A 72,089-nucleotide genomic window follows, 5' to 3' on the forward strand; every position below is an offset into this window, starting at 1 on the left:
AACACTGCAAACTGATTCTCACAGTTAATACATCAAGAAATAATTTGTCCTCATATGACGACCTAAAGTGCCTCTTCAGTGCACCAGGTGCTACATCTCCAGTCTGCCTTCAGGACCCCAGATAAACTGCAGCTCTTTTGGATTCGTTGACCTGGTATTTTATGAGAACATTCTTCTGACCTATGATAATGTCATACATGACTGGCCTTTACTGGTCTAAGAGTGTATCTGTGCTGGCAGGCCTTGTCCAGTAACTGCTAGCTCAAGTTGCCAAGCTGTCACAAAGGCATAGTGCTTAAACATCCTTCTGTGCTCATACTCCGGCAGCACAGTCTCCCACCGGAGGACCAGCGAACTTAAAGATTGCTATGGCTCTTCGCGAGTTGCGTTTTATTACCCTTATAAAACGCTAATCCTTCTCTCAGAGACTGGAGCTTTTGGCCTGTCTGGCTCAGATGGCGTGTGAGTCTTTTCACACATGCACACACAAACACACAAAGACGTGGGCTCCTCAGCAGAAATTAACCAGAGGTCTGCTCTTGGAGGGTGAGCATACTCTCTCTTTCTTTTCTTTTCTTTTCTAATATGGCTTGTGTTGGAAGGCCCGACGGATGAGGTGCGAGGACAGCATGGTAATCCATGGTTTCCGTCTCTGCATATCCACGGCAGCTCGTCCAGAGAGCAGCACCAGTCTTAGCTTTGGAAGACAGCCAGGCTTTTCCTCTCCCTCAGCTGCCATTATGAGGAACCTCTCACAGGTCTGAGATGAAGACAGGGCTTGCTTGTCACTGATCGTACCTTAGGCTCCAAACATGCAGCATGAGATCATTTATCATTCATAGATCACTTCTAAGCTTTAGTTCTATTCAGGGGTGCACTGTAATTTACTAATAAGATGATACCCATAATTTTAATGCAGGACAAATCTGTAGTGTGTGTAGATACAAGTCTGACTAGAAATAACTCCAGTATGAATGACCTTCTGTAATTCAACCCCTCAGTAATAGTAGTTCTGTTCAAATCAACCTCACAGTAATGTAACAACAGAACCTGCAAACAGACATGGCCATGCTCAGTGTTGTTATTGTTATTGAGGGTGGTGACTGTCTCTTAATGCTAGACTATGACCTTGCAGTCCTGGCAGCATATGGTGATTTGCTTTATTGGCCAGGCAAACCCATTAGACATTACAGCATCTTCTCTGGTAAAACTAATCCAGCTCCAACATTTAATTTGCACAATTTCCCTTTTGCCCTGAATATAGTAGATCAGTCAAGATGTTCTCTAGAGTGATTGAACACCATCACTCAATCATCCAACATCAGTACCTGATCTCATTAATGCTCTTGTAGCTGAATGCAATCAAATCTTCACAGGAATGTTTCAACATCTAGTGTAAAGTCTTCCCAGAGGAGTAGCAGCTGTTACTGCAGCAAAGAGGGACAAACTCCCTGTTAAACCAGCACTATGTAACATTTAGGGATTTGGCGACCCCTCTGGTGGAAATGTGTAATCGCTTTTTATATCGTCAGCTGTGCTTCAGACCCCCATGAGTATATGAATGAAATGAGTTGGTCAAAACTTGGTGAAGGACGTGTCTTCAGATGATGTAAGTGAATCATCTACTACTGTCATCATATCTTCATTAGAATAATGTTGATTTTGCACTTGAGGCCTAAGCATTGAGCCGGGCCCTCTTTTTAATTCTGTGCATATGTTGTTAATATGTACAGATGTATGTCGTAGTTTGAAGAACTCCTGTGAAATCCTCCCAGTACCTCTGACTTTTAAATGATAATTTCAGGCTTTACAGGTCGACAGCAGTGCAGGCACACCATGTTTTTTTTTCCTCCGGACTCAGTAATGCTACTTTTTTATCTTTAACAAAAAAAAAAAAACTTACATAGTGCTGCTTTAATACCCTTGATTTCAAAGGAAACTTTGAATGAGTCAGTGTCTACAAACTTTGGGCATGTAGTGTTACTGATGAGGTATAAGTATCCATTACTTGTTAGCTACATTAGTCTTGTAGCTCCATTGCAAAACTAAAGAAGCAAATTTCACATACCAAACATGTCGTGGCCAATCAACTATGCTTGTAATAAGGGGAAAATTGTGTTAATTCGATTTTTGGCCAATGATTGCTTTAATCTGTGTCCAGCAAATTTAGTCACAGGGTCAGAGAGCAGAGTATCTGCAAAACTGAGTTTACCACAGTCGACACTGGCCTCAGTCATGGAAAGCTAGAAGTGAGAACTTTACTCTGAAATGTTTTACGAGTATGGCTCTGGAGCACCATTCAGGAGTTCCTGTTCTTGGTCTAATGCCTCAGAAGTTTCCCCCTTACATACGCACACACACTAACAGCACCTCCTCAATGGGACAAGTGAGTTGAAATCACATGAGATTGTTATTTTGAGGTCCCTGAGCATAAAGTAGCGGAAGATGCTAAGTGAAGAGAAATGCCTGCAGCTATTCAATTTACTACTTTGGACGGCACTGTGGAGGACATCATGCAGCTGACACACTTTAACCTCTTCTCTCTGAATGCACCATGTTATCGTTGCCTTGAGATAGAGCGCAACACAAGGACACGTTTGCAGTGGATGGCTACTCAAACACTGCTGCAACTAATCACACAATACTCCTGCACATTCATCAAGCATGTGTTAAATGGTTGTATATTGGACATATAGTTAGTGAAGGGTATAATGTATATGTTAGTGTACAGCCATAACTGTAACTCTGCCCTGATCTGTAACTTTTCTTTTTCTACTGAAGACTTCTACAGTCCTGTATGTCCATGGGGTATCTTTGTTAGCTCAGACAAACCCTCAGTTCCCTCCAAAAGAAGGCTTTTGGTGTGGCTTGCTACTATGTCACTTAAAATTCTCAAGGCTTCTTATCAAATTATTTAAATTTTCTCTAGAATATACTATCAAATTCAAACTCAAACAAGGAAGACCAAGTCTTTGTGTAGTTAGCTCATACAGTTTTATTTGAATGACATCATAACAAGCCAAAACCTCGTATGTCCAAAATGGTAACTTTACAGGAGAACAAAAAGCGTTCCTAACTTTTAATGTAGGTACATGTAACACATTTGACCAGTTAGATTGGTCTTTTCATCATGAAATGTTGACACAATGTAAAGGACAGATGGCACTTTCAAATTATGCAAACAAAAAAGAAAAATAAAACACAACAGAGGTACAAGATTTTGTTCTTGCAGCGATTCTATGTAAAATCTGATGGACTGGCAGAAGGGTCTGGTGACCAGATCTACCCAATAGAAACAGCTGTGGCAAGAGGCAGCAATATCCAACTCCAGATAAGAGCATGAGGACTTTTGTTTGTTCCAAGAACAGTGGGCCACATTCACCAACCGTTCTTAAGAAAAAAATTCTTTTTAAACCCACTTACTTAGTTTTTATGAAGATTCTGACACTCTTATTCTGATAAGAAAAGAATCTACACACACTCAAGAGCACAAAGGTGCAAGCAATTCTGTGCTTTAAGAACACGTCATGAATCTGACGTAGACTTTATCTTAGCACCTTTCTAAAGAACTAATTTAAGACACAATTTTAATGAACAGGTTATTTCTGTGTCACTCAGGTCACTGGTACATCAGAGGCTATGGTCACAATACCTCTGGATTCTTGACGGTTCTGCAGTGTCCAAATGACTACCTGTCCAAAAGCAGTAGCGTAACTATTTTGGGAAGGGGGGGGTGGATTACACTGGGGCCCATGGCAGATGGGGGCCCCTAAAATCTTTATTGGGCCCTTAAAAAGAGATATTGACACAATTGTACATTTATAACTCACAGAAAGATCCGTTTTTTTGACAACACACCTCACCAGTGAGTTTCCACCAACACTACACGGACAGCATTGACATCAGTTTATCTCCCTCTTATTCATAAAGCATCTCATCCATGCTAACCATATCACAACCTTCTAAACTGTAAAATTTTATACAGGTAGCCTAAGGAAGTCTTAGTCTTAGGTTATCACTAAATGCTAGCAGGTGGAATGGCATGCCTTGAGCGCTTCAACTTAAGACATGACAATAGTGAGTGAACAATCAAATTTAATCGAATAAAAATTGAGTATAAGTCATTTTTACAAAATAGGACCTTTTTTTGCACCGGCGGCCATACGGTCCTAGTTATGACACTGATACATAGACATAGTCACACACATTTCAGGCAATACCTTGCCTTTTTAAAGCTCTTTCATTGTTAAACTGCTTTGGAATTCAGCTAGCCGTGGCCTGGTGCCAAGCTAAATTGCATCCTCTCTGAACCGTACACGACATCATCGTGTTTGACCACAGAAACAGCATTTCTGCATGACGCCATCCTCAGCTAACATGTTTGAAGTCGCCCACCTAACATCACCCCAGCATTTTAATGTGTCTGTACCAAACCACAACATCGCACAGACACTCTGAAGCCTTTGATGGGGGTGCAGATCAAACAAGGAAAAGTGATGTGTAACCTCACAGCTGAGAGCTTTTCTGTGGCTCCCCCTCTTCTCTGCACTACCAAATCTTGCTCGCTTTGTAAACACACAAAGCTAGAACAACAGAGGCGGCAACATGAAAGATGCCAGCAGATGTGTGTGCTTATGTGTGTAACGCAGATGTGGGGGGGGGTTGCCACTTTAATGATTCCGGTAGTAGGATTTGTCAGAAAGCGCTACGTTTGCGCTCTTGTGCTTCTTACACCTGCAGCGCTGTAAATGAATCAGTACACACACGCTTCAGCTTCCAGCTGAGACCAGTCTTTAAGCAGCCACCCAGTTAGCAGCTTCAGACAGCTTCCTCAACATGGAAGCCTCTAACAAGGGCTGATTCACACGGCCTGGCTCTCCTGTAGCTTGGCCTCCTGTAAAAAGCCGTTAGATATTATGGTAGCTACACTTCCAAAAGGTCAACATTTCTTCAAGAAGTACCTCAGCACTGCAAAAAAGGATGGTGACATCTTAAATCTAGTCAACATATGAAAGGTTTTGTTCCAAAACATATTGTAAACCAATTTCCAGACCTGATACACGTTGTTGGGAGTGGGCTTTTCACATACATCATCATCAATACATCAATATCAATCCCATATTGCAAGTAACTGTTGTTGTTCTACCTGTCTGTTGTAGCGAGTGCTTTGTTCTATGCTGCTGTATGCTGGAGCAGCAGCATTAACAAAAGCGCTCTGAACAAATTAAACAAACTTATTAGGAAGGTTGGCTCTGTTGTAGGAGTCAAGCTGGATTCTTTGGAGGTTGTGGCAGAACAAAGGACGCTCAACAAGCTGTTAGCCATCTTGGATAACACCTAACACCCCCTGCATGCTACACTGGAAACACAGAGAAGCACATTCAGTGGCGACTGTTACAGCTGCACTGTGTTAAAGGCTGCTATAAGGCTCTACAAAGTGTCTCCTCACTGATCTCCTGCTGTCTGAACTGTGCTGAATCACCTCTCCTGTTAATACTCACTGCGCAATATATCATTACTGCTACTGTAATGACTCTCACTGTGCACTTCACACTGTAATATTGCTGCAACTCCTAGTCATGTCTATACTCATTGTGCTTTTAGACTGCCTCATACCACTGCCTGCTCTCATGTAAATACAACACATCTGTCTCATATGCCATGTAAATATGCAAATAGAGATATTTTATTCTTACTCTCTCTTTTTCAAAAAAACAACAAAATTTCTCAATTTCAACATTTGATTTGTTGTCTTTGTAGTATTTTCCTTTAAAAATATGGTTTACATGATTTTCATATCATTACATCCTATTTTTATTTACATTCCACACAGCATTCCAACTTTTTTGGAAATGGGGTTGTATTTTTTTTTTCTTGGAGGTCCATTTAAAACATTTGTGTGGCTTTATGTTCTAAAAAACAGCCACAATTCACTTTCACATGACCATTTTCCAACTTCTCTTTATCCTTTAACCAGTCTGTTGTAGTTCCTTGTTGTGTCTTTGAAACTCATGAATGTAAATGATCTCTGTTCTGATTGGCTGCCCTGTATTGTGCCTCATTGAAAAAGTAGCTTGTGCTGAAATGCTGCTTATAACTTTAAATTAAATGGGCACAGCTGAACTAAGCTGTAAGCTGTATAGGTAAATATAAGTGAATTGATTTTCACATCATAAAAACAGTTAATTCAATACAGGCTGTTATTACTGCTTAGTTTTCATTTACAGACTGGAGGAACTGGGGAGGGAATGCTATATTTTGAAACTAACATACTACAAACTTCAAACTCTTTATTAAAAAACATCCAGTTTTCCATTATATGGGCCCCCAACACGTTTTTAATACATTTCAAACCTACAAAAGACTTAAAGGCACAGTTATATAGAGTAGCAGAGTCACTGGGATGGAATGCATCACTTTCTCTCTCTCCCTGTTCTGCTGGTAAGCAGACTGAGCTTTGTAACAGGTCATGGCAGTTTACAGAAGTAGGGTAAATTGTACAGGAATGAAATGTACTGAAGTGAAGGCCAAAGGCTGGAGAAGGATGTTTACTGGAACTCACATGCCTGTTGCCTGCATTATGTTAACCCGAGAGAGGGAACACAAATAATCAGGTCAGAAAGACTGGCAAAACTGAAACAGAATAACGAGATATGATGAAAAGAACGCTATCGTGTATTCATTGTCTGATTTTGAGCATGTGGTAAAGCTCAAACTCAAAGCTCAAACTGAATGAGTGTGAAAATCATGTGTAATGTTAAAGAGAAGCATTCATGCTTCTGTAAACAGTAATAACAGTGATTTTTACCAGTTGGCAGAGGGGAAAGCTCAGGGAATTCTTGGCCTTTACAGAAGGCTTCATGATTTCTACATGTCTGTAATTTTTAATTCATTTTTATTTTACAGAATCATCTGTGAGCATTATATGCTGATAATCTTAGGTTGATGATGTCACATGAGATATCACAGGACGTTGTAGATAGTGGATTCTCCCATTGTTTAGGACTTCAGGAGCTGGATAGAAGGCCTAGCATATTAGATTAACCACTAACATAATTGGGAAGTAAAAATGGAATAAAACAGTTACATCTTGATCTTCTTTTGGTGGGATCAAATTAGAATTAGAAATTAGAATTATCGTAAAGGTATTTTTTCCTTATTTTTGACAGAATTTTGACATTTATAGCCTAAAGTGGAGGCCTAACTCTCAAAGTCACGTTTCCCCACTGCCATTTGGAAGTCATCAAATATTTCTGTGTCGGTTCAGGATCCTAAGACAACTTGTTTAACAAACACTGCTACAGATTTCAAAAAAAGAAAACCGCTTGTTGGCCATCACAGCTTTGTTGTGGCTGTACAGATCTGAATAAAAGCCTTGTAATCATAGCTTGGCAGACAGCTAGATCATCCATAACTGGGTCACGATGTACAGTAATTCCTTTATATTTGAACTGCATCATGGGTTGTGTAGGTTCACTGGTGCAAGTTTATTTGTGGGCCCATTTTAAGGGATTACCTTAGAACATCGCCCATCTGTTCCGGTCAGCGTGCAGTGGGGTGTGTTTGTGTGTTTTCCGGTGTAGGATTTGAAAGGATCGGCACGTGAGTGGTGTTGGCAGAAGGAGACTGGACTCAGACCTTTCTAAATCTCCCACATGAGGAGTGTCAAGAGGTCAAAGGAACATTCCGGTTTCATCCATGGAAAGAACTCTTCCTCCCAAGCAGGCTGCAGATTACCCACTGACCGAGTGACTGAACTTCAGCGTGCACACACACATAGACGTCTGAGTAGCTCCAAGTGTCTCTCATCGCAAATCTTTTTAATGTGGCGTGCACTGCCTGGTGCAGGCTGTGAGCACAGGATACTAGACCCATAAAAATGGAAAAGGAAGAAGAAAAGTCCTGTGACTTCTCGTAGTTCGGAATTCATAAAATGTTTCCCTCTAGCTGAGGGCGCACAGGTGTCTGGTTTTTAACCACCACGGAGCTAAATATGGGGTCCACTTTTAGCTCAATTTATAGATGCTTAGCAGACTCCCTACACCTGCTTGTTCTGCCAAATCATTACTATATGTCAGGTTTTAACTTGCATCAATTACTTAAAATGCTTTAATGCCTCAATCAGGAACTGCCACAACCGTTCCATGACCACCCAGAGATTCTATAGAGTCAGGAGCAAACGTTTATTAACAGAGACCTTGACTATGGCCCAATCCCATTTCTTATTTTTACCCCTACCCCTTGTTTTCGAGTGTCACCTTGCCCCTTGGAACTGAGATACAAGGGGTAGTGGTTAAAATCTTCCCCTATGAAATGGGACCCTCAAATAAAGAACATTACTTCATTAACAGGCCTCTAGTGGTGCTCTGTAGGCGACCCTGCCAGCCTGCAGTGACAGCAGAGGAGGGTAAAGTTCAGCTCCTCACTGCTGGGCTTTAGTTACACTTAGGAAATCATATGCCTTCAAAGAGGGTTGGTAGGATAATTATTTATTATCACCCTCCCCTAATTCTTCAGTGATATGAAGCTGAAGTCAGCTATTTGCCAGCTTCTTCTTTGAATTTCCCAGTTCCACCTTAAATGATTTAAGGTGGAACAGGAAATTTAGCTAGCTAGCTACTGAGACATCAGCGCAATACTAGAGATTTTTTTATGCTTGTTATGAAGAAAAGAACCATAATACATTAAAACAACATTAAACTAAGACAATACATTGGTTATCGTAATTTTTTATAAATATTTTTAAATAGTTACATTTGTAGGTTTCTTTGGTCGCTTGTGCAGCCGTCTTGCCTGGTTATTCTTTTTTTCTCATAACACTCTGTTCAGACTGTGCCTCTAAAAAGACTTCCATTTGGAGGGCCATGTAGCCCTACTCATCCATCTCAACAATAATCAAGACACCCTACCCCTAGCGTGAATGCGTAAAACGAAAGGATAAGAGCTAAGTGGTAGGGGCAAGGGTGAAATGGGATTGGGCCATTATATCAAAACATCAAGACAATCCCTCTAATGAGTGAATTCAGCTACTGTAAGGTGCGACCTTTGCTGACACAGGTGTTCAGTTGTGTGTGTAATATACACTCACTGAGCACTTTATTAGGAACACCTGTACACATACTCAATCGTATGGTGCAGTGCTGTGCATAAAATCATGCAGATAAGAGCAGAAGCTTCAGGTAATGTTCACATCAACCATCAGAATAGGAAAAAAAAATGTGATCTCCGTGATTTTGACTGTGACGTGATTGTTTGTGCCAGATGGGCTGGATTGAATATTTCTATAACTGCTGATTTTTCCCACATGAGGAGTGTCAAGAGGTCAAAGGAACATTCCAGTTTCATCCATGGAAAGTACTCTTCCTCCCAAGCAAGCTGCAGATCACCCACTGACCGAGTGACTGAACTTCAGCATGCACACACACACACACACAGACATCCGAGTAGCTCCAAGTGTCTCTTGGACTACTGCATCATTTTGAGTTTTCTCAGAATGGAGCAATAAAGCAAGAACATCCAGTGAGTGGCAGTTCTGCGGACGGACACACTTACCGATGAAAGAATATGGAGAATGTTTTCTTGGCACACTTTGGGCTGATTTAAAAGCAATCAATCATCGCTTGAATGCCACAACCAATTTGAGTACTGCGACTGACCATGAGCATCCCTTCATGACCCCAGTTGGCCTGTCTTCTGATGGTTACTGCTAGCACGATAATGCACAAAGCAAACATCATCTCAAACTGGTTTCGTGAACATGACAAAGTTCAATGTCCTTCCTAGTCACTAGATCTCAATCCAATAGAACACCTTTGGGATGTGGTAGAACAGCAGATTCACAGCATGATACTGCCCCTGAAAAATCTTCAGTTACTGCATGATGCAATCACGTCAACATGGACCAGAACCTCAAGGGAATATTTCTAACATCTTGTGGAATTCATGCCATGAAAAATTGAGGCTGTTCTAAGAGCAAATAGATGCCCTTACCAGTATTAGCATAATGTTCCTAATGAAGTGCTCACTGAGTGTATAATAGTATAATCTCCTTAGAAAAGCCTAGCCTAGCCTAGCGAATAGAATGAGATATTCTGGAGCAGCCATTCATGAGCCTAACGTCACCATGCCCAATGGCAAGCGTCAGCTAAAAGGGCATTAAGCCCCTCAGCACTGGGCTGTGGAGGAGAGGATCTGTGTTCTCTGGCATGATGGAACACCATCAAATCCCTAATGTTTATATCGATGAATTAAGGCTAATTTTGCCAATATTTTCATCACTTTAAACGTTAATGCATGCCCAGCATTAACTCAAGAGTCCCAGCCGAAGCAGACGGCCTTGGGGTCAGACAGAGGACTCCTGGGCCACATCATTCATTTCTGGAGAGCTGCAGCCATGGAGGTATTTGCCCTGTCACACTGACACAGCCTTCTGCTCTGACTCAGTGGTGCAGCCCAATATGCCTCAAGTCCTCATTCACCCATGCTTCCTGTTGCCCTGCATAGCCAATGAATAGGTTTTGCTTTTATAGTACTTCGGACACTATGATTGGATTATAGTCTAGTCCAGAAATCTGGCCACTTCGCTGGATACTTAACTCCAACTTACTATTTAATCCAATTCAGATGGCCAACTTTTATCAGATAACGGAAAAACTGGCCCTCAGTCAAGCCACCCCAGCTCTCCTCAGATTCCCATTTGTATCCTGTAGTTGCCTCTTGAAGTGAACATTTACTCAAAGTGAAAACATCTAACCCTGAACTGAGCAGGTAAAGGATGTATTCCCAAAGGAGGCCACACCATCAGGTGGAACCCAGCTTGAGCCTAGATGATCATCACCTTCAAAGTCCAGGCCTCATATTTAACAAGCTCTGCAATGTTAGGCTTCTTTTTAACAATATTTGCGGAACACTGTGAGGTTACCTCACAGGAATTGCTGTAGAAAGATCTGTTCAAAACTTTAGAGTCACGGTTTACAGTAATATAAAATAGAGATGCATACAAAGGAATTACAATATGATTTTAGTATTATAAAACTTAACAGGTTTCATATGATTTGTGGGAAGTTGTAAAAATGATAAGGCCACTCCAGCCAAAAAAAAAGGGGAACAAACTCCCTAATAATACCCTTGTCTGGACAAGCAGGCGTCCACAGACTTTCGGACTTTTAAACTTTGTCTTTGGTAATGTATAATATTGAAGCTGAAAGTCTCCATTGTTACAGTACTAGATACTTAGCTGAATTTCTTCTCCAGCCCCTTCCTTAGGTTTTATAGCAAGTCACAGATGTGTGCTTTTAAGGCTCCTCTGACACCTTAACTTTCTTCAGGTCAACAGTGAGAGAAGATGATGAACAGTGTGACTTTTACAATGTTGGACATACAACCAAAACCTCAACCTGCACACCAGTGGGTTCAATCAAGCTGCTTACGTTATGCAGTGATGAATTACATAGAAGCTCTTAACTCACAAGAGAAGTGAGTTCTTTGTCAGTTCACAAGTGGAGAAATGAAATGATTCTTGTGTTTTTTAAGTGAAAATGTCAAAGAGAGGAATTACTTGACATTAGCAGCCCATGTCTGGGTGAATTCCCAATGTGTGCGTCTGAGATGCTAAACTTTTTACACCGGTTGCGCTGTACTGGGTGTTCCGCAGGCCTACACTCCGAGAGAAGCAGGGAGCTCCTCTCAGCCTTGTTTATTATCTTTGATTCCTCTCTTCTCTTCCCCACGCCTCCCCCTGGTCCTCAACTCTGCCCCGGGAGCGCCATCACAGCTCTGTCCAGCATTAACTCAAGAGTCCCAGCCGAAGCAGACGGCCTTGGGGTCAGACAGAGGACTCCTGGGCCACATCATTCATTTCTGGAGAGCTGCAGCCATGGAGGTATTTGCTCTGTCACACTGACACAGCCTTCTGCTCTGACTCACGTGGTGCAGCCCAATATGCCTCAAGTCCTCATTCACCCATGCTTCCTGTTGCCCTGCATAGCCAATGAATAGGTTTTGCTTTTATAGTACTTCGGACGCTATGATTGGATTATAGTCTAGTCCAGAAATCTGGCCACTTCGCTGGATACTTAACTCCAATTTACTATTTAATCCAATTCAGATGGCCAACTTTTATCAGATAACGGAAAAACTGGCCCTCAGTCAAGCCACCCCAGCTCTCCTCAGATTCCCATTTGTATCCTGTAGTTGCCTCTTGAAGTGAACATTTACTCAAAGTGAAAACATCTAACCCTGAACTGAGCAGGTAAAGGATGTATTCCCAAAGGAGGCCACACCATCAGGTGGAACCCAGCTTGAGCCTAGATGATCATCACCTTCAAAGTCCAGGCCTCATATTTAACAAGCTCTGCAATGTTAGGCTTCTTTTTAACAATATTTGCGGGACACTGTGAGGTTACCTCACAGGAATTGCTGTAGAAAGATCTGTTCAAAACTTTAGAGTCACGGTTTACAGTAATATAAAATAGAGATGCATACAAAGGAATTACAATATGATGTTAGTATTATAAAACTTAATAGGTTTCATATGATTTGTGGGAAGTTGTAAAAAGTTTAGGGCCACTCCAGCCAAAAAGAAAAATGTAACCATCGCTACATCTGTTGTAAACATGCCTACTTACCACCTACAGTGGTGCCACAATAGTCTCTAGAGTGAGATTTTACTGTTTAAAGACAAAGAAAACCACATTATGATGAAGTATCTTGAAGGTAGGAGGAGTTTTAAAAACTACAAGCACTTTGGGGCATAAGCCAGACAGCGAATGTTATTTTTTAAGAAGACAATATGCGATATGATTATTGGCTTCTGTGAGCCACACTACTGGCTACACTGGCAGTCAGGATTGCTTTATGGTGGGGGTTTCCCAGTGGTTACATGAAATATTTGCATAAAACAAGTTGGGTACTGTAGTGAGAGATCACTGATGGAGGAAAACACAAAGGTGTAAAATTCTAGTTTTAGGACAGAATTTTAGATGTGTCCAGAAAGATGAACAGAGCTGTAGATGATTCCATAATAATTGAGAAGGTGGCATCACATTGAAGTTGTGATTAGTTCACAGAATGCGTTATATCCAAAAAATAAGCAAATCTTAAGGGAGACAGTGTGACTAGAAATAATTATAGACAAAAAGTTAATTATTTATCATTTAGCTTGTTCTTGCAACCCCACCACCCCCAAAAAACCTATTTAATACTAAATCTATTACAGTTTGTACACTTTCTGTGTACAGCGCTATACAATTATTGAATAAAATAACAATATAAATGTAAAAAGTGATCCCAAAGTTTTGAACAGGAGTGCATATGATTCACAGTCGATCAACAGGAACTTCAAATATGTATTATAATTATATATTTACTTTTTTTTTTTTACCTAAGAAGTGATGACTTAAAGCTTTTTCAGTGCACTGGACAGTCACAGTAAAACAAGTGCATGAGCTGAAATCGAGAGCTTTAAAGTAGTATTTCCCTTTTGAAAGCAGATCTTCACACTGAAGTCTTTACAAAATAATCAGGCTGTATCTTAATCAGGTTCTAGCCTTAGTTGTTAATGGACAAAGGGGCAGTGTAAATGAATCGTTGCCGGTAACTCCAGACAAAGCAGGCTGTCCACAGGGAAGACTCATTCATCAGCGATGTGTCAGGCTTTTAACTGCCATGTGTCAAACACTCAGAGGAAGTGCAGGTGTGGGTTCTGCTCCCACACGGAGCTCCTGAGCCCAGCACTCACATGCCGCACTCTGTACTTTACGAGCAGAGGGCCGGACGCCCAGCATGCTTTCAGCTGGGAAAATAGGGGACCTCACTGAGAATCTATCAGCAGACACATTCTGGGGGGAAAGTTTCTCTTTCAAATGGGTGGACACTGAAAAATGACTGCAAATAATCTGCAGGTCTGGGTATTTCATGGACAGTTTACTGGCTCTGTATCCATTTTGCGTATCACCTCCCTGTATCAGTAACGTTTTGTTGAATTTCATAACCTTTGTTGTCTCCTAATTGAGACTCAATTAGAAAAGAGACCAGCTAATACTGTGCTGAATACTTCTAATTCACTTCACCGTGTTCAGGAAAACATGGGACATGCATTTAACATGTTTCAGCGATTGTCCTTACACATTGTGACAGTATCTTCCTTATCCTTACAGTATTGTTCTTATCTGCCAAATCAAGCCCTGAAGACTCATGAATGAAACATTATTCTGTCATAAAACTATCATTTATTGTTGTTTGTCATGTTATGTAGTATTCTGTAGTGTAGCACTCAATTCAAGATATAATTACATTATTTTCACACCTTCATTCATCAGTGTTCTCTCACTACAATACCCAGCATGCATTACATAAACACATCACAGCACCATTGGAAATCCCTGTGGTGTCAACCACTTATTACAGCTATCCTTGCCACTGAGCCCTAGGCAAATAAATACAACAGAGCAAGCATAAGTGTAACTCTTATCTCTGTGGTCGAACAAGATTGTTTTTTCCTTTATTAAAGATACTGAGTTGAAGAATGCCCACGAAATGCAGAGTACACGTATGTGGAAAATACAGACAAAGTCTAGCGCCAGAGCAAGTGTTTAGTGCACTGGACAGTACTCCGCCCCATACATAGGACACTGGAGATCAAGCAAGAATAAACTCTCTGAATAAAAGATGCCATGGAAAAAGTCAGTATATTTTAGAACGTGCAGCACTTCAAACCAGAGGACTACTAGAGAGATTTGAAACAAAGTATTTGACAAAGAAACTTGCAAAAAAAAAAATACTTCTGAAAGACTCAGCCTCTCTGGGATGCTCATTTTATACCCAATCATGTTACTGACCTGTTGCCAATTAACCACCTGGTGTTTTTTTTTAAGCATTACACAACTTTACCAGTCTTTTGTTGCCCTGCCCCAACTTTTTTGGTATGGGTTGTTGGCATCAAATTGAAAATGGGCAAATATTTTTCTAAAAAAAAACAATAAAATTTCTCAGTTTCAACATTCGATTTGATGTCTTTGTACTATTTTCAATTAAATATAGGGTTTAAATGATTTGCACATCATTGAATTTTTGTATTTTTTTATTTACATTTTGCACAGCGTCCAACTTCTTTTGGAAGTGGGGTTGTAGTTTTCTTAGTCTTTAAACTGGATAATCTTGCTCTAGACCAGGGGTGTCCAATCTTATCCGCAGAGGGTTGGTGTGGCTGCAGGTTTTCAACCCAACAAAGCAGGAGGCCACCTGATGAAATGTTTGAAGACTAAGACCAACTGATTGAACAAGTAGAATCAGGGGTGCTTCAGCTTCTCCAGAGTGAAAACCTGCAGGCCTTTGTGGATAAGATTTGACACCTCTGCTCTAGAGACTATTGCAGCACCACCGAAGGATGTGAGTGGGCATGTTCACAATAAATGTAGCAGCTATTGATACATTTGTTTTTTAAAGTGTCACTTCAGACTTTTAATATAGATCATATAGTCACTTATCATACTTTACGATCTCTTCAGCGATGTATAAGCAGCAGTTTTAATCAGTTTAACAGAAAAAGCATGTTGTCATTTAGTATTATTTTTCACTCCTGGCTGAAGATATTCTGTTGGAGGTGTGGATAAACTTTCTATCAACACCACATTTTTGTTCAGAAGTGGAAGAGGAGATATTTTTCTATACTTGGAGTTTGATGAAATGTTACTGTTATGTTTACAGTCTTGTTTTCAGAAACAAAAGTTTTGGCACGTTGTTGTCAAGTTTTGAAAGAAAAAAACACAAAGTGCAGATATAAAACTGTACAATATCAATTTAATTAATTAAATAACTAATGCACAATTATGTAATTACATTTAAATAACTATAATGCAAGTTAAATGTATAGCAAAATAACAATGATAACTCTAGACTTGCAAATGTGAGTGCCAGTGTCTCCAGTATACTTAGTTTTGTCAGTCCTTGTACCCTTTAACTTGTCCTTGGAAACAGTGGCCTTGAATTTCAGTTTCAACTCAGCATGCAAATCTATCAGAGAGAAGAAAAGAGGGGGTGGTTTCAGGAGAACAAGTGCAGGAGCTCCCCTGCTGAAGTATGGTTACTCTATAAGAGTCTTTCCTTGGACTTCTTAAATTGCCAACATTTAGATGCTGGAGATTCTAGGCACAACAGACACAGACAGGTCACACACTGACAGCTCTTCTCCAAGATAAAAAACAGTGATTTACTTTATCGGGAATGTTTTGGAACCTGGATGCCCTATTGCATCAGCGTTGCTGTCCTTTTTTCCATGGCATCAGCATACTTGCTGATCGGGAGCAGTCTGTTGTCATTCATCCTCACCTGTGATGTCGCATTTGCACATTCATGCACCAGTTTGAATATATCCAAATGAGCTAAACCCCATAACAGCCATTGGGTTGTTTCATCAACTACATTTTGTTTCAGTTTTACTTTATTTGTATATTTGATAAGCTGACATCACCTTCAGACTGTAAAAAATGAAGTCATTTGTTTGCTGGGTTATCAATTGTTCCAAATCTTGGTAAACAGTGGAAGGAAGGCTCCAGTGGCATTTCCACACCATTTGTAATCTCCAGTGATGTGTTCATGGTAATGTTAGTCAGTGATCCCTACCACAAATCCATATCCACAACCTCCAGCTGCGGTCCACGGACAGATAAGGGTCTCTCCGAACCTTTCACACATAAGGGGGTATCTCTTTTTCCTTAACAAAACCAGGAATGGTCTTGTGTTATCGGTCAGATGGAGGTTAGGCAAACTATGAGAGACATGCAAAGCGAGAGTACTTTGTGCAGGCTAGGCTCACCTCCAGTATGGAAAATACAGGTGTTACAGCAAAGCTTTAGGTTCCTCTAGGAGACAGACAAGGCTTGTTCAATCAATGTTTTCCCCCTCTCTCTCTAACGACGTATTATATGATAAGATCATTATGACACAGTTTAAAAAACAAAATCAAAAAAGAGACTATTAGACTCCTATGTGGTGATATTGGAGTACAACTCCTGAACCTATATTCATAAAGCTTCTCAGAGAAGGAGTACTAATCTAAGATCAGATTTCGCTCTTATTTTTCTGTCATTACTAACAGGAACAGATCCTACATTTGCCTCTAGAGGAGTCTCTCTCTGCCTGGTGTAGTCTGCCACCTGCTGGTCACATTTCAACAAAACTGGCTGAACAAATTATTCCACACCTTGTGCCTCTGGTTGAAGAACTCAGAGATACCCCATAGGCATAGCTACAATCAGAGCTGGACAATTCAGGCCTACAAAGCAAACCACCCTCCCCGGGATTTGGTCCAACTCCCTGGCCTCTATAGTTTGCTCAAACCAGCAGCAGAGGTGTGTATAGGCAGTAGGAACACAATCTTTGGGAGGATTTTTATTTTCTGAACCTGAATTACCCACCTCTGCCTCAGAAACACTGCCTTTACTACATTCCCATTTTAAAACAGGCCTCCAACACCAGCCCAAGACATACTGGCAGTATCCAACAGTTCTGGGCTCGGTTTAATTAAATACTGTACCGGACTGCACTGCCTGTGGAAAAATGCCTAAGGAGTGCCAGCTTTAGTGCAAGCTTATTACAGTTTTTAAATCTTCATTAGTTTTTGTTTAGGTTTATTTCCTAAAAAGGAAGAATTAGAGATTATTGTTACAAGTTAGAGAGTTTTATTTAGTTTTACTATGTCAGAAACTCAAAATAATTACAAATTGGGCTCATTTCCTTTCAATTTAATTTTGCTGTGCTGAATAGAAATAGCAGACTATGTTCAGATAACTTACTGCTTTATTCAAAGGCATCACCAGCTCCTGTGTATTTAAAATTCAAGGAATCCACTTCTAGTCCATCCTACAAGCACTGAAGACACAAACATTTTTCATTGTAATGCTATTTATTTTTAGTTCATGCTGCAGTGGACATAGGTTTGATGATTTTTATTCTTATTACAAACAATAATGCTGCATCACCCACATCAAAATGACAGGACTTCTTATTTTATTACTTACAATAATTCATGACAGTAGAACACAAGCAAAATTCTACCTTATGGTAAATGGTGAACTGAAAATAGCATTATCAGCATTTTGCACTGGCCAAAATAATTAATATAAAATGTTATTACTGTCACAATAAATGGCATTAATATCAAATAAAAACAAAACATCAATCATTAGGTCTTACATGTGTTGTATGTAATTCTCGTAGTACGTTGCAACATAGCAAAAGTGCTATTTACAGGAAGACCACATTAACTTTTTATATTATGTGTATATTATGGGTATATTTTGTGTAATTTACGAATGTTTCTGTTCCACAGTTGACTGAGTTATCCCCTTTTGAGTGGTCCTGGTAGACATTTAGTAAGGCACTGATCATTTTATATGAGAACAACAAACCATGACAACGAGCTAATACAATGGTGAGATTGAAATCCTTTACTGTAAAATGCTTTTATGAGTGAACTGTCCAGCTTAAGAGAGCATTTCAGCCAAAACCACCAATAAATAACAATAAGCAAGCAAAGGCCAAGTACCGTTATTCATACAGGATCATTGCCGGCTGCCTCCCACTCATAACCATTCATTACTGGGTGAAAAATCTTTTCAAGTTATAAATCACACACATTGTTCTAAAACTCAAAGGCAGTTTCAGATCAAATGCAAGAAAGCAAAGTTGAACAAAGACCATATGGACTGTGCTAGTAGGCACTTGATGGAACCTTTTTAAATCCACATAGGCAAAAACTGTAGTACATCTCCAAACACAACAGTCCAGATACAACACATGTCGCTCTAAAATGTTGTGTTTAAGTGCTAAAAAAAGTTGTGCTTTTCAAGAGGATAAATTAAACAAAAATGTGTGCGTTTTCCTATCTAAAGCAGCCACAAGTTTAATTTCAGTATTAGACTAATTGCATTTAGGTACCACTTTGATCTAAAGACATCAAGAGCATCTTACCTCACCTTAAACATGATGTTTATTTTTTGCATTTATCTGAAATACCATCACATGATGATGGAAATCAGCCCATGACCTGCCTCTAAAATTTTCTTCTTCACAGTTTGGACTTGGCCTGGAAGAAGCTCATGATAGCCTGCATGCACTCATCGGACACCCAGCGCTCTTTCAGCCTCTCCACTTCGGTCACATTCACAGCATGGAGTTTGTCCTTGTCTACCCCTCGGATGAGCTGCTTGGACAGAGCTAGAGACTGAGGGAGCAGAAAAGAAAGAGGGAACATAATTAGTAATGTAATAAAACTCAGGCACTGCTTGCAGAAAGTGAGTGAGAGTCAACAGCCCTTACTTATCAAAATCACAATAAAAACAAAGTTCAGATTCGACTGCACTGAATGATGTACGAACTGCTCCACATCTGATTCATGGTGGGTCGTATGATGTTGGAACAAGCGATTATCCGAGCATGTTATTTGAGAAAACGAGAGCCTGCACAGTAGTATCTTATTTACTCATCATTGTAAAGGACATGCCCAAATTTGCCCTCCTGTACAGGTAATTTACCTGAACAAACCCTAAAACATGCAGACTTTGATAGGGGACAATTGAAAGAAAAGCATTTAACATGAGCCAGTGGTTGTCCTCATAGATGGAGTTGGGTTGGAGCAGAGACTACACGGCTCCCCCTACTGGATAGAACATACACAGCTTATAGTGTTTAAATTATAGTTGAAAAAAAGCATGAAATGAACAAAATGTATTAGCTTTGTTCAAGTTGTTTGAATGATACGACTGCGTATACACACACACACACACACACACACACACACACACACACACAGACACATGCGGAAAAATAAATAATAATAAATAAACCACAGCAAGATTGTAACAACTTTTTTTGACAGAAGCATTTCATAAAGTGTTGTCATCAAAATAGATTAACTACAGGCTGAATCTATGAATGCATAAATAATACAAAGATACTTACAGCACAAGTCAATCTCTTTGTTTCCACTTACAGTTAATGTGCACTTACATTTGGGGGCAGTTTGGCATAGGCCTTAAGTCTGGTCCAGACCTCTGACTGAAAGCTGCTGTCAGGAAAGACTTCAGTCACTAGTCCCAGTTCATACGCCTTTGTGGCGGTCAGCTTCTTATTGAACAGCAGCACTTCACTGGCCTGACAACAAAAACACAATGCAGAGAGTGCTGTTGCATAAGCTATGAATCCTCAGAAACAGGCTATGTTTACTTAAATGAATAGAATAATAACACTATCAGTGTGTTAGTGTTGACAGCCAGAATGAGGTCATGATTGCTAAGAACATTAGAACAATATAAACATAAATAAGACACTTTGGTCATATTGTCCTTTTCATGTGCACAAGAGTGTGTGTATGTGTGAATATACCTTTGCAGGACCCATAATTCTAGGGAAGGTGTAGGAGGAACAGCCCTCAGGACTCTGTCCCAGCTGGCTGAAGGGGGTGTGAAATGTTGCCTAAGGTTACACCACAAAGCAAAGAATCAAACTACAGCACAGTAAAGCACTTAACTGCTAATGTGTTTAAAGGGGAAATTCGACCAATTTTAAAAATGTGTACATCTCAACAACTGAATTATGCAAACAAAGTCATAAAGAATGGTTTGATGCAAAATGGAGCATTTTAGAGAAAATTATCAACTGATATTTCTTTACAGTAGTGTTAAGAGGCACCAGGGGTCATAACACTTGCAATATAAATATAGCCATTTTATTTGCCATCCAAAATATCAAGTGCACCTACACGTCTTGTGATTTTTTATATGTAAAGCTGAGATGGAAAATTAGTGGTGAAAAAAAAAATTTAAAGGATTTTCTTTGGATATAATAATGAGGTATACTGCTTTTTTAAAATGTACATTTTAGGCCAAAACCTATTCTCAAAAAACAACGTGTCAAGCATCAGACAGCGTATTCATTTCGTATATAAATGTCTGTGTGGGAGCTTTGAGAGGCATTAAACTCTTCAGACGTCTGGTTCCTATCACCACTTATGAAAAATTCTGATACATTAAGTTTCTCTAGAAATGGAGTACTTCACATTAAACTGCTCTGAATGACTTTGCTTACATCTTAACCATTTAACTATGGAAAAAAAAATGGTGTATTTCCCCTTTTACACTGGGTAACAAGCAACAATCAGTTAGAATAATCCTATTTACATAAAGTTAACTGCCCTTCTACTAGCCTTCAATCGTGAACAGTAAGAATAGCTCAGTTGGCCGTAGTAATGGTTAAGAAATAGAGGAGCCACCACAAAATACTGTACATACGGTATGACAATATTTTACATTTTTACATATTAGAGTACAGTCTAATTAGATGTTGAAGTGGTTTCACAGTAGATGTGTGAGAGTAGTGATGAGTTTGGCAGCTTACCCTTTCTGTGGCATAGACAACATCAAAAAGTCCAAGTAGAGTGACAGAGATGCCCACAGCTGGCCCGTTTACAACAGCGATCAGAGGTTTCGGGAAGTCAATGTATGATTTCACATACCTCCTGCAAATATATAATATAACATATGATCACCGTGGCATTTACACAAAACTAGAAATAAGTAAGAAAGACTTTACAAAAACTTTACAGGAGTAAATCCCCAGCATCCTTGGCCATCTTGTCAACACCACCCTCTGGGATTTTAGTGAAGTTGTTCAGGTCATTGCCACTGCAGTAGTAGTCACCACTGCCTGTGAAGAGATTATGAAAATAAGTGACTGAAATGTATATATGATTATATATGAGTGAATAATTTAACATGGTTCACATTAATGTTACACCATCTTTCCGTACCTGTGAAGACTGTAATGACAGAGTTGTCTTTTCCAGCAAGATCCAGAGCGTCTATCAGTTCACTATACATCTAGAAATTGGTTACAAAAAAAAAAACTACACTTTAATTAGTAAAAACACAATTGTTCTAGAATAAATAAAACATTTTAATATTATACAATGATGCAACATGAGTAGTTTAACATTAAGTAACGGACCTCTGAAGTTGTGCATGACGGCCTTATCAGGAACTCTAAGTCTAAGCTGGTTTTCTCTATGAGAAAAATGAATGGCATTTTCAAATATCGCTGCCCTGTAGTTAACAGAATCTTTCCAAACACAATACGTTTTGTCCTATGTACAAATGATGGCACCAGAATGCACTGTGGGAAAAAGACTGATAAAGGGAGTGTGATGACCTTGGCAATGTCCGGCCATACACGTGTCCACCATGTTGACACGTGCCACCTACTTAAACATCGCTGTGGACCAGGTGCACCTCTTCATGACAGTGGTATTCCCTGATGGCAGTGCCCTCTTTTAGCACACTACACATATTATTCAGGAATGGTCTTAGGGACAAGAGTTCAATGTGTAGTCCTGGCCTCCAAATTTTCCAGATCTCAATCAGATCGAGCATCAGTAGAATGTGCTGGAACAAGAAGTCCGATCCATAGCAAGTCCAAACCTTGCAACTTACAGGACTTAAATTATTTGCTCCAAATGCCTTGGTGCCAGATACCACAGCGCACCATCAGAAGACTTGTAGGGTCCATGACTTGGTGGGTTGTATTTGGTTTGGAGGGCACGCACAGGACCAACAGCATTTTAGGCAGGTGGTCATAATCTGTGTTTAACACCAACAAAAACTCAGCTAAAAACTCAAATACCACCTCTGGTGAGGCTGCTAGTCAATTCAGAGAGCAGCAATGTTGCTTGCATGAGGCAATATTCATTTTCCACCTCCTTAATGACCTCATAACACAGCCAGCGACATTTGGAGGAAATATATAAATATGGCAAAATAGAGCAGGTTTACAACATTTTTGTTTACCACAAGGTGTGAGAGCAGCAATTTTTGAAAATGCAATTAATTGTTCTTATTGAGAAACCTTGAAAAAACTGCAGTGCTGAATTTGACGCTTATGGCTGACTTGGAGTAGTGAATTGCAGCTCTGGACAGATGTAGCTGGACTGCATACTACACCTCCACAGTGATGGCATTTTTCTTCTGTGGTCGGTTGAGTCGAATGGTAGTGATGCCATCTTCTGTGGTGACTATCAGTGTTTCAAAAGCCTTTGCACCTCCTGTGGGTGGCGCAGCAACAGCAGGGCCTTCAGCAGCCAGCAGGGACGAGATGAGGTCAACATACTGCTGCCGGGCGTCCTCCTGATGGAACCAAGGAGAGGATAAGCACTGACCAATCAAGTAAGTATAAATGCATTTATAAAACTGAGATTTCTGGTTAAGTCTCTGTAAAATACTCAACTAACACAAACACACTGCACACAGTGACATTACCATGTGCCATGTCTAATAACACCCTTTAATAATGGTAACATGCATACATTATTTTAACAGGGTTTCTGCAAATCTGCAATGCCTACAGAGTATACATCCAATTTTACTAACAGCCAGGTAATGCAGCCAGTCAAGATGTCTAGGAACATCTGGACACTACAGCATGAAAATAAGTTTAATATTAATCAGGCCAAAACTGTATAGAAATGAATAATATTTTTCATTTGTACTGAAAAGTTCCTCTTTTGGAACTATGAACTTCTCATAAAGGCGATGTGTATATTGTTTTATCAGCTCACCTGTGACACAGATCCCAAAGACTTCCAGGCATCCCACTTCGCTTTATTCACAAAGTCCAGCATTCCTGGTTTAGGGGTGTTACAGGGCCCCTGTGTGGCCTGCTCATGTACAAGAGAACAAGCAAACGGGTAAGGGAACAAGGCATAAACAAGTAAAGGCGGTTTCGCTTTTTATCAAAATGTTCTTTTGTTGCTGTTACTATTATTTATGTTCTTCCTCCACTAGATAAAAATGACAACAGGACAGATGCATAACTACCATTCAAATTTGACATTATAATCTAAACTCGACAGCATTTTGGTAATGTCTAGAATTACTCACAGTTCAGTTCAATACAATGTATTTTAGTTTTATTCTTTTTAAAAAGTCATATTTGTTTTATATTATCTTGGAGTTTGAATTTTATTAACTTTATTTAGAATTAATAATTAGTTAGTTCATTAATTAGTAATTAATTAGTATTTGTTTATCAATATTCTATACCACTGATCTTCTGTGTTATTATTTTACTCTACATTTTTTAGATTATTTTGCCTAATTTGTCTGTAAAGCACCTTGAGATTTTGAGAGTCAAAATGAAAGGTGATATATAAATCAAGATTCTTTTAACAATGTATCTCCAGCAAATAGAGATTCTTTACATCATATATACATATGTGTGTGTGTGTGTATATATATATATATATATATATATATATATATATATATATATATATATATATATATATATATATATATATATATATGTGTGTGTGTGTGTGTGTGTGTGTGTGTGTGTGTGTCAGCAATAAAAACATTTATTGTTTGATACAGTCATCTCACCTGTTTAAAGAGGGCATAGATCTTGAGTTTGACCTCATTGCCTGGGTCCTTCTTCAGTGTACCCAGTTGATCCTTGGCACGATTAAAGTCCTCCACTGATGCCCCCATCGATGCTCCAGTGGTGTGCAGCTGAACGCTAGGGATCCTAAAAATGACAAGCTCTTTAAACATTTACAGATTCTATAATAAGAAAATCTGAAAACAGACATAAACACGTCTTACATAATGAGAAGCCTGACATACAAAAATACTGTCCGCATCCAAATGTTAGTTTGCTGTAGGTCAACCACCGAAAATCAACTACATCCAGTAGGTCAATGCAAACTATTGGCGTTTCAAGAGTTCTTTAGTAAATGCAATGATTCTACATAGAATCATGAACACTTAAGGAACCATTTGCATGCTTAAATGGTTCTTCGCATGGTGAAATGGTTCTTCAGATATGAATGTCGAATGCTGGGGTGTATGGTTCTACACAGAACCTTTCTGAAAATGGTTCAATACAGCACCAAAAAGGGTTTTGCTAATATTACAATGTTAAGCTTGCAACAAAAGAAAAAAAACCTTTTTTGGTGATACATATATACATATATACACACACACACATACATACATACACACATACATATACATACATACATACATACATACATATACATACATACATACATACATATATATATACATATATATATATATATATATATATACACACATATACGCATATATACACATATATACACACACACACATATATATATATATGTCAACATATTTAATATAACATACTGTTGCTATTAGAACAGTGCTGTGCATTCAATTTGACAAGTGTGATTATCAGAATAACAAAGCTACAAAGAAAAGACTGAAGGTAACTGAAAGTGGGGTAGAGGTCAAGGCTGCTAGCTGTTAGCTTTCAAAGCCACATCTGACAGCAGTGAGCTAAGCTAACCAACTAACCTAGATGAATGTCAGGCTGAAGAAGAGGAGGCATACTAAAGGTGTGAGTCATTTAATGGCCATTACGCGGTTAGGTTTAGCTTCTTTTCTCTCCCTCAATCACGGGAACTGTTAACGTTAATGTTAATAGATAAAGTTACTGAATAATTATTATGGCAGGACTACAATGTTGGACGTTAGCTGACCAGACTAACTGTCCGTTTTTGCTTTTCAGTTAACGTCAGCTACGAAACTGAAGTCAGCTTCTTATTCGATTGTTCCCGTTCCACCTTAAATGAGGCGCCAGACTGTAACTGCTGCACAATTTAAGGTGGAACGGGAAAATTCGAACAAGACGCTGGCGAATAGGAAGCCGGCTCCAGCCTCATTCGTTAGCTCAGCGTTTATCAACCCCTCTGATGGGGGAATACTTATAAATGCACTGCCTATTTTTGTGAAATCTTCGTTTTATCCCCATGAAGTTCTCCAGTCAGAGTCCGTTGTATTTAGCCGTTAGCCGACTCTGCCGTTAATAAGTTCAACAGTTCAGTAGCGAAGCAGCAGCAAGCTAACAATTCAGCCCTGCTAAGGTTCACTGTTCGCCCCGACTCCCCCTAAAACTGCAGCGCAGGTCAGTCGGACCCGAGATTTTCCCTTATAAACGCGTACACTTACCTGGCAAACCTGAGAACTCGCCACGGTGAAAGAAGCTTTATAGCGCCTGAAGCCATAAGTACACCGTACAAAGATCAGCCGAGCGCTCCGCTCACCTTCCTGCCAAACCGCTGAATGAATACACGCACAGCCTTCATCCTCCAATCAGAACGCCGCTTTGGCTGTCAGTCAAATTAAGCCCGCCTACTTTTTTTCATCCGCCAATCAAAATGCAGATTTTTTTTCCTCATATTTGTGCAATTTGCCTCTTGTGTTGACACGCTGGGAGAAATTATAAGAGGTTTTCTTTTATTTTTTTCTGTTGTAAAGTCAACAGAAGCGAATTAACCCCCAGAAACCCGCTGTTGCGCAACTGTAATAGTTGTTTAAATCACTCTATGCCTACTTAATAAACTTTACTGGAAGGGGACCTCCACTGAGTTTTCAAAAATTCATAATTAAATGGGTGAGATGTAAACAAAGTCATTCAGAGTGGTTTGGTATGAAAGGTTCCGCTGCAGAGAACCTTGTGAGTTTGATGCCTCTGAAGTCCCCCTCACAGAAAGTTATCACATGAAACGGTTAGATAAATGCTGCCTGATGTCTGAGACATTGTTGTATGATACTTTCGTGATAAAGTGTGCATAAAATGTATTTTAATCCTTTTATTTTAATCCATTCAGGGCGGAGGGGTATATGCAGAGCACCCTTAGGCCAAATAGTCCTCAAATAAAACTTATTTTTCAGATTTATCATTATTTTATCATGATCAACATTACATGTAAAACTCAGAAGACCCGTATAGGTTTGCTGGTGGTTTTGGATAGTAAATAAAATGGTGTTTTTGGTGCAGACATGGCAACCCCTGGTTCCTATCACAATCACTGGAGATCTGAGTCTGTAAGTTTCTGTACAATGAACCATTTCACATCAAACCACTCTGAATGACTGAATTATTCAGACATTTTGAAAAAATGGTGTATTTCCCATTTTATGTCACTAAAATTAAATCTCCCAACACTCTGAACTGTATCACTTGTGGTGAGAAACAAATGCTGAATTTGACAGTAATAATACGTGTTATAGTGTGACACTGGCATTGGGGTGCTGTGGTCAGAACTGTACAGTAGTTTGAACTCAAGTTAATGTACCCAGAGTCACACCTGGACTCCTTATCGTACCTTCACAGTGATGGAGTTTTTCTTCTGTGGTCTGTTGAGTCGGATGGTAGTGATGCCATCATCTGTGATGACAATCAGGTCAATAAACTGCTGCCTCTCCTCTTCCTGAGAAGAGCAAAGAGGTAAATAAAAACAATACCATGTCATTGATGATTCTTCATTTACATAATATGCAGGGGTATCTCAGCCTGCAGAGGTTAACTGCACTCTAAAGCACATGATCCAGCTCATCAAAACCTCCATAAACATCTGAATACCAGTAGTAGGTGTGTTAGACTATGGTTGGCTTTTCCACACAAGCAGGCCTGAAGACGTCCACTTTATAGCCTGTTGTTCGTCACTGTGTTAGGCTACTGTGTGTTACATTTTTGCATTTAAGATTGTGAAATGGGCAGTGTGACAATATTTAGCATTTTCTGAGCTTATTGCTGATATCTTCAGTACTTAAAAGTACAAGCCAACCATATGTTTCATTACAAAGACAGCATAATCAGTCCTGTTTAACCCTCTGGGTTCTAATAAAGGCATTTTTTGAATTTTGCATATCTGTCTAAATTCGCCTTTAAAGTCACTAGTGTATAACATGATACCCGTGTGTTTCCTATCAAAATGCTCCATTACCTTCATTGCTAAATCTGATGTGGACTAAATGAATAATGAAGGGTTTCTGACGTGACAGGTCAGTCCTGAGTTATTTCCTGAGTGTCTCTTGGCCAGTTTCACACAAAATGTAGACGGACACATAAATCCACCAGGTACATGCAGTGAGAGGTGGATGATATTTATCCCAATGCCTCTTCATTGCCTCATAACTCCAAATGTGAGACGTGTACAAACTTGCTGTAAGATGGAATCAAAAGGGCGAATCTGAAGGTTCAGGAAATGTTTGAAACATATTTGAATCATATTTTTGTGCTCACAGAAACATTGAATTTGATGCATGGGCGAGTTCGTAGACTCCAGAGGCTTAACTGGGTTTAGTGCACTGTAGTGTGTGAAATCAATAATAAAATCATTGTATTTATAGTTTTGTTAAAGTACTTAAAAAATTTGGCACTACTTATGAAATCTCAGATAAATTAAACATTGTATTGCATGTTGTGTATTGTGAAAATGTCTTAAGGTATTGTGATTCATTTTGGCCATATCACACGCCCCTGTTGCTTAGGACAGAATTCATACTTACTGTAGATAAATACTCTATTGCTAGACTATGAGTACACAGCCCTTTTGGCAGCAAAAAAAGCATTCTGCTGGTACCAAAAGGCACAAAATGATGTTCTAGTGGCAGCTAACCTGTGACACAGACCACCAGACGTCCTACTTCACTTTATTCACCAGCATTCCTGGTTTAGAAGTGTTACAGAGTCCCTGTTTGGCCTGCTCACAAAAAAAGCAGTCAGGATGAGAAAATCAGGTGAAAAGAGATTCAATTCAAAGCAAAAAAAAGAAAGTTAAAGTTGAAGTGATAGCCCAGTGAAAAAGCTTTTCAAACTGACTTACTCATGCTTTTCTGACCCTGCATGCTATGAAGGTATCATAGCATACAGGGTTTATCAAGGTTTTTCTTCAGTGTGCCATGTTGATCCTTGGCAAGATTAAAGTTGACCACTGACACCCCATCGATGCTCCAGTGATGTACAAATGTTCACAGATTCTATACAAATGCATAATATACATTATGTGTACATAATGTATACATAATACATTATGAATACTTTTATAAAGTGTCAAATGGATTTCATAGTGCACAGTACTCTATTCTTGTTTGTGAAAAATTAAACAAGCATCTTAATTTTCATCCTACTGCTCATTTCACCAGCACAACGGAAACTGACTCTACAGATATTTTTACTAATATAATCAAATTAAATGAGTTATCCATAAAATATAATTAAATGTATTTAAAAATGTTTTTACAACATTCTAGCTGAACTGAGAGACCTCCCAAACAAGTTGAAACCGAAATTTAATTTTCATTTAAAGCCTATAAAGACTGGGCATAATGCTTCATTAGATCGTACATACTTAATTGACAAACCAAAGGTTTATGTTTTAGTACGTTACAGCATATGCCCAAAGCTCTGAGACAGAAAACATACTAGAAAATTAAATAAATGCTCGATCCTGCTGAGACCGTATTCTGCCAGTAGATGGCACTGATGAGTCAGCACAAAAAATATAACTGGTTAGATCATGTAATGGTTTTGACAGTGAATTGAGTAATAACCTCTACACAGTTCTGTTTTAAAACCATTTAAATGATGCATTGGTCATAGACACTGTATAAATTATCATTTATAATCACTGTATAATGCCATATGTACACTGTGTGCTATGCCTGTGTATACTATGTAACCTATAATATGCCTGAACTTGTTATTCATGTTATTTTTATTTTTTTTAAAGATACATTGAATCATATTTAACAAAACGTTGATAAGAGCTATAGGATTTGCACCATCTCAGCTAGGGTGAATAATTATCGTTCAGTCAGACTTAGGACCATCAGACAGGACTATGATGTTCTAATTTTCAGATAAATCAAATCAAATCAAATCAGATTTATTGTCACATCACAAGAGTACAGGGACACAGGTGAGTGAAAAACTTGAGTGCGAGTTCCACAAATTATGCAGAGAACAGTATTTACACATAGATAAACAAAACTATAGATAGGATAGAAGAATAGATAAAACCAATTTAACTAAAATATATACATATAATCTTACACAATAACTTAAAAATAATAATATTGCACCGAGACATATAATATTGCACTGGGAATGTAGAGTGAGTGTAATCAACTATATACTATATATAGTAATGGATATTACAATGCTATGTAGATGTGCAAGTAATCACACTAGGTGTGGAGGTAGAAGATGGTACAGTAGGTGGCAGAGTATTTAGTAAAGTGCAAGGTACAGGAAGTTAAGTGGAAGCGCAGGGGGAGAGTATTGCGAGATAAGTTCCTATGTACAGACCACAGTATAAGCCTTATTCTTCAGGATAAGGTGAGATTTTAGTGGTCCAACGTGTTTTAACCCTTTATGCACTACAGTACACAGGCATATGAAGACAAATGGCTTTATTCTACAATGGAACATGGTACATTTAAGGGTAATATGACCTGTACGTCAACTAAATGGTTTTTAAACAGGGCAGAATAAAAAAAAAACATATTTTCCAATTTGTCAAAATCACGACAGAATCACAACAAAATCTAATCAGTTTCGAATATTTTTGTGCAAGTGGTGAGAGACATCAACTCAGTCCTGTTTACAATAATGACACATTTTAATAATATTAACTGACTCATCAGTGCCATCCACAGGTGGAATGTGGTCTCTGCAGCAGCATTTAAGGTGGAACAGCTAAGTCCAATGAGAAGCCAATGCAGCCTCGTAAAAGCACAGCCCACACATAGGCAGTAACTCATATCGCCAGAACTTATTAACCGCAGAGAGGATTTTATTAATGCCATTAGTAGCTTCTTTTCTCTTCTATGAAGAAAATGTGTTTATCTTTGTTTGTTTTTTTTCTTGTTCTCATGCCCACTCACCGTGCATTTTATTAGGAACACCACCTTGTTTCTACACTAACTGTCCATTTTATCAGCTCCATTTACTATACAGATGCACTTTGTAGTTCTACAATTACAGACTGTAGTCCATCTGTTTCTCTGAATACTTTGTTCGCCCTGTGGTGATGGTGTGCTAGTGTGTGTTGTGCTGGTACGAGTGGATCAGACACAGCAGTGCTGCTGGAGTTTTTAAACACTGTGTCCACTCACTGTCCACTCTATTAGACACTCCTAACTTGTTGGTCCACCTTGTAGATGTAAAGTCAGAGACGATAGCTCTTCTCCTGCTGCACTGTTTGTGTTGATCATCCTCTAGTCCTTCATCAGTGGTCACAGGACGCTGCCCACAGGACGCTGTTGGCTGGATATTTTTGGTTGGTGGGCTATTCTCAGTCCAGCAGTGACACTAAGGTGTTTAAAACTCCAGCAGCACTGCTGTGTCTGATCCACTCATACCAGCACAACACACACTAACATGCTACCACCATGTCAGTGTCACTGCAGTGCTGAGAATGATCCACCACCCAAATAGTACCTGCTCTGTGGTGGTCCTGTGGATGTCCTGCACACTGAAGAACAGGGTGAAAGCGGGGGCTAACAAAGTATGCAGAGAAACAGATGGACTACAGTCTGTAATTATAGAACCTATATGGTACGTTGAGCTGATAAAATGAACCATTACACTCATTGTCCATTTTAACAGCTCCACTTACCATCTGTTTCTAGATATAAGGAGGTGCTCCTAATAAAATGCTCAGTGAGTGTAAACTACATGAAAAAGAAAATAGCCTAACAGGGTTATTATGTATAGAACCTTAAAGGTGCAGACACTGCTACCTTCCTTTTATAACGTATTCATATTCGGTATGTTAGCCTACAGTTTACTACATAACAATATACTCAATTTACAAGTAATCAGATGACACAGTATGTTGTCTCCATGTTCTAAAGGCTGACCTCAAGACCTAAATGCATTATGTTGTCTTCTTATGTCCTCAGCTCAGTTCGTTGGAAAGGATTTGGATTTAGGTTTGAACTAAACTCTGCAGGAAAGCAGATCTCTAGGAAAATAGTTGGTGACCACTGATCTAGACTGGCGAACGACTCGAGGGCATAATGGGTGCTGTGTGCTGACCTACTGAATGACAGTATTTTTTTCTTACTAGCAAAGCTGTAGGAGCACTACAGCAGGGGTCTTCAGCTCCAGTCCTGGAGGCCCATTGTCCAGCACAGTTTGGTTTATCCTATTAAAAAACACTTACTAAACCTGGCTATTCACAGATGAGTTGAATCAGATGTAATTGAGCAAGGAAATCGCCAAACTGTGCCGGACACCGGTCCTCCAGGACCTGAGTTGGAGACCTCTGCTCTACAGTATACAAGAACTGAACTTGTATTATACCTTTGTTTCGGATATTATGGTGCTGATTTACACTTGATAACACATGAAACAGACATGTAAATAAGCTAATTAGGGTAAAGCTGCACCAAATATCTTACAGATGGCTGTAGTGAAGCAAAAACTGGTCAAAGACCAACAGGCTTCAGTCTTTAGAGTCAGTTTACACATACAGGTACAGGTAGGAAAATCATTATATGTCACTTCATTCATTAATTTATTCATTCATTCATTTAATTATTTATTTGATGTACAACATCCTCAGCCTGCTTTTCATATAGGTAGTAGATTAATAATTTTAGACAGCTTCCATTAGAACGTATGTTATAAATCACCGATAGTTACTTATCACACAACACATTTGAGATGGAGCAGGGGGAGGATATATGGCAAAACTGTAACATCATAGTAATTCAGTACTTTTTCACAATACAGGACATACATAACAATATTTAGTTTTTCTGAAGTTTGAGTTTAGAAAAAAAGAACATATTGTGCTTGCTTTAGAAAAAAAATAAAAACTTTCAATACAATGATTTTTATTTAGCATTTCACACACTGTAATGCACTAAATCTGATTAAATAAGACAATTTTGCTTTCTTTGTAATGAAATATGTAGTTGGTCAGTGTTCTTTAAGTACTGACTACCTACCAACTATGCATAGAAAGGCATATTGTGATGTAATTTATCATGATAACGATAAATATTGTCATATCATCCACCCATAAGATTGGCTAACATAAAAATAAAGCAGTACAGTTTCCACAGTTGTAAGGAGGCTTTACTATATAAAAGTAACAATTAAGCACATTCAGTATTAGCCAAATTCAAGACCTTTCCATGTTAAGGAAAACCTTAACTATTTTTTGTTTGAGCTCACCACATTCACAAAAAAATTCCTTGGTGTTTAAACCTTTTCTTATGCTTGGGCTCTTTTGGCCAGTTGTCCAGCACTAGCAACTGCCAGATGAGCCCGTTCTCACGTGCATTACTCTAATACTTCATTCTAGGGCGTGCATACCAGGAACAAAAGCTCAGAGACAAAAAGCCACTTAAATGTCTGAATCCCTCATGAATAGAACAAAATATAAACAAAAATGTATTAGCTAAAACTTAAGCTACTAACAAAGAGCTGGTTTGTGCTCAGAACATCTGAAATGATGGTTTGGATCACAAACAAAATATAGATTTTCAAAATGTGATATAAATATGGATCACTGTATCTAGCATTTGCTGCAAAAGGACCACATAAATTAAGGCTTAATCTTCTATGGTCATGCATTTAAAGCCAAACATAACATTTATGGTCAGTTATTATTATTATCTAAGATAAGAAGGAAACCACCGACCTTACTACCCATTATGAAACTGACCATTAGAGAAGCTTCAGCCTGGGCATTCATACATGTTTTGTGTTTTTATCATATATGCAGCCAGTCAAGCATAGAAGAATTTATCCCAGGCCTCAAGCTCAAAATGGCTTGAAACTATCCTCTTTCGTCAATGGGCAGTATTAGCTTAATAATGAGGGGATCAGTGCGCTCTTAGTAATCGCATATAAAACCCCCAGCAGTAAACAGTCTCAAAGCCACCACTCCTTCTGAGATATCAGTTTTTACCAGTTATGTTGACAAATTTTCCTGCGGTTCTATCAAGTATGGAGTACGCTAAAACTCTGGTTCCAACACCTATAAAGAGGTAAGATCTATTTGCACTCTTGGTTGAATATTGATTGGGTTACAAGCTGCATAAATGTAGTCTAGACTGAGTCATTGCATAATTTGTACACAACATGTTATCAGACTCTGAACCTTTCTAGCTGCTTAGGCTTAGTTCTTATCATTTGGTTGATTTAAATGGTACAGCATGATATCCTAATGCATCGCACGTCTGTGGAGCTCCCGTAGGAGCATTATAGAAGTTTGTTTGGTTTGCACAGACTGCATTGGTGGCCGATATGACAAAAAAACATGGAAAGATACAAGGTGTGCATCACTATGCTTAGTTTTTCTGAGGTTTGATAATGAGGAACAAGCAAAAAGGCACCAGTGGTGCCACATTTCAATAAATACAATCAAAAACTATGATTATTTTGAATTGTATTCTACTTTTCACATACTATGCTGCACTAAATCCAGTAAAGCAAGACTTATTATGCTCTCTTTATGGAGAGATATCCACAATATGCTCAGAAATGTATACTGGACATTGTTTAGTGCGATAATAATAAATATTATCATATTTCTCCTAACATTATCCAATGGCTTTAATGTCTGGTAATGTCTAAAAACTTGTACTTGCTGTAGTATGAGTGAATCGCATCTGCTGCAATATTTCACACTATAGTAGCACATTTTAAGCATATGGATCAGTTCACTGAAAGCTTTTCGTGCGGTCTTGCTGTAGGTCGGTGTCCACCGTGCACTCAGCGATAGCTCAGCGCATGCTGCCCCCTGCACAGCCCCGGCCCTACAGAGTCTGCACCCAGAGCCGCCTCAGGACCAACGTTTTGGTGGCCACTTCTCTAAACGACCTGCTGGAAAAGGTTAGGATAAGTGCAGGTCAGATAGAGTTGGGGTGTCCAAATTCAGCGGCTGATGATTCCCACACTGTTCTGTTCCAGCTCCCAATGCATACAGCCAGGCAAAGAGTGTATTGAGTGCTGTAATTAAACAAACATTTGGGCTTGTTGGAAGTGTATAAGCGTTGGATTTGGACACCCTGATTAGAGGACTGGGTGGGCTACCTCTGGCATTGATTTTCTAAGTGTACTGTATGTGTGCATGTTTTTAAAGGCATGAGTATGTCTCTCAGGTGTCTGACACCCTTTCTAGATGCAATTTCCAGTCAAATTGTCCTTTAAATACAAATTATTGTAACATATGAGATTTTGAAGCAGTATGATCTAAGTGCAGATCTAATGAGATGAACAAACACAGTAGCAGGCACCCAAAATCAGAACACAGTTTGAAATAAACCTTGAGAACAGAAATGCCAACCTCTTTAAAAAGATCCAGAGATTCAAAGATTTTTAAAAGGTTCATTCAATAGTTTTTTGGTGAAGGCAGTGGTTCTATTTAGAACCGTGAGTCCTATGTAGAACCATTTCATGCCTAAATGATTCTTTGCACGGTCAGACGGTACTTCAGATTGATGGAAAATGTGTTGTAAATGTGTTGAAAATGTAACCACCAAAGTTCAGTCTTAGAAGTTGCTGCATTTTCAAAAATGTCTGATTTTCACTTATTTTTAATTGCCCCTCCCTTTTCTTATGTAGGATTATCTTATATCTGATCTCCTTAGAAATATCTCCTGAAAATAATAACTTAATGAATAATACATAGTGGCCATTTTGACTGCAAATTGAATAAAAGAAGCGTGGTCTCTGACTCCTGCACAGTACTGTACTTATATCCTCCACCACAAGTTCTCCTAAAAATGAACTGCTTGAATTGACTTAATCATTTCCACGTAAATTATAAGTATTAATGTAGAATCATTCACGTGAGAACAATACCATATTTCTGTCATGGATCAATTCTTCCTCTGGTTTAAGCACTTTAAGACCATTCAGAGATTCATTCTTTTAGTCAAACAAAGTTTAAAATCTTCGAGTGATAACCTGAGAGAGTGTACCTCTCTGAATTATGTACTTTTGTACTTCTCTCAGGCTGCCCGTTCGTTTCTGCTGCCCTGTCGTTTCCTGACGCTGGTGCTGGAGGAGGACGGCACAGTGGTGGACTCGGAGACCTTCTTTCATTCCCTCCCCGCTAACTCTCTCTTCATGGTGCTGGATAAAGGCGAGGAGTGGACCCACAACCCACCGGTAGTGCTCTTAACACCCCTCTCCATTAAAGAAATAGTTCACTGAAAAATCTAATTTAACCTGTTTTCCCTTCACCACAATGTAGTCAATCAGCCACGACATGTTTCTTTAGTTCTGCAGTGGAGCTATGAGGCCAGTGTAATACAAGTCTATGTCACCGGAAAAGATTTGTGAAAACATAGACATCCAGTAACTACTTCAGCTTGTAGCATCAGAGCAAAACTACAAAAAGCAAACTTCAGACATCTAACAAATCGTGCCTACATTTGGGGTAAGAGGAGATGTGTGTAAATCTGGGTTTTTGATCTCATTTCTTATACTGATACAGATGACTCTGTTATTGCGGAGGAGAGCTGCGATTATTTGTACACTGAAAAAAGTAATGCATTGAATTTATTTAATTTAAATATGTACATTATTTCCACACGCAGAATATATATTATGTTCACACTTACAGTTGTATCCAAATGTTTGGGCGCCCCAGGTCAAATGACATGGATTGTTAATTTTAATAAAAGTGAAAATAAGTGAACACATCCTCTACAGAGAACACACTTCTGTACATTTTAACACACAGTCACTGTTTGTGTGTTGAATTTAACATATTAGAAAAAAATATATATAAAATATGGCCTGTGCAATAGTTATGGATTTTATATTTTATATTTGAATGCATTTTACATTTAATCTTTTTAAATTGATTTTATATTGTTTTATTATTTTAGTATGTTAAACTATGTAAAAATGCCATATTTAAGTCTGTTCTGTGTACAACTTTTAACTTAGAAAATCAACAAAACATGTGATTTGACCAACCATGAGTATTGAAACTTTTGCATAAAACTGTATTGTCAAAGTAAAATGAAAGAGTATTATAAATAATTTATAATATTATTCATGTGGAAATTATCTACACATTTAAATCAAGTAAATTCATTGGATCACTTTTTTCAGTGTATGATGTTCAGCCTGGGACACAGCACCCTTTTCCCTCATGAAACCAGCTTATTTATTTCTGAGTCATGGTGCTTATTCCACCATTACAAAACAGTTTCAAATGAAACAATCACCAGATCTTCCCTCCATGTGTCATAATAGAACAGATGGCATGAATTCCCATAACATAATGAGTTCCCCTTTATCAGGAATCTCTGACGAGGCTATACTGCATGCACATTATGATTTTCTCCTTTGCTGATGAATTCTTATCTAATAGTTTCTACCTGCTGAACTTGAGAGAATATCTGAGTTACTAAACCATCAAAGTGAATGATCGTTAACTAAGCGAAAACTTAAATGTGTAGATAAACGTATGAATTTTTAAACGCGTGAAATTTATTTTGGCTTCATTATTTATGTAATTAAATGTTTATTGTGTGCATGTTTTGTCTGTGCAAGTTGCATAAGTGTTAGTGTATTAAGTAAATAACAATAGAACCAGATTTCCAAAACCTGAAAGCAGGATTAAGGGGATAGCAGGGAAAAAAATATATTCCTTCATTGTTCACTCTGCAGTTTCATTGTTTGAAGATTAAAAGCATTGCATAATGTTTATTTCTGATGTTTCATCATCGCTCTTACAGCAGTTTAATCTGTGCTCCAGTTAGCACTTGGCAAACTCCTTGGTACTTTGAGATAAACAGTACCAGCAGGTTTGAGTAAAACTGGCTGGAGATGTGCTACCACTTTGCCACTAGGGGGAGTACCGCACTATAATGAATATTCACTTTCTGTTAAATCCATGTTTTCTAGGCCTTGACGAGCTTCAGGAAGCCAAAGAAAAATGAAATCGCCAAGATAAGCTTTGACCTGTACAAGCTGAATCCAAAGGATTTTCTGGGATGTCTCACTGTTAAAGCCACACTGTATGAGATTTATTCACTCTCATATGACATCAATTGCTCTGGATTCAAGTACCTTTTGAAGTGAGTACATTACCTGTCAACTTTACTAATTACATCTTACTTTATTAATTTTCTGATTATTCTTGTTGGTTTTCTGGTTTGTCTCCTTGAACTGTGTGAACATTTGCACTGATTCTTCTCTTGCAGTCATTTTATATGACTTTTCCTGTGTGGTGTCACCAATCATATTTATATGTATGCTCGGAGGAATTTCTCATCACCATATGCTCCCTCTCTGGTGGGAGAGAGCCAGCAAACATGACACAGTGCTTCTGCTCATTCTCTCAGCTAAGCTAATAATCCCTGTAGTCTCTGGATAGGAGTGGAACAGCTGAACCAACATCTCAGGGAAGCCACCAGAGCAGTTTTCCAACCATCTACTGCACACTAATGTACACAGTATTGATCCATAATCAACTCTATTTCACTTGAATGAAAGTACGTAATGAATAGAATTCACATGGAAATCAATCCAGGCCATAAACTGCAAGACGTATATTATGTACAAGGGCTCTTATTGATATAGCAGGAAAAAGAACCTGAGTCTGCCCCAGGGAGGACAGCACTGTTACCTACTGCACTACACTATACCATCCCGTTTCAGTTGACCCTTAACCCTTGCACTGACCAAAGCACTACTGCCAACTAATAATATAAGCTAATTATGGTAATTAGTCATGGTATTAATTAATAATAAGGTAAAACTAGAGCTATATGCAGTGTTTTGCATTTTGAGGATGCCCAGTTAATGTCATTCTCTTTCTCTCTCTGTCAGGTCCTCATTGCGATGTGCGATGCAAGTGACCAGAGTTACTGGTCAGGCTCTCCTTTATGGATCCACATGTGTGCTACACTACATAGGTGATGAACATCACTAAAGCAAGTGCCATCTGTGAATATTTCATATCACGTCCCATTTACACAAAGGACATTATCATGCTTTTGCTACACCAGCACTATTTTGTTAAAATGACCTCATTTTTTGACATTCTTTAATATTTGATTGTTAACTCGTATTTGTTCATTTGTCTCATAAATACATCAGAGGACTGGTCATCATTTTAATGTAGGGATGGGCGACATGGCAAAAATATGAAAATTATGAATATCGTCATATTGCCCACTCTCGTTTTAATGGCTCGTACGGTATCAATCAGTTTTGTCTGTGTTGTATATATATTTCACTTATAGCCATTCCTGAAATCCTGCCATTTTAATATAAATGTAATTGTTGATGAAAATATGCTCTACATTATGCTTTGTCAGCTTCATGAATATATGTATATATTTGTAAACTGAACACATAAGTGTATATAACTGTGACAGAGTTTAAATAAGCATATGAATCCTTGTTGTGTCTTCATTTTCATGCTAATTGTATGCATATAAAGAACGCACATTCTGATCTGACTGTGTGGTACAGTGTGAAGGTAACTAACTAGCTGTAGCTTAACACAGTAACGCAGTGACAGCAGGTCTAAACAGATGCCCCAAAGTCTGTCACAGAGTAAACTTAACCCATCCTTAAGCCCTTGCCTTTGAAAGAGCGGATAGCACCACTGTGACTGTGACCTACACTGTCCTGATTAGGTTACTGCTGTAATGAGATCGGAGCATTTATTAAGCCTATATGTGGCGGAGTTTCCCAATCCACCCCTTAACCAGTTCCGAAATACAGGCAAATCTGATTAATACAGTGATAATCAAGCAGTTGATTAAAGCTGCTCTGAGCTGGCTTTTCAGTGCTGTGTGCGGTGGGGTGGAAGCGTGGAAGGCGCTTACCTTTGTACCCATGTAGCACTGGGTGGCACATATAATATAATATCATGGTATTTTCCAAATATATCACTACTTCAGATGATATTTAAGTTAGCGTTAAATAGCTTGTTTTGATCGGACTGTTTTGTTCTGTTTTCTTCACTTAGAATGTCACCAAAGGGAATTCGTCTTAAATGTTAACCTCTTTTTAATCATTATGTATTTTATATATTTTATATTGTTCTTTCAAAGCAATCTGCAGCAGCCAGCAAATAACACATTGCAGTTTTATAGAGATTTTTCTGCTAAAATTGAAAACAAACATTTCAGTGTAATTAAATGGTTAAGATGTAAAAATAAAAAAAAAGTCATTTCAAGTGGTTTGATGTGAATTGCTCCATTATAGAGAAACCTATAGGAACCAGACACCTGAAGAGTTGAATGCCTCTAAAAGCTCCCTGGTATAAAGCTTGTACATGAAATGGTTACAAATACACTCACTGATGTCTGAGACATTGTTTTTAGAGAAGCTTATGGCCTCAAACACATTTTTTAAATCCATTCATGGTTGGACAGGTACATGCAAGGAGTTGTGAGGCAAAATAGTACCCAAAAACGTTTTTCAAATGATTTGTATTCATCCCTATGTTGCCATTATCGACATTACATTTTGTTGCTGTCCAAAAAAACAAAATAAATATCTCCAAAATGGTAACTTTGCAGTAAAGGGCAAAAATATTCTTTATTTTTAATATAAGTTAATGTAATGAGATTTGTTTCTAAATGATTTTGATGTTGATGTGCTAAAATGATGCAGAAAAATTAAAAATAGAAAAAAACTGTTTTGTTTTGTTTGTTTTTTTGGACAGTGACAAAATATAAACTCAGATTTGTATCACTGGTCATTTTGTTTATTGAATAAAACGAAATAACTAAAATTTGTATTGTAGACACTGTCTGCCCCACTGCTGGTCCCATCACCACCACAGTGGACTATTCTAACTGTAAGTTTCTCCAGACTGGAGCATTTCACATCAAACCAGTCTGAATGACTCTGTTTACATTTCAGTGATTGAATTATCCACAAATTTTGAAACATCAGTAGAATTCCCCTTCAAAACCTATATGTGCAGTATATCACCCTGCACTACTATAGTGTTACAGAGAAGCACTCAGCTGTGTCCTTCAGTAATTCAAGAGGGTGCTGTCTTTTCCCTGATTTAAACTCAAACATACTTATTTCACTTACTTATTTAACTTAATCAAGAGCTTTTAAAGAGAATCTCATTTTCCAGTATCTACTCCAGGACTGAGCACTTGTTAAGACACGTAGCTACACACACACCTAGTAAAAGTGTGTTATCAGAGAAGTAAATCTCTGAAACTAGAAGCGATGTGATTGCACATCTGCTCCGTCACTCAAACTCATATCAGTGCTTGTGGGCGAGAACTGCAAGTTGAAGGCCAGTTATTTTGTTCTCCACCCGTAATCTGACAAGTCCCCCTCTTCCTGCTCTGGGATTGGCTATTAGTCCACACACACAGCCAGTCTGTCAAAGCTGCTTGGCTGTGTTCTAACTGGCGTCCTGCTTTCTCTTGTACTAGCCATTGTGCTACATTCTACTTAGAACCCTCAGTTCTACTGTTTCTGATCAGGCTTTTTTAAAGTGAGTTTGGGGAATAGATTTCCAGGCATGATCAACGAGCAAAATATTGAAAAGTTAACTACTTCTTAGTGGTTGTGAAACCATCAGGATCTCTTGTCACAGATCCTGTGTAAAAACACTGGCTGGTGGGTGTAAATCTAGGGGTCTGCCAGTTCTCAACAGTTAAAACACTTTGACATCATCACTGTTATCCCAGAGCCAGTTTAGAGACAGCCATGCCACTTCCTATTTGTATTAATAACATGCATTCAACACACCAGAGTGCGCCCCGGGAGTGAGCTAGCAGGTCTATGCATTTTTAAATGGAGAATTCGGAGGGCTCAAAAATATATCAGAAGTGTTGAAATGTTTTATGCTGTTCTCGTGTTCAGGAAATCACTGAATTTGTTCTCTGTAATAATAATTAAGCATTTATAAACTTTTACTTTAAAAGCGCAATAGGAATCCATTTATTTTGACATGCGCTCTGGGGCGCCCTCTAGTGTTTGACAAACTCAAAACACATTATTCTCCCTAGTGTAAATTCTCTGGTTAACCTTTCACTTAACAAGCAAGTTTGTTAGCCTGCCATTAACTGTCATTTCATGGTGCAAGAAACCATTTAGCAAGCTAAACAAAAAGCAAGCATTTTTAAATGGACAATTTGCACAGTGTGTAACTTTACATGCAGACTTATTTTGATCATAACAACCTCCATTCAGTTTGTATGAGCTATTTTATGGCTAAATGTTGGGACAGTTTTCTGTGTCTCAAACAGTGAAGCTCCATAACCTGTGTGTGTGGACATGTTCTTATCAGCACAAACACCACTGCCAGGTCTAATAGCTTTCTAGACCTGCTAATTGTTATTACATACAGTCTATGTAAAAGAAACAAAATGAACTGATTTGTCATTTTTGCGCTAACTGGTTTAGGAATGTTGCGATTGGAGAGGTTAAAAACACGGAAACATTGAAATGTTGAATCTCCTCTGAGCATGGTGACTGCCCGCGATCCATGTTTCCCACACGGGACAAAGTAAAGCTCTCAAAAAAATGAACTAACACAGTTGTTTACAAACTGAAAATATGTCAACATTAAGTACATTGTGTTGTTCTATCCCACACATACACACAGGTTTGTTTTTATACAATGTTGGCACATGGAACAATACAAATATTCCATATGTATAATAATATGTTCCATAATAATGTGTTATATATATACATATGTATCTAAATGTACAATAACATCCCAAGATACAAAAGCTTGTACCTCCAAAATATTAACTTTTCAGGAGAATGAAAAACATATGTAACTTTTGATGTAAGATAATGGAGCAAGGTTTTTTTCCAAGTAATTTTGGACCATCTCTATTGGTCCGGTCTTTGTGTAATTTTAATACAACGTTAATGACAGCTGGCATTTTCAATTTTTGGAATAAATAAATAAATAATTATATAAATAACAAAAATTATTTTGGCCCAACAGTGCAATATGTTCCTGTTTTCCTTTATGTAATTAATAATTGTAATAATATATGATCTAATAATATATGATCTAAAAGTACCCCTGTATAATAATAGTAATATATCCCTTATTCATTAATCTATTTATTTATTTATGTGGGATATATTATTATTATTATTATTATTATTATTATTATTATTATTATCATTATTATCATATACACATGGATTTTATATATATATATATATATATATGAATATGTAATAACATTTCCTGTATTATATACTGTCACTGTTCAAAGAAAAAACATGTATCTCTAAAATAGTAACTTTATAGGAGAAATATATATTTTTTTTTAATTTTGAATGTAAGTTACTGTAAAGAGGAGCTGCTGTAAAAAAAAAATCCATTCCAATGAAACTGAAATAAATTGCACGATTTTGTTTCCATCATCGGTTAAATCTTTTGTTAACAAAGTCCTTGTATTCTGACTCTACTCAGTTTGATTTAATGGAAATGAGTGGAATCATTGAATTAAGCTCATAAAACAAGTCATTTGTTTTTAGTGCACTAGAGTTTTCCTGTCCTTTAGACACACAGATCACATTCTTTCAGTCCTGCTGCCCTCTTAGTGGTTTGCAGAACAGTAGAAATGGAGCATTTCTAGTTTTCTTCATTACTTAAGTGGTCTAATTAGAATACAAGTACGCGGATTGGAACGAGCCCTCCTGAGTATGCGCTACTATCCAATCACAGAGCAGGGGGCGGGGCCCGTCCGAATACGGGTGGGAACAGAGGCGCGTGTTTGCTGGGAGATCCCCGGAGAGCGGCCTCATAAAAGCGCGCTCTCCTCTCTGCTCTCAGCTGAACTTCTCCAGGACCCCTGATTTACATCTGACCACTGTTTCACTGCGGCAGAATGAGGGAAATAGTTCATATACAGGCCGGACAGTGCGGCAACCAGATCGGGACAAAGGTAAGAGCCGAGGGTTTCACTGTTTAGGCTTTAAACTGGAGCCTCACCCAGTTTTGTTAAGTCGTGTACAAACTTTTACAGTTTGGTCTCTTCAGACTGAGGCGTGTCCAGCTTCGAGGTAACCGGACAGTATAAACGTCAGCTCGCTTTTCACTGATCTGAAGAGCTGTTAGTGGATCAGGCTCTGTGTGCTGAGAGCTGTAGCTCTAACTCTGGGTGTGGTGGGATGCGCCCCGCAGTGCGCGACCACTTAAAGAAATTCTGTAGGAATTAGGATTGTGTGTGTGATCACGCAAATGGACCTTATGAGTGAAGTTCTGGAGTTTTAATTGTCATTTTTTCTCTCATAATCTAAGCTGTGGTTTCTTCCTGTGTTGGTGACACATCTAGTTCTGGGAAGTGATCAGTGACGAGCACGGAATTGATCCAGCAGGCAACTATGTGGGTGACTCAGGCCTTCAGCTCGAGAGGATTAATGTGTACTACAACGAGGCATCCTGTGAGTAGACTGCTGTGTGTGTGTGTGTGTGTGTGGGTGTGTGTGTGTGAATCAGCGTCCTTGATGAACTCACTCTCTCTCTCACACACACACACACACACACACACACATTCGTTTTTATGCAATGCTGGGACATGAGTTAATACAAATATTCAATATATATAATAATATGTTCCATAATAATGTGTGTGTGTGTGTTTGTGTGTGTGTGTGTGTGTGTGTGTGTGTGTGTGTGTGTAAATGTTGATGCACTTTGTAGTTCTACAATTACAGACTGTAGTCCATCTGTTTCTCTGTATACTTTGTTACCCCCCCATTCCTTGTTCTTCAATGGTCCAATGGTGTGGACCCCCACAGGGCAGGGATTATGTAGGTTAGTGTGTGTTGTGCTGGTGCAAGTGGATCAGAGTTTTAAACACCTCAATGTCACTGCTGGACTGAGAACAGTCCACCAACCAAAAATATCCAGCCAGCAGCGTCCTGTGGGCAGCGTCCTGTGACCACTGATGAAGGACTAGAGGATGACCAACATAAACTGTGCAGCAGTTGGTCAGTGGCCAGCCAGTGTATTTGTGTCTGTGTGCATGACAAAAGTATGTTCCATATGTTTTATATACATGTAAGCACTTATACACTATAATAGTTTTATAACCCTAACTCTTAACAGTGGGCCCAAAGCTTTACCACACATTTCCATAACCTAAGAAGAACTCAGCTAGTTTGCATTGTAGTCCGTGTATTTACTGAAAAATAATCCTTAGTATTTTATATGTCTGGGATTTTAAGGGGTTAAAATACTTTATAAAGTCAAAAATATTTTGTTGGTCCTGATATTGTAGGTTAGGCCTATTTTTCCTGTGATTTTTGGACAAAGCCAGGATGTTGTTGTCCTTAAAATGTATGAAAACACACACATACACACACCAGGCCACTGCACCTCCAGCCCTCACACAACGATTGACCTCAAGCTTTTAATCATGCCGTCACGCTAAAGGAATTTATTTGGCTCCCTAGACTTCACTTTAGGAAATTTTCAGTAGGCCTGAATGGAGGCTGCCGCTTCAGCAGTGAACATGCACATAGACATCAGCAGAAACAGTAAAGACAGGCTGCTTGTATGTGTGTGTCATTCCTTTATTTAATAAGTGGTTTGGATTAAATACAGCCTACTGAACGGAATAATATGTGTTGTTCTGTTTGCAGCACATAAATATGTTCCTCGAGCAGTGCTGGTGGATTTGGAGCCAGGCACAATGGACAGTGTCCGGTCTGGTGCGTTTGGACAGCTCTTTAGACCAGACAACTTCATTTTTGGTAAGATCTCTTCACAGGCAGTCCAGTGTTTTGTTGTTAGGGATCTGTTTTGTGATATTTTTCCCTGAACAAGCTCTGTGCTGTGCTTTCGAATGTTCTTCATCTACCCTAATTTGAGATGGTGCAGGTTAATTTTAGCCTGTTATCAGGCCACAGGGCTAAAAGGTCTTGTTAATGTTCATGTGTTTAGACATATCAGCATGTAGTCACTTGCTGAAATGGCCGGTGGCACACAACTGTGGTCTAAATCTGGTTGGGTGTGTACAGGAAAAAAACACATTAGGCACACATTTGATATCTGAAAGCAATCAGTGTGGAACGCCTGTCAGTGTACAGCCTTAGAAACATGACTGATTACATATCAGAGGTCTTTCTTTACACTAATATTTTTTCAACAATGTTGTTATTGTGTTTACAAAAATTGTGATAGTGTAATTCAGTGTGGTGATAACAAAAAGGACTCAATGATCAACAATGCATACGACGAGTACAGAGGAAGACCAGTCATTAGATTTGATTGTCTAGTGAATCCTTCTTGAGAAACATGAAGGCACTCCTCAGTCTTTCGGGTCAGACTGATAAAGGGTGGTGTGATTGCTCATGCACACAGCTCATCAGATGAAGCCTCGATGTTTGAGACAGCAAGAGGAACCAAAAGTGATTCATATTTCTCCTTTTTTCTCATGTATTTTTAAATAACTAAATGTGTTTTCAGAGATGCTAGACTGCACAAAACAAAATACTTTTGCAAGTATATTGTGATTAACAAATGCATGTAAGAGCCTCTCATGATAGTCCATATAAGCTAATACAAGAATAAATAGGCAACACATTCTGTAAATATTGCACTGAATGTATGTATCATGTTGGAGAACCCCCTGTTTGCTCTTCAATGAGGCTTTAATGTAATGATGCACTTAAAAACAAGTTCCTTTAATAGACCACTGCACAAAAAATGGCTACAAAGGTGATAATCCATAACACTCCAGCCATCAGTTCTGTATTAACGGTCAAGATTCAAAGCTTTATTTAATTGGACCAACAGGGAATTGCTGAGAACTGGACATCGTCTGGCAAACATTTGTTGATATCTCACATTTAGCGTCTAGCTAGTGACCAGTGAGGGCAATATATTCTTAAAGTGATAATTTAGTTCTATATTCTGTATTCTTAAAGCACTAATATGCAAATTTTAACGTTTCCTCTGAAATCAAGGACATTAAAGGGAGTTTATTCCCCCTATGCTGCAATAACACTCACCACTCTTTTGAGAAGGCTTTACACTAGATGTTGGAATATTTCTGTGAAGATTTATTTGCATTCAGCCTTAAGAGCATTAAATCCAAAAGGAACCAGACACCCCTTCTGTTACCTTTGGGATGAGCTGAAGTGATGTTTGTGGGCTGTTTGGGCTGTGAAGCAGTGCAACTCCATTCTCTGGAGTGATGGATCTCCCATCCAGGACCTTTAGGATGAGTTGGACTGATGTTTGTGATTCAGAACTAATCATCCAACATCAGTACCTGACCTCATTAAAGTGTTTTAATGTCTGAAGTTTGCTTTTGAACTGAAGCTTCAAGCCAATGCCAAACATCAGCTAAGAGTATAGCTAGGAGTATAAAGCCCCCCACCTTTGGGCTGTGGAGCAGTGGAACTACATTCTCTTGAGTGATGGAGCTTCATCCAGTATCTTTAGGATGAGTTGGAATTACTTTTTTGATTCAGAACTAATTATCCAACATCAGCACCTGACCTCTTTACAGTTCTTGAGGCTGAATGCAATCAAATCCTCACAGCAGTGTTCCAATATGTAGTGTGAAATCTTCCCAGAAGAGTAGAGGCTGTTACTGCAGCAATGGGAGGGAACAAGCTATTAGATAAAGATAACAGAATGCCATACCGTGTCAGAAATGACATAAGCACGCCTGTTTTAGATTACTTGACAACTTGATGCACTTTGAGGTAAGTATGCAGTGATATAACCTCAAATCTCTAAACTTTTGGACACCAAAGATGTCTTGGCAGAAAGACATTTAGGGTAAATGGTAAATTGTATTAATTAGATTTCACTGAACCATCTATCACTTTAAGTCTAATGCCCTTTCACATTTAATCAACTGTGAGAATCCCACATAGGCATGTTCCAACTGCTCGTCACACAATTACCAAACTTCATAATTTAACATTGTTCTAAGAACCTCTGATTTTGAAGTCTAAAGAATGTACTGTATCTTCAACAGAAAGTGAAATGTTTTAAAAGTACAGTTAGGCATGTTTAAAGCTCCTCTATGTAAGTTTTGGGGGTTTGGACACCTCTCTGGTGGAAATATGTAAATGTAACGTGTGCAAAAACATTTTACAGGTTTTTGATTGTGAGCACATTGAAAGGGAGATTCAAAGAGAACTAAGTGAAAACTTGGTGAAGGACCTCTTGTCATCATACCTTCATCAGTATAATGTTAATTTTGCATTTGAGACCTAAACACCAAGCCTGATCTTCTTATTGAGCGCTGTGCGTGTGACGTTAATACAAAAAGTATCAATGTAGTCCGAAAAACTCGCACAAAATTTGATCCAACCTCTGACTTTAAATTATCATTTCAGGTTTTGCACACACTTTATTTTAGTGTGTTTTTTTTCTTTTGACTCAGTATTGCTACTTCTTAGAATTGTAACAAAAAAATCTTACATAGTACAGCTTCAAGAACCCATGCTGTCTTTGCCAAATGGGGAATGCTGTGTGCGTGCCAACATGTATTAAAAAAAGAAACACTGATCCAAATGTACATAAACAGTTGTTTCAACTACAGAAGTCCATGTTGGACTGAGGCTGGTGGAGCACTCGTCTATTAAACCCAACTTGGTCTTTTTAGTTTCCATACATTACACTTTTCATGTCTGCGAAACATCAAGTTGGTCTTTGCACACTGTAGATATAAATGAATGGAAACTCTTAATACCACAGTCCATTAACCTCTGCCACATACACTATAAATTATGAAACTAATGGACAAGTATGCATACTGGAGGATAATTTTTTACAGAAACTGGTGGACTTTACATTGAACAGACCTAACATACAGTCTGACCTCAAGAATGCTTCTAATGCTTTGGTTCATCCTCATGAACTTTTTTGCTTGATATCAGACAGCTTCCATTCTCCAACATAAGTGACATAGAAAGCCATGTTTAGTATAGTTTCTGTAACAGTGCACAGAAGTCTGTGGAATTATCCCACACAGCCCTGCATCCCACGCACGAAATTCAGCTTCACATAGTCCTTGCAGTCTGAATGATAAATGGGTAACAATTGGCATGAAGCTAGCTGCTGCTAACCGCTAGTGGGGGAAGGGGTGTGGAGAGATTGGATTCCATGTGGCCTAAACTCTTCTCCCCTCTTCTACCCTCTTTGTTTTTGCTGCTGGTGCAGGACAGACAGGTGCAGGGAACAACTGGGCGAAGGGCCACTATACTGAGGGTGCAGAGCTGGTGGATTCGGTTCTGGATGTGGTGAGGAAAGAATGTGAACACTGTGATTGCCTCCAGGGCTTCCAGCTCACTCACTCGCTGGGCGGAGGCACCGGCTCAGGCATGGGAACCCTCCTGATCAGCAAGATCCGTGAGGAGTACCCTGACCGGATCATGAACACCTTCAGCGTCATGCCTTCGCCCAAAGTGTCCGATACTGTGGTGGAGCCCTACAATGCTACTCTATCAGTTCACCAGCTGGTGGAGAACACGGACGAGACCTATTGTATTGATAACGAGGCGCTTTACGATATTTGTTTCCGCACTTTAAAGCTCACCACACCTACTTACGGCGATCTAAACCACCTGGTCTCAGCCACCATGAGCGGAGTGACCACGTCTTTGAGGTTTCCAGGTCAGCTAAACGCAGACCTGCGCAAGCTAGCAGTCAACATGGTCCCCTTCCCTCGTCTCCATTTCTTCATGCCCGGTTTTGCACCCCTGACCGCAAGAGGAAGTCAACAGTACCGCGCTCTCACTGTACCTGAGCTCACTCAGCAGATGTTCGACGCCAAAAACATGATGGCCGCCTGCGACCCGCGCCACGGCCGCTACCTCACCGTGGCGACTGTTTTCCGTGGACCCATGTCCATGAAGGAGGTGGATGAGCAGATGCTGGCTATCCAGAACAAGAACAGCAGCTACTTTGTGGAATGGATCCCCAACAACGTCAAAGTTGCTGTCTGTGACATCCCACCCAGGGGCCTCAAGATGGCCTCCACCTTCATCGGCAACAGCACGGCCATCCAGGAGCTCTTCAAGCGCATCTCCGAGCAGTTCTCTGCCATGTTTCGCCGCAAGGCCTTCCTGCACTGGTTCACTGGGGAGGGCATGGATGAGATGGAGTTCACCGAGGCCGAGAGCAACATGAACGACCTGGTGTCCGAGTACCAGCAGTACCAGGAGGCCACGGCCAACGACGGAGAAGACGCGTTCGAGGAAGACGAGGAGGAAGTCAACGAGTGACAACAGTATGCTGCTATTTTGTGATTGTACACACACATATTATTAATGTGTTGAGTATTTTCTTAAGCTGTGATTTTCTTTTTTTATGTGGATTGAAATCCTAGTCAACCCTAGGAGAAGAGTGTTTGCAATAAACATTATTGGAAGAGCTAAGATATGTGTTTCTTCTTAAAGCCATAACTGTGATACTGTTATAACAGAGGTAAACCAATAGAATTAAAAGTACAGAAATAGTAAAAACAGTACATTTCTCAAATTATTTTGGTACAATTCATAATCATTTTTAAAATAGGAATTATTTACATAATGGTGGAAGATCAATACTGCTAGTTTTTTAGGTTTGGAAATAGCTTAAAAAAATTTATATAGAACAAAAATTAAATATAATGATAACTGATCATAATGTTTCAAAATCAACACGGTTGAATCACCATCTTAAGATTAATGCATCCAGATGCATTTTTACACCCCAACAGAATAGACAATAAAGAAAAGTCCTTCAGTGTTTGAGACTGATTACTTCTTCAGCCATTGCATTTACACATTTATAATCATACCAATGATTGTAATTTACTTATTGATCTACTCCATGGCTGAATGAGCGTAACAGACAGGATTAGGGCTGAAAGAGTCATTGTTTTTATATTGACATTACAAATTTGAGTGCAATTTTCAAATCAAGACAACTGCAATTTTATTACAGCCTGCATTATAAACAGTGTCGTCTTACCAGGTTTTAAGTGGGGGGATTAAACTGAACTTCCTGTAGATATGATAGACCAATCAGAAGCAACCAAACACCCAGATGCTGTGACATGGCATTCTGGCACACCATGTTCGGTGCTCAAGAATCAAGAAAAAGTGAATATGGTGGCCAAAAATACCAGACCATGATCTTAATTTATATAAAACAATTGCAATTCAAATCACAGTCACAGTATTGGTCAGAAAAATTGCAATTATTTATTTAGCCCAACTTGTGCAGCCCTAGACAGGACATCATGTCCACTGTTCAGATAATATTTCTTTCACCACACTGGATGCAAGTTCAGCTTCATTTAGAGGCCCATTGAGGAGGTGAGGACTGAGCCAGCCATTCTGAGCGCCAAATGCTTTGTTCATTTCCGCTCATGTCTCATAGCAGACAGGCCTCGCGGGGGGGACACAAATCCTGCTCACTGCAACCTCCCATTATTTCAAACAGCTGCTGAGCAAGGCGTTCTGCGCTTAGCACTGTGTACCAAACAATAGAGGTAGTCCAGTCTCGACAGAACTATTTGTAGCAACAGCATTCAAAAACACAATGAGTGTTTGATGGGATACAGCTGGGTGGAATTCAGTCATAGAGAGAATCAGCTCCTTTTCTTTCAGCAGTGAAACCAGTCAGACACACGGCTAAAAGCCACTGGAAAAGATTTCATTATACGTTACATGCAACTTTCCAGATGTTAGGCCAGTTAGACATTGTAGCCTACATTTGGTCAGACTAGTTTCACTGAAAAGATGATGACAGTAGTAGCAACATTCTGGGGGGTGTGTGGTAGCCTAATTTATAATTTTGCCATCATTAAGATAGTATACAGTACCGCTCTGAAGTTTGGAATCACTGGAATCAATGTTTTCAATAATATTAAGTGTTTTAAAAATACTTTTTATTTATTTTTTATGTAATGTCCTTTATACTGGACAGCAGGACGTTGCACAGTAATTATGTTGATGTCATATTTCTTGTTTCCTATACTGCACCAAAACCCTGCTGCAGCATCAGCAACAGCTTCAAAAACTTTGTCATCAGTCTTCAAAGTCCTTATCATCAATGTCCTGCTCAAAGTAATTCAAAGCAAAATTAGGATATTAAATAAAGCCCAGATCCCGAGCTTAAATGCCTGCGTACAGTTATTCCAGTTGTCCATTTAGCAGTAAGAGTAAAACTTGAAATACTGGCAGTACAAAAAAATGAGGACCAAAAAGAAAAGAAATAGGTACAGTAATATCACAATAATGTATTTAACTGCTCAGCTTACATGTTGTTGTTTCTAACCCAAACTGGATCAAGAGGGGTGTGATCATCCTTTAATTTTCTCTGCCTCAGTCAATTTCCTGTCATCTGTGATATCATGAATTGCATGTAAAAACAGATTAAGTTAGTTCCACTGTCCACCACAGAGGACATCAAAAAGTATACTGTTAGGTGGTTAAACTTTTATGTATATCAATAAAAAATGCTTTGAAAATTGCCTAAAACGTTTTTCTACCTAAAACATATCAACTATAAGCTTTAGAAACATCATAAATGCATATTTTTCAACTGCTTACTTCTCTTGCACCCATAAAATGTGGTTGCTGAGATGGCAGCCATTCTGAAACGGCAGAATTCCTGTTGCGGAAGACACACCCCAGCAAATGCAATATCACTGAAAAGGCCAGGATGTCCTCTACATGGCACCCGGTTTTATAACATACATAAGAAAACATCCAGAATGCCTCATATCTGACAATATGAGGTAAATAACTTGACAAAAAAGTTGTTATAATTATGGTAATGATAAATGCAATTTACAGCATATACAGTACTGTGCCCAAATCAGAGACAACCTTTCATTTACTTAATTTCCAGTCAAAATGGCCACTAAGTTCATGTTATTCATTTTTCTGTGTTCTGACAACACCAGCAGCCTTGTTTGAGTTTGAGTTGGAAAGATAGATAGAAATCTCATCTCCTCAGAAATCGCATGAAGAATGTAGGAACTTGTACTTGCATGGTGTTTTGACTGAAAATAAATGGACTCTTTTGCACAGTACTGTCTGTGCTGTCATTCGCATCTCCACAATAGTAACCTCACAAACAGTGAACGACATACAATAAAGATTCACAGACAAAATCAAACCCTTTCACAGCAAAGACATTTCAGAAGTGAATGAGAACCTTCAGCCCTGAGGCTCATCTCTCACTATCACAGTGTGGAGAAGAGCATGTTGCCATGGACACACAGGTCCGGAGGGTTTGCGGTGGTAACAGCTGCAGTGGACTCAGCTGTGAGGGAGAAGAGGCTCTGCATGTTTGAGGGTCCGACTCACAGCGGTATGAATTCTGGACTCAACTGGATTGGATTTTAGGCAAGGGTGTGCAGCTTAGATAAGTCTGTGAGTTATTTGACTTATTTTGACTGCATCCAGAGGTCAGATAGTAACTTTGCTTGATTGTATTCACAGCCATTTACAGACAGTAGAAACAGCAATTCAACTTGCATTTCTGTGAATATGGTCCGTAAACCACTATAAGATGCAGCACTTAATTTGTCTGCAGCCTGTAAACTCATTTTTATAGCATTAATACACAATGTTATGGCTCTCTTTTTCATAGCCACACAAATCTAGAGTTCATTCCTCATGGACTGCAGTGGATTTTATGGCCAGTACTTATGGCACCAGCACTCGCTGTGTAAACTACTTTCTCAAAATTGCCTAACCTAACTGCCATACATTTACGTAATATAATATATACCACCATTTCAATTTAGCGGCGTGTGACAGGGTGCAGAGAGCAGGATGGTACGCTGGCTGGAGTTCCTGATTCCACAGTGGGCCCTGCACACCGGGAGCATAATTCTCTCTATGGGACGTTTACAGCTTCTCCAGATCTGTTTATACCATAACAAACTCGGACAGTATTAGCTCCTCTGAGTCAGAGCTGTGCGCAGTTAGCAACACTGTGAAATACACCAGAGCCTGAGCTGGAGCAGGGCTGAATGAAGTAGTGCAGGGTCAATGCCTTTAGACCAGTGTTAACCCTTGTGTGGTGTTGTTTTGTAACTCAGTGGTCTGGTGGACCCACCGTATTATTGTTATTTTAAATCAATACAGCCATAACAATTTATCTAAAAATACCAGATGTTTAAAATATCACAAGTGTCCAGCGTAGGGTTCTAGTTTAGCAGCTGTAGCCAGTCAGCAGCCTGTCCATGTTGTCCACCATGACACACACACACAGACATACACACACTAACAGCAGGCCATGTAGGAGAAGAACAGAGTGAAGGGACACAGCACCTCCACACTTTTATTCCCTGCAGGTTCACCCCAACACCACATGTGTAATATAAATGTGTGGGGGGTGAACAGTGTGAAGTCATTGAAAATGTGTTATTTTGTATGTTCTTCACAAAAAATGAGCAAAGACCAATGAATCTGAGGTTGAAATAATAATACATTGCATCAATTTTTCTTTTGGTAAACACTAAAAATGGGACCCACAGACCCCAACACCACATTAGAGTTAATGAAACAAAACTATATCTACAACTGAACTGCAATGAATGTAATATGCTGAGTTCTTTGGATTGTGCTGAAACAGGTCAAAGTAAAACATTTTCTTTCTGGAAACCTAGTTTGCTTCTTGTTAAATGCCCTGACTTCCCAAATCTTTGAAAGTCCACATCTGTTAAGCTTAATGTACTATGACAGCAGTAATTCATTTTACCTAAAATTTGCTACTGTGCCTTTAAGACTGATATGTGTAAATCCTCTCTGTTCTGATTGGCTGCCCCGTCTTGTGCCTCACTTAAAATGCAATTCAGAATGAAACACTCTTTATAACTTCACTGTGAATGGGTGGAGCTAAACGTCTGTAGGCTGATATATGTAAATTTTGGTCTTTGTGACATCACAAAAACATTTTTTTCAAAGCAGCTCAGTTTGTGCATATGGACAGTGTAGACGGGCGTGAACGGTACATTTTGAAAAGTTAACATGTTAAGTTTACATACAAAAGTTACATTTACAAACAACATCAAACTGTTTGAAAAGACTTAGGAACATTCAGTTCTCTATGATATGAGCCCTTTAAAGTTAACAGCACTGATATATAATTCCCTTTGCCATAATTCTAAGAAAAGAAAACAGAAGAAAACTGTCCGATCAGTTTTGCAAGATGTGTTTGAGTGAAAGTACAGAAGAAATGTGGGTTAATTACATTTGTTAATGCAAACCTAAATGTCATCTGGTACTGTTTTACCATGACACACTTGGAAAATATTGAGATGCTGAATTTTATTAATGCTGCCAAGCACTTAAATGAAGAATTGAAGAGCTTCTTACAGCCCCAGCTCACTTACAACTGCAGCTTCAGAGACTTCAGTTTTTTTCTTTTTCTCAAAAGTGGAGCACGAGTGAAAGATACTGTGTTGTTCAGTAGAAGCACCACTTTGCTGCTGAATTAAGCAGTGATTCACATATCTGTCTTTAGCTTTGTCCATAAGAGAAGCCTTTATTTAACAAACAGTTAAAATATCCTAGAATTAAGACAGTATTGAAGGTGCACTTGTGAAGGCCCTCTTTACATTGTCCATCTGTATATTGAATATCCCCCAGTTAGAGTTATCAACATGAAAAATATATTCTCTACACTACATAATCTCTTCATTACAGACGGTCAGCTCTAATGTAGGCCAGGCTCGTAGCGTACCCTCATCTGAGCAGAGCTGAAACGCAGCCCAGCTGCCTATTATGGGATGTCTGTAACACTGGCCTCAGACTGCAGTTAGGAAAATATTACCTAATAAGGGACAGGTCCATTAATGTGAAGTCAGTTCTGCTGGACCCATCAGTCTCTGAAAGTCCAGTGCCCTCTGTTGGATTGATGGGGTATTATTACTCAATGGATGAAAAATACAGCCCAGCTAAAACAGACGTGCCAACACAGTGAGGCCACTAGTTTCACTGAACCATTATAAACAAGACACTGGTGATACTAATAATAACAGCTCTCTAAAAAATAAGTGCTCCTAAATAGTGCTTGATGAAGTCTGTGGCCGTGCACACTTTAAAGGTCCTTTCCAGTAAATGGTTCCTTTGCGAACCATTGCTGTAAGTGAGTTTGAAGAACGCTTTGAAAGTTAAAAGAACCTCCACATAATGTAAAGGTCCATGAAAGAACCCTTACATTTGAATAGAACCTTTGCTTTATGTGAAGGATCTTTAAACCTTTTTCAAAAGAGTGTTGGAAAACACTTTTACATTTTGCAGAAGTTCTTTAAACTTAAATAATGGTTCTTCAGAGAACCATCATTTGAAAGGTTCTTTGAAGAACCAAAAACAATTCTATAGCATCACTCAAAAAATACTTTTTTTAAGAGCACAGGAAAAAACTTTTATCGGTATAGAACCTTGGATGGTCTTTAAACTTTAAAAAAGGTTCTGTGCTTGCACATAGAACCTTTTTTAATCTGTTTTTTGAAAAGCGTAAAAGAGCTTTTGTACCATTTTGTACCATATATATGAAAACAATAAATATATTTCATTAAACATACAAAAATGAGAACATACTGTTTTACTGATGAATATATATATATATATATATATATATATATATATATATATATATATATATATATATCAAAAATATAAATAACATTTAAATACTAAAATTAACCATAATAAATGGAAAGAAAAAAAATCACAGACTTTAAGTGAAAAAAGGAACTTATTTGCATCTAATTTTAAAAATGTATCCAGTGATGATATGAACCTTTAGAGCAGAAGACTAAAGATTTGTCTAAATTGTTAAAATAAACAAGTATTTTAACACGAAGTGTAATGTGGCTGTGTGAGCAGAAGGTGGCAGTGTTTTACTAACCATATTCCTCTAAAGCCGAGCAGGGTCTTGATTAATGCATGCAAAGTCCAAACAAGCTTAGTTTAGACAACCTTCCAAACATTCCTATTGTCATATATTAGATAAAAATGAATTAAATACACAAAACTTTAGCAAAGCAGCTGGCAGGGTATAAATGAACACTGTGAGTGAAGGTGTGCTCTTTCCGTTTTGACCACATTTGATGAACAGGGTTTCTCTGGGGTTTAATAAACTTCACAGCTCTAAATCTTGAGCGCTCCAGTTTGCCTGTCGAGAGCCTGTGTGCAGGGAGTTGATTCAGCGTTTTAAAGAGGATAAATCGGAGGAGATCTCAGGAGGATCTGCGCTTTGCAGGAAGGATTAATGAGTTTGGAGAATAGAGCATGCCACAGAGCACACAGGAGCGTCTTAACTGGCAATTAACATAACAGCAGAGAGTTTTTACAGAACACAGATGAATATTAGCCAGCCTGTGGCTGGGGCAGTCTGCTCTCCCTCTCTCTCCCTCTCTCTATCTTTTTTAAGGGGGAGTTGATTAGGAATTCTGAGCACTTGCTGTCTCTCCAGCACAACAGATAGCCACAGAGGCTCTCGGCACTCAGCTCATCAAAAGAACAAACCACAAAACCCCTTCGTTCTCGTGCTCCACACCCTCATGCAGAGAGAAAATCAAATTCAGTGCTTTCTCTATCAGTGATAACAGAAAAAAATCTATCCATAATCAAATAATCAGCAACCTGGCTAAAATAAAATAGAGCAGGAAGGCAGATTCAGCGTGGAATTAAAGCAAAGCCCATTTTTAGTGCTTCTCTCGCAGACCCCAGTTAGAGCAGTGAAGGGCTGGAAAGCCTGCAGGCTGGGCAGTAGAGTGGAGTGGAGTGGAGTGCTGTGTCTTGCATGCAGGGCACAAGAGGGAGCTTTGGCAGGACATGCTGAACACTGCAGCCACTGCTGAGCCTCAGTGTGCCTGCAGGAAAAGGCCTGGCTGCCGTGGAAACGGGAAGAAGGCGACCCAAAGGAGGCAAGCCCTCAACAAGGGGGCGGGCATCGGAGAGAGAGAGAGAGAGATAAATAGACAGAGAGAGAGAGAGAGAGAGAGAGAGAGAGAGAGAGAGAGAGTGGTGGAGTAGAGTAAGAGGGAGCGAAAGACTGATAGAAAGGGAGGGAGGGAGGGAATTGAAAGGCAGAAGCAGTCAGCAAGTGAGAGGGAGAGAAAGACAGAGAGAAATGGTGGGAATACAGAAAGAGCAGTTGTGGGTATAAAAGGGAGGAGAAAAAAGAAGAAAAGAAGAGAAGAAGTGGATAAAAAAGGTGTAAGAGAGAGAGAGAGAAGAGAGACAGTGAGTGAGAGAAGGGGGAGAGAGAGTAAGAAGGAGAGAAAGGAGAGAGACAGAGAGAGAGAGAATGGAGAGAGGAGAAAAAGAGTGAGAGCTAAGGGAGAGAGTGAGTGAATGACAAGGCAAAGAGGGGAAAAATAGAGGGAAAAGGGGGAGTGAGAGAGAGAGAGAAAGAAAGAAGGGAGAGTGAGAGAGAAGGGAGCGAGAGAGTGAAGTGGGAGAGAGAGGTGGGGTAGACTAAGAGGGAAAAAGAGACTGAAAGAAAGAGAGAAGAGAGGAGAGAGAGAGAGAGAGAGAGAGAGAGAGAGAGAAAGAGGGAGGGAATTGAAAGCCAAAAGCAGGCAGAGAGAAAGGAGAGCGAGAGAGAGAGAGAGAGAGAGAGAGAGAGAGAAGGAGAAAGAGAGAGAGACCTCATTTCCACTTTGAAGAAAAAAAAAACGAATCTGCGCTGCACTGCTGCTTTCGTCCATTCACAAAATCATACGGCAGGAATACGGACGACAAGAAAGCAGAAGGCAGAGAGAAAAATCTATTCACCTCCCCTGAATAGACCTCTGGAGCAGCTGGACCAGGCATGGGGGCGTCCCGAGAGCAGAAGAGGAGCAGGGAATACCCTACTGACCCAAACACCCTGCAGGGGGACCCCAAATGCCCCCAACACCCAGCCAGGACCATCACAGATGTCCAGGGAAGGACCTCTGACCACTAACAAAGCTTTCTTTCAGCTGCTGGATTGGTCACAGGCACAGCGGCGGCAGCAGATCGTCCCGGGACAGAGCGCGTCCAGTCGTGGTGTGATGTTGTGGGCAGTGCGGAGCGTCCCAGGACTGGGCCGGGGGGGCACTGTGCTCAGGTGGCTGCGGGGCAGAGTGTGTCGCAGGAGCGCGCTGATCTTCGTCCTGCTGTGGCTGGTCTCCTGGCTGTCACTGAGCGGACTGCTCTTCGTCCACAGGAGCATGTTCTCTGACCTCTGCACGGACGACAAGAGCAGGAGGATCCTCCAGAGAGTGGTAGGGCAACAGCTTTGACCAGTTCACTAATCATTCGCAGGTGACCGCACTGGTCACAGAGTTATTTTCTATTATTATATTACATAGAGCAGTGTAAACAGCAAAGTTTCAGTTGCTTGGTGTAGGGCCATGACTTAGTGACTTCAATTGGATGGACGAGCATCTGACTATAAACTGGACTATTTTATTACTGACATCACCCTATTTAGATCTTAAACTGTGTTTAAAATACAAATGTACTAAACACTCTACTGTTTGAAAGTTTGAATAAGAATGATATCATAATAGTTACTGTTATTTTATTCTATAATAGCAGATATAGTGTAGACTGAAATACTATAAGCAGGCCATTCTATCAATGGGGTGACAAACAGAGTATGAATACTGAAGTGTAATTTAAGTGCATGACATAGTCTGTTATACCGAACAGCATTAGTAAAGTTGTAAAACCACTGGCCGACCGTAACGCCACTGACAAATGACTTCTAAAATATAGTCCAGTGTCACTTCAAGTCATATTGTACATAGAAAATGACAAATATTGCATTCTTGTTGCTATTTTATATTTCAATTTTACCAAAGTAACACCACTGGCAGTTTTTTGCCATCATATCAAGCTATCAGAACTTTAGTCAAATTTATCAGAAATATAAAAAGAGATTTCACTAACCATTCCCTTCTCAGAGATACTCGTTCTTCCTTAGAGACATCCATACAAGAAGTAATTCCACTGACAATTAAAATATATATATAAAATTATATATATTATATATATATATATATTATTAACAATTATTTTTATTATTATTACTATAAATTATTATTAAGACAATTGCAACATAGGGAGTACATAGAGTCACAGTCAGTAATTTTAATGCATCTGTATAATTAAAATTAAAGCATCAACAATATTGTTTTACACAAAAACAATACTTTAGCACCTAAGCAGCCACTGCTGTGTCCTGCTGTTTTGCATGCACAATATGACTAAAAATCACTAAAATAAACTCACTAAAATGATAATTCAAAATAAAAAATATCCTAGAGACATAAAGAATACACAGACATCAACTTTCTGTGGTTTACTCTTATTTTTGAGCTCATTTTCATGCCTTCACCATTTGCTCCAGCAGTGGTAGAATGACCCCAGAAGGTATTTCAAGATGTTCTATTCAATATTTCAAGGTGCGTTTCAAATGGAAAATAATATACTGTAGTTATCAATTTTAAGTCACTTGACTAATATAACAATGCTTGTGCCTGTGCTGAGGATGTTCAAGTCTACACTTTAAAGACAAGACATAAATGTTGTAGCCAAAAGGAAAACTAGCAGTGGTCTCTGCTTATGTGTGTTTCCATAGGAAAATAAGAAAAAAATCTAAATAAAATAAATAAATCTCATGAACTGGTCAGTGTTCAGTGGAATATCTCCTTGAAAAACTGCATACAGTACAAAGTTTTAGCTTAAATTATTGCATCATATACACAACAGTGACTGCAATGTTAGAGTCGTCTAACATAGGACTAAGACTCAAATGCACTTGTGTAGGAATGAGCAGCATAAATCTGCTCGTAAAGAGCGCAGTTCATACACCAAAGCAGGTCTTTTATGAGCCAAGGTGATAACTTGCAGTCTTTCTGCTGTCTGTAAGCTTTTGGACAGCATGTCAGAACCTTTTAAAAGTGCCAAAACAGCAGACTAATCCATGCAATTCAACCTTTTCAGATTTTAACATTTACTGTTATAGTTCTTATGAGCTCTGAGTCTGAGCAGAGCTGACAGCAGCTGGACTACAAAAGGTAGAGCTGGGTAAAGTGATCTAACATCATCCTCAGACATACTGGACTGTTTCTCCACTTAAATAATGACTCAAGCACAACTGAAGTTCACTCTTAAAAATTAAGGTGCCAGAAAGGGTTCTTTGTGCAATGTCATAAAAGAACCACTTTTGGCTCCCTAAAGAACCTTTCCATGGATGGTTCTTTAGAGAACCTTTTCTGTTAATGAGATATGAGAGCGAAGAACCTTTTCAAAGTTTAAAGAACCTCTACATAATGCATAGGTTCTAGGGAGACCCTTTACATTGGCAAAGAGCAATTATATTATGTGAAGGGTCTTTAAGCCTTTAATAGGTTCTTCACCCTCATGTATCTCTTTTTCAATCATGGTTCTTTAGGGAACCATTTAAAGACACCTTTTCTTTGAAGTGTGTCGGGAGTGAAAAAGCTCCTCCAGTACTGAGTTCGCTAGAAGATCCAGCAACTATTAATATGAAAATTACATTACTTATTATTTTTCTCTTTTTTGGGATTGTTTGGGTCTGAAATAAAATTCTGAACTTCCAAAGTAAGAAGTGGGACCAAATCACAAAGCGGTCCAGGAGCAGAACCAACATAACAGAACAGAATTAAATTTTCCTTTCTTCAAAAAAGAAAGAAAGAAAGAAAGAAAGAAAGAAAGAAATGTGAATGTTTAAAATGTAACTGAGCAAAACCTCACAAATATACATGTAAAAGCATAAGCAAAGTATAATGATATGAAAATCAGAGTGCACATCATACACATTGTACTTCAGTACTTTTCCACCGGTGCATATAAAGCTGTATGCAAAATGTTTCAGTATTTCCTGTCAAACTGCATTTTTGTTCAAAATGAGTCAACATATCCTCTACAGGATGGCATTTTTCAAATTAAAATATAAAACGTACCATAATTTTTGCACAGGACTCATTTTACCTGTTCTTTTTTCTTCTCCAGTACGTTATATTCAGCAAATAAACAGTGATTGTGCATTAAAATGTGCAGAAGTTCTCTGTAGAGCGTACGTTAACTTCCACTTAGAAAGTCACCAAACATGTCATTCGACCAGGGGTGTTCAAACTTTTGCATACGACTGTACAGCGATCCATAACCAGTATATGACGCTGTGCAAACAGCGGTCAGGATGGCCCAGCTATTATTTTAATTTGCGGTCCACAGGCAGCTTGCGGTCGGCGTGACACGTCTGGAAGTTCTGATAAATTCTCCGCTGAACAATAAACACGCCTTTGCATAGGCTTAATCTGTCAGCCTGTGATTCATGAGCAAGAGTAGTAACAAGCCTGCAGTGAAGGATTACGCAGTGTTCCTCAGGAGGAATCCTAAAGCTTTCTTTGAACTCCTGAATTGGTCAGTGTCAAGTGAGTGATGAAGTGGCATTTCTGCTGACCGCTAAAGCGAGCCTCCTAATCCTCCCCGAAAGAGCCACAACAAGGAACATAAAGAGGCACAGCGGCTCTGATTAGGTTTCTACTGCAATTTAAGAACTCTGTCAGTTTCACAACACCAGGAATAAAGTTTGCAGTAGAAGTTTGCACATATTGTTGAGTACAAGAAGTGTCCAGTACCTGGTTACTAGTTCTGTACTTGGATGGATTTTTTTTTTTAGTAATACTACTTATCTACTGTTTACTCAGTTACATTTTAGCCACTCACACTGAGTTGCTAAATCATTTTTTGAGTTTAATTTTCTTTAGCTTTGTTGGTTCAATACCTGAACTGCCTTGCTGTTGCTTGCACATCTCACTTTGGAGCTTCATCATTTTATTTCAGACCAAAAAAATCCCCAAAACGAGCTTAACAAACTTCATTTCCAATGCTGATAGATGCTGGATCTTTTTTTAGTTCTACTTAAGTTGTTTTTGCTGCTTTTCCTTCTACTTGAGTCATTAATCCATTTAAGTAATACTACTGTGGTGTGTTTGAGAACGTTTCTGCATGTTTATTCCAGGTATTGTTCTCCTGCAGTTATTCTCTGGGTTTATTTTGACAAGCTCTCTTGACGTGAGGGCGGGGCTGGTTCGTCTTCGGGGGGATGTGTGTCAGAACAGACAGGAACTGGGGGGTCAGCTGGAGCTGGAAGCGAGAGTGCAGACATGAGCTGAGTGTAGAGCTAGCTGTTAGCCTAAAGCCTTGCTTATAGTACGGCATGGCTGTAGCTGACTACAGCCTGTTAATAGAGCAAAGCGACATGTGCGTAAGCTGTGTGTCTCCTTTAATAGCGGTGAACACTACAAAGCTTTTGGTGAAAATGGGAATTCCATTGATTTTTCATAATTACTGCATAATTTAATGCTTAAGATGTAAACAGTCATTCAGAGAGGTGTGATATGAGATGTTCTGGTCTAGAGAAATTTACCGAGTCAGAACTGTGATTGTCACCACAGAGGTGGTGACAGGAACAAGGCGTCTGAAGAGTTTATTGCCTCTAAAAGCTCCCTCACAGAAAGTTATTACATGAAGTGGTTATAAATATTCTGCCTGATGCCTGAAGCATTGTTTTATGACAGTTTTGAGAAGACTGTGGCCTAAAACCTATATTTTTTTCAATCCATTCATGGTGGAGAGGTACATGCACAGTGCCGTTCGACAAAATAATCCTCAGAGAAAACTTAGTTGTTCAGATTTTCCTCTACTTTATCATCATTAAAAGCTCAGAAGACATGTAGGTTCAGTGGTCATTTTCGATAGCGACTAAAACGGCTATATTTGTGTTATAGATATCCCGACTCCTGCTTCCTATCACCACCACTGTAAAGAAATCATTCGTAAGTTATTCTACAATCAACCATTTCACGTCAAACCACTCTGAATGACTCTGTTTACATCTCAACCATAGCATAATGTAAAAGTTTAGAAAAATCGATGGAATTTCTGGTTAAGTTTAGGCTTAGACTATTCAAAACCATAACACAGTTACATATCTCTGTTGTCGGAAGTAAACCTCGTATCTCCAAAATGATAACTTTACAGGAGAAGGAAAAAAACGAATTTATGTTAAATGGAACCAGAGGTTTTTCCACATCATTTTGGGCAGTTTCTTTTGGTTCATTCTTCATGAAATTTACACACAATTGAAAAACGACAAATAATGGAGATACAAGGTTTTCTTCCCACAGCAGCGATATACAATTTAATACCATAAACTGAAGGAGCCCACATTTCAGTTCTTCACTCTCATAACTACGAAACCTACACATTAGGTTTACAGAAGTCACTAAATAAGTCTTAAAGGAATACTAGTTTTCAAATTAATCGCTATCAGTAAAATCTGCATGTCCCACTGTTTACCATGGGCAATAATTATAGCACATTTCCCTATGCTTAAAAGAATACAATGTGATGCAAATTCAAAACTGTATGAATTTATTAGTTGTAATAAAAGCCAATGGGCAGATGTTGGAGTGATTCCAGTCAGGTTTTCTGTTCTTTTTCCAAAGCACAGCGAAATGTGTTGAAATTATTATGCATGACTCTAAGCTACACATGCAGCAGACAGAGATCAGGTTGAAAAAGAACTGGACTATTCCTTTAAGATTAATAACTGAATAACAAGCCTAGGGTTTAAGGGGTTAAGGATCAAACTTCAGCATTCCAGGCTATAAAATGACCCAGCATCCTCATATCAGGTTTACCACAATCATTCTAACAAACAGGTCCAATCTAAACCTGCTCCGGGGCTTAATCTCTACTGTTCCTCGCCTCTCGCGTGTGCGTAATGAAATCTGAGAGTTGGATGGGACAGAACTCGAGCACTGAGGTAAGAGATTTCCAGACAAATGCACATTCTCTCCTGAGAGTGTTTTGAAAACCGCATCATTTAGACAGCGCTGTTCCACATCCAGTTCACCCCAGGGCAAAGTCTTACCGTAGCTTAATAGCAACACGGCAAAGGAGCCGCGCACCATGCCAAAAATCACCTGATTAATGACTGGGTGGAGGAATGCAGTCGGAGGTATTTATCATTCTGGAAGGTGAGCTAAAAGGTAGCTCTAAGACATTGGACTGATTTAGGATTCACAGCAGTGCCTTCAGTTGAAATCACAGTGCATTTGGTTGGAATAAATATTTGTGAGCATTGCTGAACAATGTTCCCGCAGAAAAAAACAAGACTAATTGTTCCTGTCTGGAGAAGGGTACCAGTATAATGAATGTGAAATCAACACTGGTCAAAATGACCGAAAAATGACTGGGCCAGTGACAGTGTGTGTAATCACGATAAAACCACCTTTTCAGGAATAATTTACAAGACGATGCTGAACCACAAACTCTGTATAACCTTACGGTGTTTCATTTAACCCAATCAGCCTCAGCCTAATTAACTACAAGACTTACTATTCATTAACTTCCATGAATTCTACAGTAACGAATCTAAAACTAATATGTAAGTCATGTAGTTAAAGTAGGATGTCCTGATCCAGCTTTTTTCCCTGCTACTGATCCAATATTTGTGTTTTCTTAGATGACACAGCCACAGAATTTAGGTAAGACAAGCAAATTTTCCAATCAATACTAGAGTGTAATTGACTCATTTTTCAGTATGTGCATAATGTGACATTATAGACTGACATGTTTTTGTTTTTTTTGCCCTACATTTTTTTAAATTACAATTTTATAGTGCGTTTAATATTGATTTGACTACCAGTTTTATATGGCTACTAGTTACTTTAAAATGCTGCCATCTGGACTGATCTTTTTTCACTATTAATTTGAAATAACCATGTTTTAGTGGTGTGAATACGCTATCAAATTTCTTTAACATGATATCCTGTTCCTTTCTCTTGGTTTTGAGGGCTGTTAATACTTTCGTTTTTAACCAGTCATGACTCAGAAGTGAAAAACGTTGCTGGAATGTATTATCTGCATGGTTTTGGCAGTGCTTGCAGTAAGCAATAGCAAAGAGATGTAAAGCATAAGAGCCACTGAAAGTCATTTTTATCAGGTCTTTCTTAGTCATTTTGATCCTGTCCACATGGGACATTAGTCATTTTTACAGGATACCTCTACTGTAAAATTTGTAGTAGTGTGAAAAAAAATCACTGAAAACTATAATTAATTACTGCCTACTAGTCACATTACCGGGACCACAAGATCACTGTGATGAGTAATGAGCTGGAATTAAAATACAAAAACAGTAATCCCCTGTATCTTTTATATAACCATTGTAAAAGTAATGGAATTCAGCAGCCAGTAATTTACTGTAAATTTCCATATGAAAAAAAAATACTTTTAATGGTAATTATAGTAATTCTTTTTTTGCTAATAAATTTCATTAATTAAAAAAAGAACATCAATGAACATATTTATTTATTAACTATGTTATGCATAGTATACGCTCTGAACATCTCAATTATGTATTTCTTTTTTTATTCAGTTTTAACTTATAAGCTTATAATGTATTCAAGCATGACCAAAAACTCGTATATGGCAATACAAATAAACAATCACATTTGGGTCAGCACCTCGCTGTTCTAGCATTTAAACAGTCAAAAAAATCCAGCATGAAACTTTTAAGTCTTAAAACACCAAAACCTTTTTATTGCCTTTTTTAACCTCACAGTAATTTGCTGTGTTATTACAGAAGATGAGTCAATTTCACAATAATACAGTATTTAACTGTAAAGAATTACTGTTAAATATTGTAAAGTCCTGCCAATAATGGACAATGTACTTTAGACTATATTGCAGTGCACATGGCGACCTTTGGAAATACTTTAAATTGTAGACTTAGGCTTAATCTGGATATGGAAAACCGACCCCAGGGGTTTGAGTTTAAGCATACCCGTCACTCTTAATCTGTTCTACAATATTTTTTACACAGTATGCTGTACACCCTCATAGGTAATTTTCTAGCCCATTTACAAGAAACTGTGTTAAAAAAAGCAAAACACTCAAACAATATTTGATGTGTTCTTTACATAAAACACAACCTGATACAACCTGGCAGGTTATAAGCAACATGCTACGAGATACACAGTAAAGGCATTGTCAAAATGCTGCCATGGTTCACCGAGTTGAAATCAGGCGTATCTTGCTATGGGAGACTCGGTGGAGAACGGCTGGTGCAAGACAGAAGCCAAGCATTGCTTGTTTTAGCACGTAACAGCACATCTAAGCTTTTGTGAGCAACTTTAAATTATGAATTATGAACCCTTGAGATGAGGACTCTTACAAGATGAAATGATTGTTACAACAGATTATAAAACTGAACAATTTAAGGGTGTTTTTAAAGAACTCTTTTTATGCACCTAAATATGTCAAACTCCAGTGTTTACCTGAATATAGTGTATGACATCAACACAATATGTTAGGTTCATTCCTCAAACAACGATTAAATAAAGTATAAATATACAGTAAGATATTCCCAATTCATAAACTGCAGCATGTTGACATCATTCCAATTAATCAGTGAAGGTCAAACCTACAACAAACACGTCACAAGATCCATTAGCACTAAAGGGCTGAGTACAATACATCACAGATGATTCATCTCAGGTTGAGGCTGAGCACTTTTCAGCGACTGTTTAACCACACGAGTCCCTTTTTAATCAGCGGCAGCACCTGTCACCTGAGCTACAAGCCGATTCTCGGTGAGCATTAATGAAATAGCCGCCAGTGTCTAACTGTGCCATTAATGGCCTTCTGCTGCAGGGCCTGAGCGCTTTCCCGATTTATCTGCTAATGAGGAGATAAAGCACAGATGGTCATGCCCGCAGTAAAAACGATAAGAGAGCATGAATTTGATCGAGCCGTGAATATGGGCACGTGTTAAAAGCAACTTTACGGCTCCTGCATAATTCATTTGGATCCGTATTCCACATGTTGTGTCATTCTGAGCTGAAGAAAAGGCTTTTATTAGATACTCCATAACACTCTCATGATCATTAGACAAATATGATGTTTTATGATGTTTTACAAACATTATAGGTTGAGGCCTCGAGTGCAACCTGACATAAGTGGTGTAACTTCCATGATGCATTATTTAGATTAGATGTGCACCTTGTGCACACAAACTGGTTTGCCTGTGACAGTAATAATGAAATAATGATAACTTTATGGTCTGGTTTTGTGGAAATGTACTTCTCTCATTTGGATTAAGCCTATACCCTTTAAAGAAATGGTTCTTCAAAGGTTTTTTAGTAAAGGTAATGGTTACATACAGAACCATAACAACTCAAGGAACCATTTAAATGCATAAATGGTTGCTCTCTGCAATGCTGTACATATTTCTCTAAAGAACCCTTTATAAATTGTTCTATACAGCCCCAAAAGGGTTCAGCTAAGTAATAAACCTTTTTGCTTGTAGTTATGGACTAAATTGCAATGTCAATAGTGTTTCACCATTAAAAACCCCATTTAGACTAGACTCAGGCTTAACGTGGGTTTAGGAAAGTGCCCCCATATCTCAACTGCAGTTCCATCAGTGAGTATGTATGCTTAAAATATGAGAAATAACAAAAAATAACAGTAGATAGAATATCATATATTAGAAATTAGAAATAGAAGTCATTAAACTGTCACTTTCCAGCACCAGCAGTTTAAGAAACAAAACATGCTATTGTACAAGGCACAGTGCATTATTACTGTGCATGATCAGCAGCATTAGCTCTGCTCATAAAATAGGCCACCCACAATCACATACCATAGCCAAATTTCCAATGCCATATGGATAAATGCACTTATTGTTCAATTCAAAGTGCATCCAATGCAGATATATGGATGGCTCAGGGATAAATGCACTCACTGTTCAGTTCAAAATGCCTGAAGTAAACATCACAGTGTCATTAAACAGTCAGATATTCATGCACCCTGCACAGTATTTCCAGTACAGGCTTTCGAGCAGTTTAGGTTAATCCTGCTCTTCTGTGCACTTGGCCAGTGGAACTTAAACTATGCAATATGGCCATTCAAAGTATGTATATGAGTGTGGATTGATAAAGAGAGAACAAGGGTCTTCACTGTGTATGTTTCAGTGTTTTAGTGCTTAAGTGCTGCTCGTCTGTCTGCTGTAGTGAGACTGACTGGCTCTGGCTGGCGTTTTCAGACATTCGTGGCATGCCGAGGCTGAGAGGCTCTTGCCGTGTCGGACTGGGCAGCACTGCGATCTGTTGGTTAGAGTCAGATATAGAATGGCATTCTGTGGAGTCCATGATTTAACCATTACCTGACTAGATGAACTCTAACACATATTCTCTAAATCTCTAAGTTTAAAGTCAATTCATAATAAGCATGCAAATCAACTGGCTTAACAAGTCCATAGAAAGTAATTAAGTTGTTCCCCTTGTAGTTTAGTGTTTCTGTTCAATGTGTTAGACACATGTTATTGGTATTTCCAAACCAGAGGAGGGCCATTATGTGCTTTGTTATCAATGCAGTCGTGAAGATAAATATGAAATGTGTTGGAGTAAATACTGTGAGACCCAAAAGGCAGAGTATTTTTTAAATTAACATTTGGATTGTTCCTCAGAGCAACAGAGCAAGGATATCATCAGGCCAAAGAAAAGCTATTCTGTGATTGTGAACTGTGTATTACATTATCACATTTGTAGAAAGGCCGTTTATATTGAACTCTGGCAAAGCATTTCTCCGTGACCTCAGCAGCACCAAACAGCCTCCAAACCTCTGTGCGCTACTCACATTTGGCGGTTTAAAAGACGTTTGGCCCATCACTTTAACAGTCAAAATTTTTGGACTTGCTTTGACTTGGACCAGAAATCCCAGCAATTAGTTCAATGTGTAGACCTACGTGGATTTATAGTTTAATGCCAGACCGCACGTGGTGACCACCAGGACTTTCTGGCTAATATTTTCTTACTTGTCTGTACAGAAAAATAAACACCTATAACTGACAGCTTGACAGCCAGATTGTAATTATAGCCATAATCTTTTGGCGTATACATCTCTGTTCATCAACGTCACAAATTTTATGTGAAAACCATGAGTTCCCACGAGTACATTCACTGATCTGTAAGTAAAGTCAGAAAACATACAGCACATACTATGCACATAAATATGAACATGAAGAAGACCGTGTCCAACCCCACGGTGGGAAAGTTTACATGCAATAACAGAAGCTAAAAACAGCTGCTGTCCGATATGATGCAAGGCCAAGAAATCTAGGGAATTCAAACGGATGTGTGGTACTTGGCAGACCTCCAGACCATGTCAAAAAAAGAATGGGCCAGGCCAGATGTCTGCAAACCAGCGACCACAACGACCACGACACATCTTACACAAATATAATGTGGGCGGTAGAGAGGGAACACTCATTCTCTGTTTAGAAAGACTGCTGGATAGCAGGAATATCAGGTTACAAGAGTTTTAACTCGTAGGCTGGTGATATAGCATATTCGTATGCTTTGTTTGAGGCTAGTGCATACTGACCAGCGTTTAGCTGCTAAACCTCATAACTTAAGCAAGCTTGGCCTGGGCAAATATGCAAGACTGTTGGACATGGTAACTTGGGGACAAAGGTAGATAGAGCAGCCTAAAGCCATCCTCCAAAAAGTATTGTTACCTAAATTATCAGACAAATTATCAGACAAAACTGCTGTAGTACCCTAAACAACTGCAGCAGAACATCTTAGTACGTCCAGCATCTATTAGCATAGGAACTAATGTTAAGGTAACACTTTATTTAAAACTTTCTACATTGGGACTTCATGACACATGCATAAGCATTGAATAACTTACTTAAAAAGCAATACTTACACCGATCAGGCATAACATCATGACCACCTCCTTGCTTCTACACTCATTGTCCATTTTATCAGCTCCACTTACTATATAGGTGCACTTTGTAGTTCTACAGTTACAGACTGTAGTCCATCTGTTTCTCTGCATACTTTGTTAGCCCCCTTTTACCCTGTTCTTCAGTGGTCAGTGGATCATTCTCAGCACTGCAGTAACACTGATGTAGTGGTGGTGTGTTAGTGTGTGTTGTGCTGGTCTGAGTGGATCAGACACAGCAGTGCTGCTGGAGTCTTTAAACACCTCAGTGTCACTGCTGGACTGAGAATAGTCCACCAACCAAAAATATCCAGCCAACAGCGTCCTGTGGACAGCGTCCTGTGACCATTGACGAAGGACTAGAGGATGACCAACACAAACTGTGCAGCAGCAGATGAGCTGTCGTGTCTGGCTTTACATCTACAAGGTGAACTGACAAGGTAGGAGTGTCTAATAGAGTGGACAGTGAGTGGACACAGTGTTTAAAAACTCCAGCACACACTAACTAACACATCACCAGCACGTCAGTGTTACTGCAGTGCTGAGAATGATCCACCACCCAAATAGTACCTGCTCTGTGAGGGTCCATGGGGGTCCTGACCACTGAAGAACAGGGTAAAAGGGGGGCTTACAAAGTATGCAGAGAAACAGATGGACTACAGTCTGTAACTGTAGAACTACAAAGTGCACCTATATAGTAAGTGGAGCTGATAAAATGGACAATGAGCACTGAAACAAGGAGGTGGTCATAATGTTATGCCTGATCGGTGAACACCTGGATTATAGTTTGTTCTTATAGTGTTCTTGTGCTTACATGTGTAAGTTTATACATTAGCCCACAGTAACTGCCCCAAAACACTACCAGCCCACCGGGAACTCTCCCGACTCTCCTGATTACCCACTTCCGCTTTGTTACTATCTACCTCTGTGTAGGGATCAAAAAGCATTCACAAAATAAAAGAGAACACAGAAAATACTGTAAAATCTATATCTTCACTTGTTCGCAACAGCTTCAACGTGACACGCTGAAGCCCTTTTTAAGCCACAGTTGTACCTGCAGTTTTTGAACACTTATGTGTCAAGAGATAAGGAAGGTGGGGAGGAAAAGAAAGGGGGAGACACCCAATAAACTATGCTAATGGATGATGATAAGGAAAACATATTGCTATCTCTAACGCGCTAATGTCAGGGCAGTCAGGACCATTAGCTGCCCAGCCCAAGCCTTGGCTGACTCGCAATGACAGCTGTTTACTTTGGAATGTGGCAGTAGAGGATTTGCAGCTAATCTCTGCGAAACACTAATCACGCTTTGCCTCTCCAGTCCAAACGGAGATGTATGAGTGCAGAGTCAGCTGGCGATTAGCTCATGTTTTTTCGTTAGCGGAGGAGGACAGGGATGAGAAGTGGTGTAGACGAAAGGAGAAGTGTGTTAAATTGGTTTTACACTCAGCATAATGAATCGCTGTCTGACTGTTGAAGAGATT

At 39.0% G+C, this 72,089-nt stretch overlaps 4 protein-coding genes across 4 annotated transcripts in view; 3 read left to right on the forward strand and 1 right to left on the reverse strand.

Annotated features, from left to right (window-relative positions):
- Positions 1–17,883: 17,883 nt before the first annotated feature.
- Positions 17,884–26,181, reverse strand: eci2 (enoyl-CoA delta isomerase 2). The gene is made up of 10 exons (XM_036582524.1): positions 26,043–26,181; positions 24,429–24,573; positions 23,606–23,704; positions 22,992–23,174; positions 21,806–21,875; positions 21,600–21,702; positions 21,394–21,514; positions 20,383–20,472; positions 20,008–20,151; positions 17,884–19,222 (listed from the first exon to the last, which is right to left on the reverse strand). The coding sequence occupies exons 1-10, from the start codon at positions 26,096–26,098 to the stop codon at positions 19,067–19,069; spliced, it is 1,167 nt and encodes a 388-aa protein (XP_036438417.1). The 5' UTR covers positions 26,099–26,181; the 3' UTR covers positions 17,884–19,066.
- Positions 26,182–33,769: 7,588 nt separating this feature from the next.
- Positions 33,770–38,862, forward strand: cidea (cell death inducing DFFA like effector a). The gene is made up of 5 exons (XM_036578654.1): positions 33,770–33,887; positions 34,596–34,734; positions 35,860–36,015; positions 37,768–37,940; positions 38,695–38,862. The coding sequence occupies exons 1-5, from the start codon at positions 33,814–33,816 to the stop codon at positions 38,795–38,797; spliced, it is 645 nt and encodes a 214-aa protein (XP_036434547.1). The 5' UTR covers positions 33,770–33,813; the 3' UTR covers positions 38,798–38,862.
- Positions 38,863–43,584: 4,722 nt separating this feature from the next.
- On the forward strand, positions 43,585–50,222 carry tubb6 (tubulin, beta 6 class V). Its single transcript, XM_036582538.1, has 4 exons — positions 43,585–43,769; positions 44,160–44,268; positions 45,472–45,582; positions 49,013–50,222. Exons 1-4 carry the CDS (start codon positions 43,713–43,715, stop codon positions 50,074–50,076), a joined length of 1,341 nt encoding a protein of 446 aa, XP_036438431.1. The 5' UTR covers positions 43,585–43,712; the 3' UTR covers positions 50,077–50,222.
- An 8,169-nt stretch (positions 50,223–58,391) lies between these two features.
- Positions 58,392–72,089, forward strand: part of dipk1c (divergent protein kinase domain 1C) — a 22,859-nt gene continuing 9,161 nt past the window's right edge. The window contains exon 1 of the mRNA XM_036582551.1: positions 58,392–59,057. Within this exon, the coding sequence (XP_036438444.1) occupies positions 58,728–59,057 (330 nt within the window). The 5' untranslated portion in view covers positions 58,392–58,727. The remainder of the gene's footprint in view (positions 59,058–72,089) is intronic.

Source organism: Colossoma macropomum, unplaced genomic scaffold (genome assembly GCF_904425465.1).
Source record: "Colossoma macropomum unplaced genomic scaffold, Colossoma_macropomum, whole genome shotgun sequence".
NCBI lineage: Eukaryota > Metazoa > Chordata > Actinopteri > Characiformes > Serrasalmidae > Colossoma > Colossoma macropomum.

Excerpts from the sequence above, each read along its gene's own strand:
- eci2 (XM_036582524.1), bottom strand. The coding sequence starts at position 26,098 with ATGGCTTCAGGCGCTATAAAGCTTCTTTCACCGTGGCGAGTTCTCAGG. Across the intron at positions 23,175-23,605 it reads CTTTGGGATCTGTGTCACAG|GAGGACGCCCGGCAGCAGTA; the intron begins GTGAGCTGATAA and ends TGGTTCCATCAG. Across the intron at positions 20,152-20,382 it reads GAATTATGGGTCCTGCAAAG|GCCAGTGAAGTGCTGCTGTT; the intron begins GTATATTCACAC and ends TTTTGTTGTCAG.
- cidea (XM_036578654.1), top strand. The coding sequence starts at position 33,814 with ATGTTGACAAATTTTCCTGCGGTTCTATCAAGTATGGAGTACGCTAAA. Across the intron at positions 33,888-34,595 it reads GTTCCAACACCTATAAAGAG|GTCGGTGTCCACCGTGCACT; the intron begins GTAAGATCTATT and ends GTCTTGCTGTAG. Across the intron at positions 36,016-37,767 it reads AGTGGACCCACAACCCACCG|GCCTTGACGAGCTTCAGGAA; the intron begins GTAGTGCTCTTA and ends CATGTTTTCTAG.
- tubb6 (XM_036582538.1), top strand. The coding sequence starts at position 43,713 with ATGAGGGAAATAGTTCATATACAGGCCGGACAGTGCGGCAACCAGATC. Across the intron at positions 44,269-45,471 it reads GTACTACAACGAGGCATCCT|CACATAAATATGTTCCTCGA; the intron begins GTGAGTAGACTG and ends TTCTGTTTGCAG. Across the intron at positions 45,583-49,012 it reads ACCAGACAACTTCATTTTTG|GACAGACAGGTGCAGGGAAC; the intron begins GTAAGATCTCTT and ends CTGCTGGTGCAG.